Source organism: Camellia sinensis, chromosome 6 (genome assembly GCF_055761805.1).
Source record: "Camellia sinensis isolate YWXY chromosome 6, ASM5576180v1, whole genome shotgun sequence".
Taxonomy (NCBI): domain Eukaryota; kingdom Viridiplantae; phylum Streptophyta; class Magnoliopsida; order Ericales; family Theaceae; genus Camellia; species Camellia sinensis.
In genome coordinates, this window is record NC_138966.1 from 119576829 (window position 1) to 119648917 (window position 72089).

Here is a 72089-nt window from a genome sequence, read left to right on the forward strand (position 1 = left end):
ATGAGGAGGGCTAGATATTTCCCCGTACCAGGGGAGGGCGTACTCATGTCGGGAGTAGCTCGCGAGCTCCAGTCCCGGATGACGATGACGATGACGAGCAGTCCGAGGCGGAGGCAGAGGCGGAGTCTGAGTCATCGGAGGAGGAGACCGGAGGCGGTTCCAGCTCGGGCTCTGATGACGACGCTGATGATGCTCCTGGATCCTCGTCCAGGAAGAGGACCAGGACAGACTAACGGCCCTTGGAGTGCTCGATACAGATGCGGATTTTTGCTATCTTTTCTTCTTTCTTGTACTTTTCTTTTTGTTGGTACATAGATTACCTTGTACTGCCGCAGGTAGATTTTTGTTTCCAAAACTTGTACATTTGAAAAGATTATGAAATGAAACGGACTTTTTATCTGAAAAAGTGTTTACATTTACACATTTCATGCATTGCATCGCATCTCATCATGTTACACCTCAATGTAAATGAAATTGATTGGTTATCTGAAAATTGAACACTTGCACTGCAATAATCAGATAACTTAAACAGCCAACAGCAAAATAACCCAAGCAGCCCACTGCCAGATTCTGGACACACAGCCCTTGCTCTACTGGGGATTAATCTGTATACAGCCCTTAGCACAGCATTCGGTTCATCCTGCACACAGCAATTCTCAAACAAGCAGCCCAATCTGACAGGACGGACCTCAAAGGTGGAACCGGTTGGAGTCGAAACACGCTCAAATGTAGAGAATGGCACAGCATTCTTGAGCATAAATGATTTTTGAAATTGAATGGGGGTTTTTCAAACCGGGATATCGAGCCTACAACTGAACACAGTAGGGAGGACTCATATATAAAGGTACACGACCTAAACACAACGAGACACGCTCGGAAAAGACCTAAAACAAAGGACGAGACCGTCAAATCAAAGAGACACGACACACAGACGCGTAAACGAAGATGGGGGACCTCGGACCACGAGGAGCCAGTTCAAACTGGGTATTGTTTCCCACCCTGTCTGATTTGTGATTCTCACATCACTCGGCTCTCGAGCTCGGATTTTTTTCTCAAAAACCCTTTTCCTCACTTTTCTCTCAACTTACACCTCTCTATTCTTCATTCTCTCATTTTCCATCCCTCCCCGGGGTGATTGATGGATAAATAGAAAGTTGCGGGCTCATGCTCAACACCGTTAGCTCACGGCCATTTCTTCTGGCGGGTAGAGCGCTCTTCTGGCAAGTACGTCGATGACGGGGGAAAGACAGAACGCCTGGCTCAACTGTGCCCCTAGTTCATCATTTTAACCATTCTTTTCGTTTTGGTTTTCTACTAAAACAAGTTTGATCAAAATGAGAGTCGGATTAACGTACTTGTTCGATTTTTGATTTGAAAACCGTGCAAGTCAAGCTGTAAGCACTGAAAATTTTCCTTTTGGGGTCCAAGACAAAGGTCCAGTTTTGGAAAATGAAATAGTTTTCGAGAAAATAGTCAACCTCAGTAAAAATTTTCAAAAACTATTTTTCAAACAGCTGATGCTCAACAAGCATGGAACTTACTCTTCGAGATGCGCAACCTCGGATCGAAGGCAATGGAAAATTGCCCCTGGTTCGACAAAAAGGGGGGGAGGCAACGGAAAGTTGCCCCTGGTTTGAATGGCGTCTCACGACGGCTCGTGGCAACGGAAAGTTGCCCCTTGTTTGGGATGGTGCCGCAGCAATCCGCAAGCAGTCTTCATTGGCGGTGGTCGAACTCTCGGACACAAAGATAACGAAGACGGTCACAACAAATATATGGACACAGTCGCCTTGGAAGCGTTGGCGACTAGACTTCGGGATGAAATCGAAACCATTGCATGGACTAAGACGCTATGAAAGCGTTGGGGGCTGGACTTCATGATGAAGTTGCCTACGTATCCCAAACATGGGAATCAAGCCTTACGTAGTTCCGGTTAAGGTACACTCGGGTATTTTAACCTTCACTTTGTTTGGCTCTCATTTTTGCCAAGGCGCCCAATGCGGGTTTTCGACCTTGCGAGCTTCTTTTCATTTTCTTTTTTTGTTCATTTCTTTTTTGTTTTTCGCATTTTTTCTTTTTCTTTTCTTTTCTTCTTTTTTTGTATTTTTCTCTTGCTCTAACTTTTACCTGGGTCGCCCTTCCGGGTTTTCGGCCCAGTGAGCCTCTCAAAGGATAAAAGTGCAGCAAGTCCATGCCAAATGGTTTTTTGAATTGAAGCCTCTCTGTGTCTAGGAGAACGGCTGTTGCACTGATTTGCGGAGAATCCATCCCGGTTACTCCACAAGCTTCTTCCGGTGAGATCTACTCCTTCTGATTCGGCTTCGGTGCCTCTTGCTCGAGGGCTGCTTCAAAACTGGCCATACAGACCTTTCCTGGCGTCTGACCGTTGAACTTCTGAACGTTCTGAACGGGTTCAAAGTCGAAAAACAAATGGGTTGAATCTTGAGGCTGAGAGCGATCCTAGGTTGCGCGACCTCAAGAGGGATTCCACACAAGTCTTCACAGGGCCGCGCAAAACATTTGTTTTTGAAAGTTTTTAAGAAAGCGACAAATCGCTCGCGCCGAAGATAGTGTGGAACCAATCTGGATCAGGCCAGGATCCTTCTCAATACTCACGCCGACAAGCATGATTTCATTCATAAAAAGGCTTAGCACGCCTTTCTTTCTCTCAAAATGATCAAAATCTTGCAAAACCCGAGGGATTCCTCCCTCTTCGTTTTTCATCACCGCAGTGTTCAAAAAGTTTGTTTTTAGGAAAACTTAGGTTAATGCAATGAGTTTGGCGCGCAGGAGAGTAGGCATGTGGAGGTGGTGAAAGACCCTGCGCCCTCGGGGCAGGTACTTTGAAGTTTGAGGATTCATGCCAGATGCGCTAGCGAAAGGATCGGCTGGCACTGCCTTGGCTTTTTGACCCTTTCCCGGTGCAGGGTTGGGAACGACAGGAATTGTCTGGGCATGATGGGGCCCATCCCGATTTTCTACCTGGCTTGAACTGCCTTTGATTGGAGCGGGGAAAGCATCATCTACAGCTTTGGTCACTATTGCAGATGTTTGTTGCTTGTTCATCCCTCTGACTTTCAGAGCCTCGACTGCCCACAGCAGTTGTTCAATAGGGTCGGCGTCTACCTTTGCCTTGTCTTTTCCTCTGGCCTCAGCCTGATCAAGGGTCTGGGTCGGTGTTGGCATGTCGCGGCTGTAGCTAGAAGCCACCTCTGGCTGGCTAAGCTCTATCACAATCCGCCCCAGTAGCGGGGGCTCCTGTGGTACGAAATTCCCGGCATATGGCGCCACTGGCGGCGAAGCCGACATTCCATAGGCTAGATCGGCCACGGTCCTCTGGAGGTCCCCTATCATTCCCATCAATTCGAAGGTGGTGGGCTCACGAGCCTGGTATAACTGGGGAGCCCAAACCGGGTGCACAACGGGCGACCTGGGCGGGTGTGACATACTGATGCTGGCCTCACTCTGCGGAGCGGTCCCCTGCTCCAATGCAGCCGTCCTGACCACAATTTCTTCTGAATTTTGTGCCGCTATAAATCCTGCCTCAGCAAAGGGGAGACACTGGCTATTCTGTATCAACTCTGCAACTTTCTGAACCTTGAAAGGAAAAACAGACAGCATTTCAGCCCAAACTGATCAAACATGGGTGTAGCCAGACAACTGTACCCTACTGCTGATCACTGTTCCCAGAAATCGCTGTTCCCGAAAACTGAACCGATACCCGCGGATAACTGATTCTCACAACTGATACTGATACTGGTGTCCCCAGGTTTGATACTCAAACTTGCAAACTGACATGTGCTTTTCCTGTAGAAACACATTCTAGAAGCACATAGCAAGTAAAGAGAGCTCAATCACCCCTATGTTGGGGTAGGGTTTCCCTGTCCTATTTTGTCAGGAGCTAGGGTTTCACTACGCACACAGCGGTTTCAAACAACTTAGCATCGGGTAAGCAACCTGTCCTAACTTGGAATGGTCACTATGGATCCGAATATGCACTAGGTCGAATGGTCAAAAAGGGTGCCCCGGTAAACCGGGGTTTGTGTTCCCATACTGTCAGAGCCCATAGCCAGTCAGCCTTATGGACATGCCTTGACAAGACAAGCCTCCGGCAAACCGTTCAGGAATGGCAGATGGCAAACACTGTGTTCCTAGGCGCACCAATGCACATGCAATGCAAAGAAACACATAAATGAGATCAAAACAGGATATCATGAGTTCGAGTCAAGCTTTCTAAAAATCCCCAGCAGAGTCGCCAGAACCTGTAACAGCGCCCGCGGAGGGGCCTCACTGCTACAGTTCGGACTCGATTTGTGTCACGGTTCTTAATCTGAACCAAAGAGTCCAAATCTGGCAAATCGTTTTGAGAAACAGATTTTTGAAAAAGTAGTGCCAAACATGGACTGCTTTGCCAGATATAGAGTCGCCACCTAAATTTTTTTTATGAGAGAATTTAGGAAACCCTGACTCGGTACCGAAGGCCACATGTCCATCATCACCGGAGTTGTCTCGGCTCGGGAGCTTGGGTACGATCGGGGAAGGTCAGCTATGAGCACCCCCTTTCGCCCGGTCCGAAGACCGGCCTCTACTAACCGTGATATCCGTTTTTGAAAACTTTATGTGTTCTTAAACCAATTATTAGCCTAGAATTACTATGTTATGCGCGCAGCAAACAAGTATAGACTAGATTGTCTAATTTGGAAGTAAGCATTGCATATCCGTTTGTTTTGGAAAATGTTTTGGATTTGCTACTCGCAAGTAGGCTAAAACACGGATTTCAATGAGTTATTCCAACTCAAACAATCCAACCTTCACCCATAGGCGTCCAAGCAGTTTATAACACATAAGCATCTAGCCACATGTTAAGCATACTGTCATGGCAACATTCACACTCATGCGATATGCTAAAGCGGAAATACTTACATCGTACTCCGTGCCAAAACAAAGAACTCGATAGCAAACATGCATGATCCAAGTCCATGTTAAGTGCCTAATGCATCGCATACAAAGTGTTGCTAGAATAGGCTCGGCTATCCTAAACATGGCATGTGAGAATGCACAACTATCACATATTCAGTTTAGAATTTGAAATACAAATGCAGTTAACGTGATGTACCGAGCCTAATGCATGCAATACAAATGCATGGATGCACACATGCATAGCATAAGGCATGCTAAATTAAACGTGCCCTAATCTACCATCGTAAGCAGATAAATAAAAGGGAAGAAAGAAGTGAGGTTGGAAGACATACACACCACCCACACACACTTATTACAGATTTGCCCTCGCTCGGAGGGACCAAATAAATATTACAGATTAATTAACTACGCAAGCTAATTAATAATTACAAATTAATTAATTTAATTAACAAATTAAATTAAGCTAAAGAAAAACAGTAAACCGCCTCAGGAAATGCGCCGCCATGCATAGGCTGCCTCTGTTTTCCTTCCTTCACTCCTCTGGAGGCTGTCAAAACCTTAGGACTGCATCCCTAGACACTGGGGAGTGCCACCGGCTGAGTGGAATCACCACCGGCACTGGTGTGTAGCCATCGGCACAAAATGAAGCTGTCGGCAGAGAAATTGTTGCCGGCCGGCACCTTACACTGCCGGTCGGCATAATGTTCCTGCAGAATCTGCAAATGACAACAACAGAGGGCAAGGCAAAGCATGGCAGCACAATTCAAGGCATATATGCACCAACCATGTCCCTTATCATGATAATGACTCAAAGGGGCATGTGCCTCGATTCTCGGACCACCAATCGCGCATTTCCATGCATGATGGCCCGGAGAACCAAGTATGCAACTTTGATTTCAAATGCAATGCAAACCAATCAAACCAAACAAGGCCCAATTCCTATCATCAAGTCAAGGAACAAGGCATGCATGCAAGATGCAATGCAACCTAAGCATACAAACTAAGGATGCAACATGGCATGGTGACAAGCTTATGCAAGCATACAAGAAAACATAGGGGCATGCAAATGGATGCAAAGATGGACTTATGCATGAATTAGGCAGCTCCAAATAGGCCTAAAACAGTAGCCATAATGCCCAAAGGTGGAGGCTAAACACACATGCACACATACACATGTTATGGTCCAAACCTTAGGCACAAAGCAAGCAACATTCAAGCACACTTAAAAGAGGCATTCATGGACTAAAAGCATGCAACATAAGCTCTGAAAATCATGCTAATACATGGTGCCAAACCAAGCAACAAATCAAGCCAAGCATGCACCAAATGGCCTAAGTGTTCAAAGCAAATCAATGGGGCATTGAACTACACTTAGTAAGACCAAACATGGCATGAAAGGAAGGACCAAAATCAGAGGTTTAGCATGTTAAAACAAAGCTAAAGGACTACTTACATGGCATCTAAGTGACTCAAAATCAAAGACATGCATAAACACCAAAACATGGAGCATTGCTACACAAGCTTAAGAGACATTAAAGGTGCATGCAAGGCAATCAAACAAGCATGGAAATGGGACCGAAATAACATATAAAGTGACACCAAATCACCAAATCGATCAAGGCATATATGCACCAACCATGTCCCTTATCATGATAATGACTCAAAGGGGCATGTGCCTCGATTCTCGGACCACCAATCGCGCATTTCCATGCCTGATGGCCCGGAGAACCAAGTATGCAACTTTGATTTCAAATGCAATGCAAACCAATCAAACCAAACAAGGCCCAATTCCTATCATCAAGTCAAGGAACAAGGCAGGAATGCAAGATGCAATGCAACCTAAGCATACAAACTAAGGATGCAACATGGCATGGTGACAAGCTTATGCAAGCATACAAGTAAACATAGGGGCATGCAAATGGATGCAAAGATGGACTTATGCATGAATTAGGCAGCTCCAAATAGGCCTAAAACAGTAGCCATAATGCCCAAAGGTGGAGGCTAAACACACATGCACACATACACATGTTATGGTCCAAACCTTAGGCACAAAGCAAGCAACATTCAAGCACACTTAAAAGAGGCATTCATGGACTAAAAGCATGCAACATAAGCTCTGAAAATCATGCTAATACATGGTACCAAACCAAGCAACAAATCAAGCCAAGCATGCACCAAATGGCCTAAGTGTTCAAAGTAAATCAATGGGGCATTGAACTACACTTAGTAAGACCAAACATGGCATGAAAGGAAGGACCAAAATCAGAGGTTTAGCATGTTAAAACAAAGCTAAAGGACTACTTAGATGGCATCTAAGTGACTCAAAATCAAAGACATGCATAAACACCAAAACATGGAGCATTGCTACACAAGCTTAAGAGGCATTAAAGGTGCATGAAAGGCAATCAAACAAGCATGGAAATGGGACTGAAATAACATATAAAGTGACCCCAAATCACCAAATCGATGCAAAGATGTCATGCTGCACATGCACATACTCAAGGCTAACAAGCCCAAATACAAAGGAGCTATATCAAGCATGCCAAAATCAACCCAAACACTTATGGACAGACCTAAAACATGGCAAAATATGCACATAATCTTCACAAGACTAAGCCTAAAACGTGCTCCAACAAAGGCTAACAACCTAAGACATGTTAAGGCATAAACAAGGCATTACATGGCAACTATGCTAAGCATGCATGGAGTACCAAAACCAATTTAAAATCATGTTATATTATGGATATATAAGCATGAAAAATAGCCTAAAAATGTTCAACACACACTCAAGCATAATGCTCTCTCAAGAGGCCAAAACATGCCCTTTTCAAGGACAACAAGGAGAGGGGGTGGCCCTCTCCTTCTTGGGACTTCAAGGCATCATCTTCACCACTGAAATCCCTCAAGATTTCAGTGGTGAAGAGACCCCAACACCAAAATCCCAGAGCTAGCACAAAATGGCCCAAAATGAGGCCTTTCAAGGCCTAAGGGGGGTCAACCACCCTCAAACAACAAAACACTCTTAATAAACAATAAAGAGGGCCTAAAAACAGAACTTTTTTATGTTATACAATAAGCACAAAAACAGCTCTAAGATAGGTAGAAAATCAATGCAAAAATGGGGAAAAATGGGACTAGATTCTCACCCTTGAAGCCTTCTTCACAAATGGTGCTCCAATGGCCTCCTTTAGCTTGAATCCAAGGCCAAAACTTCAAAACCAGTCCTTTAGAACCTCAAGAGCCAAAGGAAGGTGAAACACTAGGTGTTTGTGTGCAATAGTAAGACACAAAACACCTAGTGCACAAATGAGAGGGAAAGAGAGATAGAAAATGTATCTAACTCAAACCCTAGAACCAGAGCTCAACAATGGCTATTTTTGCTCTCAAAATATCTCCCCTCTCTACCCTAAGTCCTCTCCTCTTTCCTTCTTTCAACCAAACTTGCAAAACTTACAAGTTAAGCCAAACTAGAGGGCCATCCCTCCATACACGTGTATGGAGGGAAAGTCACTGCAATACAGCTGCCTAAAAATATCTCAAAAAGCAACTGCACAGTAACCGGCCGGCCAAAAATGCCATCTTGGCCAAAAATAGTGCCGACCGGCACAAAATAGTGCTGACCGGAAACAAAAAGTGCCGGCCGGCAAACTATATTGCCGGTGGAGACAAAAACCAGCCGGCGGCCTCTAGCCACTGTCGGTGGTGGGTGGGGATGGTCTACAAGCCCCACCCTGCCTCTCAAGGGCAAGATGCAAGTGTTTGGTGCAAAACCAGACACTAAACGGTCGAGTTCGGGGATCCTGAGGCAAGGTGCGCGAGCCGAGAACTCCGGGAACTCCAAACGAACACAAACATGGATAATCACCAAGTGTTCAAACGGTGACGTCCAAGTCTTGAGGACGGTCAAAAATGGGGTGTCTACAAGCTCCAGTAAGTTCTCAAGTACAAGACCCCTTAGAAGAAATAAATTTAGGGGGAGGTTCTGTACAACAACCCATTTATATAAGTGCTTGGTCGAATACTCTTGACAGGAACCAGTTGTTGGTTATTTTGAGGAGATATAAAGATTGTTTCGCATGGTCTTATAATGAACTACCAGGATTGGATAGGTCATTAGTGGAACATAGGCTCCTTATAAAGCCTAACTTCAAGCCATAAAAGCAAAAACCAAGAAGAATGGGTCCAGAAGTGATTCAGAAAGTTAAAGAAGAAATTCTTAGGCTACTTAAGGCAGGCTTTATTAGGACAGCCAGGTATGTTGAATGGCTATCTAATATTGTGCCTATAGTTAAGAAGAATGGTAAAATGAGGGTATGCATTGATTTTAGAAACTTAAATCTAGCAACTCCAAAAGATGAATATCCTATGCCTATAGTAGATTTGCTGGTAGACAGTTCAGTAGGGCATCAAATTTTATCAATGATGGATGGACACTCTGGTTATAACCAAATCTGCATTGCGGAGGAGGATGTTCACAAAACAGTATTCAGATGTCCTGAAAATATTGGCACCTTCGAATGGGTTAAAATGCCATTCGGTCTGAAGAATGATGGGGCTACATATCAGAGGGTCATGAACACTATCTTTCACGACCTCATTGGAGGGTATTTAGAGTGTTATATTGATGAAATTATAGTTAAGTCCCAATCCATGGAGGAGCATCTGTTTCACTTAGAAGCAGCTTTCGAAAGAATGAGAAAGTTCAAGTTGAAACTTAATCCTCTTAAGTGCGCTTTTGGCGTATCATCTGGAAATTTCTTAGGCTATGTAGCACAGAAGAAAGGAATACAGATTGACCAGAATAAAGCCAAAGCCATCATTGAAGCCAGACGTCCATCAAGTAAGAAGGAATTACAAAAGTTCCTTGGACAAGTTAATTTTCTTCGAAGATTCATTTCTAACACTGCAGGAAAAACTAAAGTATTTTCTTCCTTATTGAGGTTAAGAGATGAAGAGGAATTTGTATGGACAGCAGAGCATCAAATTGCTTTCGAAGGAATCAAAGCCTACTTGGCCAACCCTCCAGTGCTAATGCCACTAAAGGGCGATAAGCCTTTGAAGTTGTATATAGCTACAGCAGAAGATTCATTGGGAGCTTTCTTAGCCCAAGACAATGAAGAAGGCAAGGAGCAAACTGTTTATTACCTTAGTAGGTTTTCAAATTCTTGTAAATGTAAATATTCAGCTGTAGAAAAGCTTTGCCTTGCATTGTATTTTGCTGTAATGAAATTAAGATATTATTTTTTGCCTACAACTGTCTTGGTAATTGCAACCACAGATTTGGTTAAGTATATGTTATCTAGACCTATGTTAAGGGGAAGAATTGGCAAATGGGTATTAGCCTTGCCAGAATTTCATCTGGAATATGTTCCCCAACAGGCAGTGAAAGGACAAGTTTTAGCCAATTTTTTGACAGACCATCCATCTCAAACAGAGAGCCAAGAGGTAATGGAACTCAGTATGGCTAGTGTTGAGCCGTGGCAAATGTGGTTCGATGGATCGAAAGCCAATGGCCTAAGGGGAATTGGTATAGTGATTAAGTCACCACAAGGAATAGAAACCACACATGGTTTTAGAGTGGATGAAAATATTTGTTCTAATAATCAAGCTGAATATGAAGCCTTGATAGTAGGATTGAAAATTCTTATTGGATTACAAGTACATGCAGTTGACATATTTGGAGATTCTCAATTAGTGGTTAACCAAGTGAAAGGGATTTTCAAATGTCAAAGTATAAGCATGTTGCCATACTATGTTGTTGCATTACGTTTGCTCTCTCAATTTCAAGTAGCAAATGTAACTCATGTCCCAAGATTCTTGAATAATAGAGCTAATGATGTGGCTCAGAAAGCTTCGAATTTCAAGAGAATGGATAATACTCAAAGGGGCATAAGCCAAACAACATACCAGAAATCTATACCACCCTTAAATAAAAAGGAATGTGGTCCTGGAAGTCAATCATAATGACTTGCAGGAACAAGATTGGAGGCATCCAATAATACAGTACTTGGCTGGCCCATCCTCAAATGCCAGCAGAAAAATTAAATTACAATCTATGCAATACATCATATATAACAATGATCTCTACAAAAGGGGGGAACAGCTATGACTGAGGTTCATGAAGGCATCTGTGGTGCTCATCAGCCTGGTGTAAAAATTAGATGGCTGCTTCGAAGGCATTCCTACTATTGGCCAACTATCCTTAAAGACTGCATAGAATATGCAAAGGGTTGCCAGGCATGTCAAAAGCATGGCACAATAAGACATGTGCCCATAACTGACCTGCATGCAGTAGTAAAGCCTTGGCCATTCAGAGGATGGGCCATAGATATGATGGGGAAAATACACCTACCCTCTTCGAAGCATCATTGTTTCATTTTAATGGCTACTGATTACTTCACCAAGTGGGTCGAAGCTAAGCCATACAAGGCTGTAGACCAGACTGAGGTCATGGGGTTCATCAAGGATTTAATCCATAGGTTTGGCATTTCACAAACTATACTGTTGATAATGAGACTGTGTTTGATGGAAAAATGCTGAGGTCTTTTGTGGCTGAGTTTGGAATTAGCCTTGTTAATTTCACCCCCTATTATGCACAAGCCAACGGCCAGACTGAATCATCCAATAAGTCTTTGAAGAAAGGAATACAAAAGGTTGTAGAAGACAATCCTAGGGATTGGCATAACTTATTATTGGATGTATTGTGGGCTTATAGAACTTCCCCAAGGTCAAGCATAGGAGTTACTCCTTATGCCTTGGTATATGGGCTTATAGGAGTTACTCCTTATGCCTGTGGAAATTAATGTTAAGTCTTTGAGGGTAAAATGCCAAGACCAGCTAGATCCTGAGCAATACCATTAGAGTATGTGTTTGGAATTAAAAGGAATAGATGAAGCCAGAATTCTGGCATTAAATTGCATTCTCTTACAAAAGAAGAAAGCAGCCAAAATTTATAATAAGAAAGTCAAGTACATTGGCTTCGATGAAGGTGATTTGGTGTGGAAAACCATACTCCCAATAGGGATTAAAAGCCATAAGTTTGGCAAATGGTCACCTAATTGGGAGGGGCCATACCAAATCTATAGAGTCCTTCCTTTTGGAGCATACCATTTGAGAAATTTGAATGGATATGTACATCCCAAAAAGATTACTGACAGGTATTTGAAACATTATTTTCTAACTATATGGGAAACACAAGGAGATAAATAGATTCCAAGTACAAGAACACAAAAATACTCAAATGATAAATAATAATTTATTTTTCATAAAGAGTTGAATACATTCTGCCATAAATTAGCCCAAAAATCATTACAATGCCTCAGTTGTTCTTTTACAACAGATGTTCTAGTTTTAAAAGATGAAAACAACTGAATGGCTGTAGTCATTTCTTGCTTTCGATCGGCCAGTTCTTGGTTGGTGATCAGCAACTTGGTATCAACTCAGGCTAAGGCCTGGTTGACTACAGATAACTCCTCCTCAAGTTGAGCCTTCCTCTCCAGTAGTTGATTGCGAAAATGGGAGACAGAGAAATGTTGTTCCTTTAGCCCTAAGACTTCAGCATGTACTATGGAAACAAAGCTCTGGTCTTTCACTAATTTCTCCTCTGCAGTCTTGGCAGCCTGGCAAATATTGATATAGAAGTCGATGGTAGCTGCTACCTGAGATATATGATTCGAGACATTCGTGCCGGACTGCTTAGCAACTTTGCAGCACTGAAGGAACCCATTTCTTATTATAGGCCTTTGCAAAGCCTCAAAAGGGATCCTCGAAAATGAGATTAGTAGTTCCAGGCAGGTGTCTAAGTCCATTAGAAGTTTGGAAGGCTTGCTACTGGAGGAAGAGGGGCTTTCAAGAATTTCTAGCAAGGAGTTAGCCAAGAATAATGGCTCAGCTTCATCATTGGCTATTAGAGAGGTAGAGGGTATGTCGAATAGACTGGCTAGTCTTGCTTTGAAGATATCTACCTCATCCGTAGACATGAAGGGCACCGAGAGAGCTGTGGTGGAAGGCACAGAGGGCTGCATGGGGATAGGAGAAATAGGTGGAGCATCTTCAGCAGTCTCTATGGTCCTAGCCACCAATAGGTCAAGAGAAGAAGGGCTGGAAGCAGGTAAAGGTAATAAACCATGGGTTGGAGAGCTGCCAGCACCCTCTGAAGGGGAATCAACTACCATCAGAGATGGAGCAGCAGGTGGAACTTCCTTAGGAGGAAGGGGAAGAGCAAGGCTCAAAAGAGAAATGAATTAAGGTAGATCCAAAGACAAGTAAGGAAGATATGGATTTAATCCAAAAGAAAGAGATACAGGAATGCTTGGCCTCAAGGAGGATACATTGAATGTAAGCCTAGGAAGTGGGGGCGTTATCTGAAGAATCCTTACATTTTGCATCTGTTCAACTTCAACTGAAACTGTGGGAGTCCTCATTAGAAGAATAGGCTCAGTAGCTGTTGCTGCAAAAGAAGAGAAGTACCAAGAATAGGCTCAGTAATGTCAAGTCCAACACCAAAATTCGATAAGAGGGAAACAGTAGAGGCTTGAAAGAAGTTACTTGTTTCAAAAGTGATAGCAGCAATGGGAGAGCTTCGAAGGGAGTAGTGCTCAGCAATGTGTTGCCTTCTTGCAGTCTCCCTCTAGATTGCATCAGCAGCAGCAGCCTCATCCCTTAAGAATTGTTGCTGTCGTCTCTTTTCAACTCTCTCAAAGACAATTATGGCCCTGGAATGTTCTTGTTCCACTGCCTTAGCAGCCGCCTCATGAATAGGGTCTTCGACGAAGTTAGAAGGAGAGACATTCGTTTTTCTTCTTTTCCTTATTGGTGCTGGCATTTCCTATTCTTTCTCAACCTCTCTCTCTTCAAGATGGGATTCAGACTCTTCAGGGTCAAGTTCTTTTTCTGCTGCTTTGGTAGCTGTCCCAGGAGCAGGATTTTCGACTAAATCAGCAGAAGAGGCAGTCATCTGCTTCCTCTTTTCCCTCTGCAATGGTACCTCCTGTTCTTTCTCAATCTCCCTCTCTTCGATGTGGGATTCAGATTCTTCAGGAGTAAGTACCAGCTTTCTTTTCTTTTTCTGCTATTTTTTTTCGTTGAGAGCGGCTAGAATTTCAGTCCTCTTAGGAGATTCTTCTTGTGGAGACCCTGCACCAAAATGTATGAGTGTAAAGGAAGAAAACAAGAGAGTCGAAAAAAAAAGTGACCTAAAATTACTTACCCTTTTTTGAAGCAGCTCTAGTGACTCTAGCTGGAGGAGGCGAGGCTGCAGGAACAGTTTGGACGACTGTGGAAATAGAAGGCATGTTCTCAGCTGTTGTGGATTTAGCCCTAGAGGGCACTCCTAACCCTATCCGTAAATCGTGAGGGTGCACTGATAGGCGCACTTCTATATTGGCTGACCACCAGTTTTGGAATCTTTTCAAAACTAAGCCATAGGGAAAAAATAGGACAAATGTGAACTCATATGATTCTTTCAGCAATTTGAATGTAGCTGCCTCTAGCTTTGATCTGGGTATTCTCAGGTCTCTGGCCGTAAGATGGACATTCGAGAGACTGCAAAGTGGAACAGGAATCCCTTGAGTAAACCCAAATTGCATGGCAAACTGAGAAGGGCAGTACACCTCTGCTATACACTTATAAGCTCGAGGGTTTAAAGTGCCAATAAACAGCTCCCTTGGTAGCAAAATAGAAGCCCATATATCTTTGTGAGGTGAGGTGGAACACTCTTTATCAGCCAAAAAGGTTTGCAGCCAAGCAGGTCCTTTGCTGGCATCAAAGGGACAAAAGAAGGTGGGAGATGGAGAAATAGGGAGTTGGTGAAAAAAGGTGAGGTAATAAGCAAAGGAAACAGGATAAAGAACAATCCTAGCATACTTTTCCCCATAAGTGCTGGGGTCCTGAACAAGGAATCTTAAGCATTTGGGATGCAAATCAGTGAAATAGGCGAAGAGCCAAAGTTGGAGCACCCAAAGGGGACCTCTTTGGTTCACATCGAGAGGTTTCTCACAAAATTAGGAACAGGCTCTATAAACATGGCCTAAGAGATAAGGAGCCAGGGCTATACGTTTTTTCAAAACAAGTGCCTTCGCAAGTGGAGCGAACTCAGGCATAATCCTCTGAGATGATGTACAAAAAAGGAATTTACACAACCAGTACAAAATAATGGAAAAAATTCCTCTATCCCTCACGGGACTTACCCTTTTATTTTTGGTCTTTACAAAATCACTGTAGGAGGAGTTTAAGGGTGGACGGGAGAACTTAACAGAGAGGTCTGGATAACTGGGAGTGAAAGAAGAGCCATGGGGTAAAAGCCCTAAAAGATGGAAAATATCAAGAACGGTGGGAGCCATCATGCCACACCGAAATTGGAAAAAATTGAAGGCCATGTTCTAAAAACAAAGAGCATCAGGAATCAAAAAAGGGTCTTTAGGAATGATAAACCTGGAAAAACGGAGGGCATCGAGAATGCAGAGCTCTTGCAAGTCGTCTTCTCGCGCAGGAACAACTCTGTCATACCATTCTTCCCATTCAGCTCTCAATGTTGGCCAGCAGCGATGAGGTCAGGTCACCCTCCAATTTCCCCAATTGAGCCCTCTTTCGTAGAGAAGAAAATGGTCCTCCAACCAAGGGTATAAAGCTGGAAGTTGAGCAGGAGCCTCTCGAAAGATGAGGCCCAAGACGTATTCTTGTTTGTTGCTGTGGCGAGGGACGAAGAGATGGCCGTCTATGGCGCTTGACTCACCAGTTGTTAACTTGGCGATCTCTTCATCAATGCATTTTTTCAAAGCCACGGTTGGGCTTATGCGATCACTAGCAAGCACTTTGAGAGAAGAAGAAGCCATTGGTAACAAGCAGCAAGGAAGAGGCAAGGAAGAGAGGGTTAACTGAGGAGAAGGGTTTGTGTTTTGAACGAGCGAGTGATTTTAGAACACAAAATAAAAGGGTTTTAAATGCCTGTGTCTGGAAAATATATCGCGTGATTTGTTAATGTAACGCCCTCAAAATAACAACAATAAACCCATCAAATAAGACATGCATTGATATGTAAAAGTTCCACATTCTTCCATTACATCAGAATTCTATTACATAAGTATTACATGTTAACAACAAAAGCAAATGCCCTATGGGCTTACAGCTTTCCAAGTTAACACTTGGTTACAACAAAAGAGTACTAACTCATACACATTAAGCCCTTGGCTTGAATTTACATGTAATACATCAAAAAGTAAAACGACAAAAGTGTGTCCGCCTCTAGCCTCCCAAGATATGTCCTTGGAGGTGGCATGCTACCTGTACCTGAAAATGATATTCCCATATAGGGTGAGCCACAGCCCAGTAGAAATACACTAAACCAACCATGAACAATGACTAAAAGATTAGCAATTGATAGATGGCCAACACTGATACATTCACATAAATTACATATTTATGTCATACGACTTATGAGTCCAAGTTACTTTTCATTTTCCCCTTTTTCAACAGATAGACATATAAGCTCTATCCACATTCTCAACAGATATGTATAAAAACTATATCCCATATTCACAGATAAGCATATAAGCTGTATCCACATTCTCAACAGATATGTATATCAACAATATCCCATATTCACAGATAAGCATATAAGCTATATCCACACTTCACAAAGATAAGCATATAAGCTCTATCTTTACTTCTCTAGACAAGCATACGAGCTGTATCTACGGAGTTCATCCCCTATCTTCTCCCAACACTATCCGGTTTAGAGGTACATCCCCTATCTTCCCCTAAACCGCGGAGTACATCCCCCATCTCCTCCTCTACACATAACGTATACAAACACATTGGTTCTATATACAATCACTCAATACATATAATTAATGTATTCTATCAACCGTCAAATTCCATGACACATTCCATTGATTAGTTTCCGTTTGCCTAATCATCATGCATTGTCTACAACAATCACGACTATCCTCCACCGATAGCCCAAAGCAATTATTTCTAAACAGAAAATAAATGCACAATGGATATTCAATCAACATTTCATTTCCTCATTTCTCACAATTAATTATCCCAATTAATCAAACAATGTAATTAGGTCATTATCCATAATTAACATTTCAATCCTTAGGTCCCATTTTCATCAATGATTCAACATTTATTCCATTTATCTATGCCAAACATGCATCTAGGTTTATTATGAATAAAACCCCAACTTTTGTAAAATTGCACAAAAGCCCCAAACTTTCACCAAATTACCAAACCAACCCCGTCATCACAAAATACTAAAATGTAAAGACAAAATCCATAGAGAGGAGTAGGATATCCCTACCTCAAATTCGGAGCCCCAAAGGAGAAGATGACAAAACCCAACGTGCTCCAAATCTCGAAATTTTCAGATTAAAATGTAGCCCTCGACGATCAACAACTTTTTTGTAAAGGCCAAAGATGAGCAAATCACTCCAACTAGATCAAAACCTAGAGAGAAGGTAGAGTTCTAGAGTGAGAGGCTCAACAATGGCATTTTTGGAAAAGTAGGAGAGAGAAGAGAAAGTGAAAAAGTGATTTGAAAAGTCAAAACACGGAACTTAAACCCAGTCGACCCGCTCGAGCGTCAAACACCCCGCTCAAGCGTCACTCACAGACTCCCGCTCGAGCGCCAACAATACCGCTCGAGCGGCGAATACACACTCCCAGAACTTTTACAGAACCAGGTCTCCGCTCGAGCTTCCAACTCCCCGCTCGAGCGGCACTTACACAACCCCGCTCGAGCGGCCAACTCCACGCTCGAGCGTCCAACACTGCACAGGAAATACTGGATGGGTGCAATTCCCGCTCGAGCGGACAGGCCAAAATCTGGGCAACTAGTTTTGGTTTCTAAACTCAACCAACCTGTAACAAACCTGCCCAACACATCCTATAACTCAAATACGAAGTAAAAAGGATGTAAACAAGATAATAATCAACTGCCAACATCCACGGACACAAGTCCGGATCACTGTACAACAAGGGTAAACCCGGGATCGCTATAGTTAAGTACTAAAAGTACGAATACGAAGAGTTTCCTTCAATATTGATACTTTTGGAGGGAAAAACACAGCCCAGATGATAATACCAGCTTTGAAATAAAATATTCGGCTTCGAAACTAGATTTTGGCGCCAAAAGTCAAATAACAACGGCTTCGAAACTACGAAGCCGGCTTCGGAGCACATTCCATACCTAATGGATGCAAGAATGCTCAAGTATTCATTTACTTCAAAGAGATTAAAGACCTATTTTAGGTTTTCTTAATAAAAGTAGTGTTCTTCGAAGCAAAACTAGAGATCCCTTAAGAATGGAAATTGGTATTCAAAACATCAAAACCAATAGTTGGTTTATATATATCCAGAAAAATTGTCTTTTCAAACTAGAACAGTGCAGCCTTCAAAAGGAGCTTCCATATTTTTGAAATTATGGACTGTTGTTCGAAGCAAAAGGATCAATTTAAAACTAATTGATCATATTAAATCATTGACCATATGCTGGTTATGATTGAAACAAGTTTTGAAGGGTAAGGTTGTTAGATTCAATGCATGGATCCTGAATAAAAATCATCGAAAACTATCAACTACATTCCATAAATTGAAAAAGTTCATGGTCGTTTTTGTTCATTTAAAACGATTGAGTCCAGGTTCGAAGGATAAGATTGCTTAGTGCGAAGCTCTAAAGTTGCTTTTAAAGACAAATGGAGACAAGATCAAACCATACCAAACAAAGAAAAGTCTTAGTGGTATTAAAGCAAAAGCAGTTACAGCGATATTTGGGTATAAACTCAAGCTCATAAAAATAGGGAATGGAATAAATAACAAGATCATGAAATTTAGTCCAACAATGATCAATGAATTTCTGTTCTTTCTTTAATCTATCCTCTATTCTTCTAATATTGGCTGCATGAGTTGATGTGCTCTCACTTCGTAAAAAAGCTCTTCAGCCTTTATTTCGAATGTTGTTTCTCTCAATCCTTGTTCCAATTCATTTATCTCTAAGTCATCCTAGTACGCATAATCTTTATTCTTGAAATCATCAAATTCTTCAATGAAGTTCTCTGCTTCGTACTGGGCATGAATTCGAAGGGACGAAAGTTGGTCTAAAGATTGTGTGGTGGCCATAGAGGTCCGATGCCAGTAGAGAAGCAACGAAAGTTGGTCCAAAAACATGTGAAGCTCTGCTTGGGCGAGGGGATTGAGAACATGACCCCGAGTTAGAATATCATAAGCCCATCGAAGGTTCTTGAAAGGGACTTCGTCCTCAAGAACATTGAATGGCAAATGAGAAAAAGCTGCGAGTAGAAGTTGAGCTTGCTTCCGCTTAGCTGGAGTAGGGGAAGATGGAGGCTTGTAAGGTGGAAATATCTTATCTGCGAAAAGGGCAAGCCTCAATCTCTCTGTCTAGCAAGGATTTAGCGGAGGGGAAGGTGTGGATGCTTTTATTTCAGGAGATGGAACAAGGGCAGAAGGAACAAGGGCATTAATATAATCGAGCCAGTTAGAAGAACAAACCTTTGCCTTCTGGGCTAAGAATGATGGATTGTACCCTTGTGCCTCTTCTAGGCGTCGGGCGGCGTGCACTATCTTTGTAGGTATGGAGGATGTATACCATGCCATAAGAAGATTCTCCTCCAAACTGCGTCGATGGTTAATGGGCACGTAGAGATAGACCACCGAGCTTCGCGCATAAGAGAGAAGCTCTAAAGGGTCAGTGAATTCGACAAAGTGATGATTGATCCGTTCCCTCAAATCACAGGCCTCAGGTTTTGACTAGCTTGTCCAGTCAGAAGCCCCAGAAGAGGAAGAAGTCGTAGCCTTGTCCCATGCAGAGGAAGAAGAACTTCCCATATCCATATTTGCAACTTTCTGAATCAAAGGATTGAGAGCAGTTTGTTCGTAGTCCAAGGGTGAGGTAGAAGAAGAACTTCCCATGTCCATATTTGTAAGTTTTTGAATCGAAGGATTAAGGGCAGTATGTTCGAAGTCCAAAGGTTGATAATCTGCAAAGGTATCCATGACCTGAATATAGAAAGGGGGGGTAAAGGTGGCTAATTAATGCATGGACGTTCTTTCGAGGAGGAACAACATCGTCATATGACTCTTCGTATGCTCGATCATTGGAGGAAAAAATTAATTTGGCCATGAAATGTATCAGTCTGTTCGAATGCTAAGGTGGTGGGGGTGTTCAAAAGGTTGAACGAGAGTTTAATTCAGATAGTGATTGACAATTGCATTTCTAGGAAAATGCAAAACCCATGCACGTTCTAAGATGTGGGAAAAAGACCTTGATCCACTAATATCACCAAGTATTGGGTATATTAGTGCGGGGGGTAATGTTGGCTACATATTTTGTACAAGCCAGTTACAATTCGACGCGTGGCAAAGTAAGGGTAGTACCGGGAGACCATTCAAATCTTCGATCCTGATCGTACACGTGGCAGTTAGTATTGGTTATTATGAGATCTGAGTAGCAGTGGATCAACAAAGAGATATAAGGTGATGTGGTATCAACGGTTACTCACATTTAAATTCAAATTTAGGAGGGAAGCCTAACTGCAAGTGATGGCGTAGTGGAGCTAATCTTGAGGCAACATGATCAGCGATCATGGGGGAGCAGTTCGATGGTTAGAAATACAGTTCGATGGTCATCTTTGAGCAGTATAAATATCAGAGAAGGCCCTAGAAAAAAGCCCCTAGACTCAGATCCAAAAAACCAGTCTTATTCTGCTTTACTTAGTTTTACATGTCCTGTTCTTTACATTCCAGTACTATAAGTTCTACACTGCACTTCATTTATAGGAGTAGTTTTCAAGTAGACTGTCGTTGTAAACCTCTACAAGGCTGAGTTTAAACCATTGTAAGTTTTTCATTCTAATGAAATGTGTAGACATCCCATTTTTGACCGCCCTTAAGACTTGGGCACCACTGATGGTTTACTTGGTGGAGAAAGGTGTGCAGGGGAAAGGTTCAGTTTCTTCGACAAGGACAGACAAATCTCAACTTCACACCCCATTTTGGACCAAAGCTATTTTTAATGGTTTTTAGACCTTAAAACCCTCTCTTTCAAAATATTTTTTGAAATAAAGTTTCTACAATGTTCCGAGGCTCACATTTTGTCAAATGATGCGCTTTTCGATAAACCGAGCAAGGACAAAGTGGAAATGAATGAAAGAGAGATGAAATCTTTGAAAAATCTTTCAAAACACCTTGTTCGGGGGTTTGGAGTTAAAGAAAAGAGGAGAAAAGAGAAGAAACCTAGCTGAGGAAGAAGTTGGGTATGAACCGCTAAGAGAGAGTCGAGCGGTTCTCGCTAAATCAGGCTTATCTGTCTATGCACTTAAAGTTAAGCTATGAGGCTACCACCGTTGGAAAGAAGACTTCTGGGGTTTCAATTTGGACACAAGAATGACTTGAAAAGGAGTTCATATGAAGGAGTTATGCCCATTTGAAGTTGGACCTACAGAGCAGATTTTTCCTACCGGCCGACCAAACAATGTGTCGACTGACCAGAACAAATAGTCGACCGACCAAATAAGTAGCAGGCCGACCATTAATAGAAGCTGACCGACCATTTTTGCTGGTCGACGACCTTCTGGTGTATTCTACAGATTGAATGGATGCCAGCTGGAGGGCATAGACTGGATCCTCCATACACGTGTATGGAGGATCTTTGCTCTTGGTTTGAAGCTTCTAAGAGAAGCTTTAGTCCCTTGACTCTATAAAGGAAGGCTCCTATAGCGATCCCGGGTTTACCCTTGTTATACCGTGATCCGGACATGTGTCCGTGGATGTTGGTAGTTGTCTATCATCTTGTTTGCATCCTTTTTACTTAGTATTTAAGTTATGGGATGTGTTGGGCAGGTTTGTTTCAGGTTGGTTGAGTTTAAAAAAAACCAAAACTAGTTGCCCAGATTTTTGGCCTGTCCGCTCGAGCGGAGGTGTTGGCGCTCGAGCAGGGAATACATCCATCCAGTATCTTGTTGTGCAGTGTTGTGAGCTCGAGCGTAGGGTTGGGAGCTCGAGCGGAGTCTTGGTTCTGCGAAAGTGCTGGGCGAGTGCATTCTGCGCTCGAGCGGACGGTTGGCCGCTCGAGCGGAAGTCTGTGAGTGGCCGCTCGAGCGGGGTGTTTTACGCTCGAGCGGAGACCTGGGTTAAAGTCCCGAATTTGTGACTCTTTAAATCACTTTTTCACTTTCTCTTCTCTCTCTTACTTTTCCAAAAACACCATTGTTGAGTCTTTCTCTCTAGATACTACCTTCTCTCTAGGTTTTGATCTAGTAGGAGTGATTTGCTCACCTTTGGCCTTTACAAAAAGGTTGTTGATCGTCGAGTGCTACATTTTAATCTGAAAATCACGAGTTTTGGAGCACGTTGGGTTTTGTAGTCTTCTCCTTTGGGACTCCGAATTTGAGGTAGGGATAACCTACTCCTCTCTATGGGTTTTGTCTTTAAATTTTGGTATTTTGAGATGTTGGGCTTGGTTTGGTAATTTTGTGAAAGTTTGGGGCTTTTGTGTAATTTTACAAAAGTTGGGGTTTTATTCATAATAAACCTAGTTGCATGTTTGGCATAGAGAAATGGAATGAATGTTAAATCATTGATGAAAATGGGACCTAAGGGTTGAAATGGTAATTATGGAAAATGGCCTAATTACATTGTTTAATTAATTGGGATAATTAATTGGTGAGAAATGAGGAAATGAAATGTTGATTGAATATCCATTTGTGCATTTATTTTCTGTTTTAGAAATAACTGCTTTGGGCTATCGGTGGAGGATAGTCGAGATTGTTGTAGACAATGCATGATGATTAGGTAAACAGAAACTAATCAATGGAATGTGTCATGGAACTTGACGGCTGATAGAATACATTAATTGTGTGTATTGTGTGATTGTATATAGGACCAATGTGTTTATATACGTTATGTGTAGAGGAGGAGATAGGGAATGTACTCCGCGGTTTAGGGGAAGATAGGGGATGTACCTCTAAACCGGATAGGTATTGGGAGGAGATAGGGGATGAACTCCGTAGACAGAGCTCATATGCTTGTCTAGAGAAGTGAAGATAGAGCTCATATGCTTATCTTTGTGAAGTGTGGATACAGCTTGTATGCTTATCTGTGGATATTGTTGATATACATATCTGTTGTAGAATGTGGATACAGCTTATATGCTTATCTGAGGATATTGTTGTTATACATATCTGTTGAGAATGTGGATATAGTTTTTATGCTTATCTGAATATGAGATATAGTTTTTATACATATCTGTGGAAATGATGATAGAGCTAGTATGCTTATCTGTTGTTAAAGGGAAAATGAAAAGTAATTGGGACTTGTAAGTCGTTGACATAAACATGTTATTTATGTGATTGTATCAGTGTTGACCAACTATCAATTGCTAATGTTTTAGTCATTGTCCATGGTTGGTTTAGTGTATTTCTACTGGGCTGTGGCTCACCCTATATGGGAATATCATTTTCAGGTACAGGAAGCATGCCACCTCCAAGGACATAGCTGGGAGGCTAGTGGCGGGCATAGTTTTGTCGTTTTACTTTTGATGTATTACATGTAATTTCAAGCCAAGGGCTTAATGTGTAAACGAGTTAGAACTCTTTGTTGTAACCAAGTGTTAACTTGGAAAGCTGTAAGCCCGTAGGGCATTTTGTTATGAGGTTAACATGTAATACTTATGTCTTGGAATTCTAATGAATGAAAGGGATGCGGTTAGTTTAAATGTAAATGCATGTCTTATCTGATGGGTTTATTGTTTTTATTTTAAGGGCGTTACAACTTGGTATCAGAGCGTACCGGGTTCGAATACTTTGGGTACGTGGGAAGTGATTAGTATCACAATGGGTTTGTCTCGCTTGATAGAGACTTAGATGTAGTATCATAGGCTATGTGCTTAAGTGATAACATGCTTATGTGACTATGTGGGTATGGGATTTAATTTCTGGGATGTTGATTGGATCCTTGAGTTTCTGGGAGTCTTGTTGGAAAGGCACTTGATCAATGCTGTTTCTAACCGGAACTCTAGTAACGCCTCGGGACTATCATTATCCGGAAATGAAGTTCGTAAGTGCTTATGTGTTTATGTGCTTATGTGGAGTGAATTACAGTTGTCCATGCATTAGGACGTGAGTGTTTAGTTTCGGCACATTTATGAATGTGCTAACGTTCTGTGTTGCCTTTATTAGGATGTCAGGACGAGGAAGAGGTGCTAGGCGTGGTAGACCTGCGAGGCAGGAAGTACCGTTACAGGGTGAGATTCCGGCAGTGCAGGAGGGAGTTGGGCAGGCCAATGTGGCCGAGCCAGTGGGTCAGCAGGCTATGGGTGCCTTGGCCAGAGAGATAGTAGGAGCTTTGGGCATTCTTAGAGCTGGGAATCAGGCAGCTGAGACAGGGCCTTCCTTCTTGAAGAGGGAGTTCTTCCGGTGTAATCCGGACGAGTTTATCGGGGATCCTAAAGAGCCGCTTAAGGCAGATGAATGGCTCGAACAGACAACGAAGACGTTTGAGATGCTTGGCATCGAGGACGGAGCACTGAAAGTGACCTTGGCATCCTTCCAACTGAAGGGAGATGCGGGTCAATGGTGGAAGTACGAGAAAGCTCGTGTTGGTGGTACTTGGGAGGCGTTTGTGAATGCTTTTCAGGAGAGGTTTTTATCAGCAGCAGCTAGGGAAAAGCTGAGGGATCAGTTTAGCCGGCTTAATCAGCAGGGCTTGTCGGTGGCCGAGTTTGAGGCTACTTTTACCAGTCTGTCTAGGTTTGCACCTGAACTGGTGGCGTCTGAGGAACGCCGTTGCTATGAGTTTGAGCGGAAGTTGAGGCGGGGCCTCAAGTTGAGAATTGGAGGGTCTTATATTCGAGAGTATAGACACCTAGTGGACGCTGCAGCTCATATGGAGCTTATGATGCAGGAGGAGGATGAGGGCCAGAGAGGCTCCAAGAGGAGCCAGGATAGTCAGGGTGATGGCAGGAGACAGAAGGGTTATAACCCTCAGCAGTCTCAGGGTGCAGTCTCTAGATCGACCTTTCCAGTGCCGAGTGTAGGCTCGGGGAGAGGCAGTCAGGGGGAATTCACTTGTTACAAGTGTGGCCAGTTGGGTCACAAGGTTTCAGTTTGCCCGCAGAAGGGTGGGGGTCAGAAAGCTGCTTCTTCTTCAGCTAGACCGCAGAGTCAAAGTTTGGGCAGGGGGCAGCTCTTGACTTGTTATCAGTGTGGACAACCTGGGCACATGAAGAGGTTTTGCCCACAGTTGAGTGCCACTTCGGGAGCGTCAGGTTCTAGGCAGACGCAGGGTTTTCAGCCAGCTCAGTCTGTGCAGGCCTCGAGGGCCAATCCGGGAGTTTCGTCATCCCAGTCTGTGCAGCAGTCTTTTGCTCCGAGGGGTGAGCAGGTAGACCAGGGGCCTACGGGGCGCGTGTATGCTGTTACCGCGCAGGATTTAGTACCGGCTCCATCAGTAGTGAGAGGTACTTTTCTGTTTTGCAACTCAGTTGCTAATGTGTTGATAGACACGGGTGCATCTCATTCTTTTGTATCTGCTGCATTTGCATCTGTTTTGGAATTGGAGTTAGCACAGTTAGCATCTCCTATTTGTGTGGTATCGCCTTTGGGTGGTGAGTTGATCCTGAAACAGGGTGTTAGAGGATGTGATATAGAGGTCGCCGATTATAGGCTTCCTTTTCCGTTTGTTGTCATGCCCATGAAGGGTTTTGATGTTATTTTGGGTATGGACTGGTTATCGTCATACCGGGCTGTTATTGATTGCTACCGCCAGAGGGTCACGTTATGTACCTTGAGCGGGGAGTGGTTCCATTTCTTGGGAGACCGGGTTGGTAGTGTTTTGCCACCGGGGTATGATTCGCGAGGGCGAAGTGAGTTTAGTGGTCTACTTGCTAGCTTTGAGAGTGGTGAGAGTGGTGAGACCCAGGTTGTGTTACCGAGGGTGGTTTGTGAGTATTCGGATGTCTTTCCCGAAGATCTTGTTAGTTTGCCACCTCACCGAGAGATAGAGTTCTCTATTGATTTAGTGCCTGGTACGGCGCCGATTTCTATGGCACCTTACCGTTTTACTCCAGCAGAGTTGGTTGAGTTGAAAGTTCAGCTCCAGGAATTGCTCGATAAGGGCTTTGTTCGCCCTAGTGTTTCACCGTGGGGAGCGCCGGCCCTCTTTGTTAAAAAGAAAGATGGTGCCTTAAGATTGTGTATTGACTACAGGAAGTTGAATCGGGCTACGGTTAAAAATAAGTACCCTATGCCCCGTATAGATGATTTGTTTGACCAGTTGAAGGGTTCCCGTTGTTTCTCTAAGATAGATTTGAGATCGGGTTACCATCAGTTGAGGGTCAGGGATGAGGATATTCCGAAAACGGCATTCCGTACGCGGTATGGCCATTATGAGTTTCTGGTGATGCCATTTGGGCTTACCAATGCACCGGCAGTCTTTATGGACTTGATGAACCGGATTTTCCGGGAGTTCTTAGATCGATTTGTGGTTGTCTTTGTGGACGACATCCTTATCTATTCGTCTTCTGAGGAGGAGCACGAGGCACACTTGAGAGTGGTGCTTGAGCTACTTAGAACCCATAGGCTGTATGCCAAGTTTGGGAAGTGTGAGTTTTGGCTGAGGGAAGTCAAATTCTTAGGCCACGTGGTATCTGGGGAAGGGGTGTCTGTTGATACATCCAAGGTTGAGGCAGTGCAAGATTGGGCACAGCCTAAGAGTGTGTTTGAGATCCGCAGTTTTCTGGGATTGGCTGGGTATTACCGTCGGTTTGTGAAAGATTTCTCCAGGTTAGCGTCACCGTTGACTAGGCTGACTCAGAAGGGAGTCAAGTTTGTGTGGAGTGAGACTTGTGAAAGGTCATTCCAAGAGTTGAAAGTTAGATTGACCACCGCTCCGGTGTTGATTATTCCGGAGAGAGGGTTGGGTTATGCGGTTTATTGTGATGCCTCACGAGAGGGTTTAGGTTGTGTGTTGATGCAAGAGGGGAAAGTGGTAGCTTATGGCTCACGTCAGTTGAAAATACACGAGAAGAATTACCCCACACACGACCTAGAGTTAGCAGCTGTGATCTTTGCCTTGAAAATCTGGAGGCACTACCTTTACGGTGAGAGGTTCGAGGTATTCTCGGATCACAAGAGTTTGAAGTATCTGTTTACACAGAGAGACTTGAATCTGAGGCAGAGGAGATGGATGGAGTTCATCGAGGATTATGATTTTGAGTTGCATTATCATCCGGGAAAGGCCAATGTTGTGGCCGATGCCCTTAGTAGGAAAACCATTAGTGATGTAGCTTGTATAGCCATCCGGGAATGGGTGATGTTGGGAGCACTTGGCGAGTTTGATTTGCTATTGAGCGAATCTGTTGAGGCTGCGGCCTTGTTTTCTGTTGTTCCGCAGCCTACACTTGTGATTAGAGTGTTGTGATTAGAGTGTTAGAGGCACAGAGAGGTGACCTTGAGGTAGAATCCCTCCGAGAGAAGATCTCCAGTGGGAAAGTTGAGAAGGGTTTGACGGTGTATCCCGACCTGAGTGTGAGATACCGAGACCGTTTGTTTGTACCGGAGTCTTGCCGAGAGGAAGTACTCCGAGAGTTTCATCATTCGCGCCTTGCGGTGCATCCGGGAGGTACTAAGATGTATCAGGATTTGGGTCGCCAGTTTTGGTGGCGGGGTATGAAAAGAGATGTGGCTGTTTTCGTATCGAAGTGCCTTACTTGCCAGCAAGTGAAGGCCGAGCATCAGAGGCCAGCGGGTTTGTTGCAACCCTTGCCTATTGCCGAGTGGAAGTGGGAGCATGTCACTATGGACTTCGTTGTAGGTCTTCCGAGGACTCAGCGGGGTAGTGATGCTATTTGGGTGGTTGTAGACCGGTTGACTAAGTCGGCGCACTTTATTCCTATGCGCGTGAGAGATTCGGTAGATCATCTTGCCGACCTGTATATTCGGGACGTAGTGAGATTGCACGGGGTCCCAGTGACGATCGTCTCAGATAGAGATCCTCGTTTTACTGCTAGGTTGTGGCAGAGTTTGCAGAGTGCCTTGGGCACTAAGTTGACCTTTAGTACGGCTTATCATCCTCAGACTGACGGGCAGTCCGAGCGTACTATTCAGATCCTCGAGGATATGCTTCGGGGTTGTGTCCTGGATTTCAGTGGGACGTGGGAGAGGCACTTGCCATTGGTAGAGTTTGCCTACAACAACAGTTTTCAGTCTAGCATCGGTATGGCACCGTTTGAGGCCTTGTATGGCCGACCGTGTAGATCTCCAGTGTGTTGGGCCGAGGTGGGTGATGCACCTTTGTTGGGTCCGGAGTTGGTTAGGGAGACGACGGAGAAAGTTGAGATTATCCGTAGGAGGCTTGTTACAGCCCAGAGTCGACAAAAGAGTTATGCCGACCGTAGGAGGAGGCCTTTGGCGTTTGAGGTAGGTGATCATGTCTTTATGAAAATATCACCTAGACGAGGCCTGATGAGGTTTGGGAAGAGTGGGAAATTATCCCCTCGGTTTATAGGTCCTTTTGAGATCCTTGAGAGGATAGGTGAGGTTGCTTATCGGTTAGCCTTACCGCCGCAGTTGTCCGGGGTGCATGACGTGTTTCATGCGAGTATGCTTCGGAAGTATGAGCCAGATCCATCACATGTGCTGGATTGGACCGATTTAGAGGTAGATGAGGATGCCTCGTATGAGGAGAGACCGGTTCGGGTCTTGGATAGGCGGGATCAGGTCCTGCGTGGTAAGACCATTCCTTTGGTGAAAGTCTTGTGGAAACATCACGGAGTGGAGGAAGCCACTTGGGAACGTGAGTTGGAAGTCCGTGAGAAATATCCGGACTTGTTTGTTGATGTGTGATCTTGTATTTAAATTTTCCGTTTTGTTGAACTTAAGAGCTTTTATATATGTCTTAAGTTGTGAAACATTGAAAATGTTTGGTTTATGGAAAGTATGTTTTGGAACTTGCCTCATATGGAAGTTGAATGTAACATTATATCTGTTGAATATATTGTTGAAATTGGAAGGATAGTGCATAATGTTGATGCATGTTGAAAGTACATATGTTGTTTACATATTGTGATTTGTCTCTTGTTTAAGGGATGGGATGACCGGTAATGGGTCGAATTGTTGACTGTTCAAGTGTAACACTGTTTAAAATGGAGGAAAGCTTGTTTTGCAACTTGTGCTTAATTTCGGGGGCGAAATTCTTTAAAGGGGGGAGGTTATAGCGATCCCGGGTTTACCCTTGTTATACCGTGATCCGGACATGTGTCCGTGGATGTTGGTAGTTGTCTATCATCTTGTTTGCATCCTTTTTACTTAGTATTTGAGTCATGGGATGTGTTGGGCAGGTTTGTTTCAGGTTGGTTGAGTTTAAAAAAAACCAAAACTAGTTGCCCAGATTTCTGGCCTGTCCGCTCGAGCGGAGGTGTTGGCGCTCGAGCAGGGAATACATCCATCCAGTATCTTGTTGTGCAGTGTTGTGAGCTCGAGCGTAGGGTTGGGAGCTCGAGCGGAGTCCTGGTTCTGCGAAAGTGCTGGGCGAGTGCATTCTGCGCTCGAGCGGACGGTTGGCCGCTCGAGCGGAAGTCTGTGAGTGGCCGCTCGAGCGGGGTGTTTTACGCTCGAGCGGAGACCTGGGTTAAAGTCCCGAATTTGTGACTCTTTAAATCACTTTTTCACTTTCTCTTCTCTCTCTTACTTTTCCAAAAACACCATTGTTGAGTCTTTCTCTCTAGATACTACCTTCTCTCTAGGTTTTGATCTAGTAGGAGTGATTTGCTCACCTTTGGCCTTTACAAAAAGGTTGTTGATCGTCGAGGGCTACATTTTAATCTGAAAATCACGGGTTTTGGAGCACGTTGGGTTTTGTAGTCTTCTCCTTTGGGACTCCGAATTTGAGGTAGGGATAACCTACTCCTCTCTATGGGTTTTGTCTTTAAATTTTGGTATTTTGAGATGTTGGGCTTGGTTTGGTAATTTTGTGAAAGTTTGGGGCTTTTGTGTAATTTTACAAAAGTTGGGGTTTTATTCATAATAAACCTAGTTGCATGTTTGGCATAGAGAAATGGAATGAATGTTAAATCATTGATGAAAATGGGACCTAAGGGTTGAAATGGTAATTATGGAAAATGGCCTAATTACATTGTTTAATTAATTGGGATAATTAATTGGTGAGAAATGAGGAAATGAAATGTTGATTGAATATCCATTTGTGCATTTATTTTCTGTTTTAGAAATAACTGCTTTGGGCTATCGGTGGAGGATAGTCGAGATTGTTGTAGACAATGCATGATGATTAGGTAAACGGAAACTAATCAATGGAATGTGTCATGGAACTTGACGGCTGATAGAATACATTAATTGTGTGTATTGTGTGATTGTATATAGGACCAATGTGTTTATATACGTTATGTGTAGAGGAGGAGATAGGGGATGTACTCCGCGGTTTAGGGGAAGATAGGGGATGTACCTCTAAACCGGATAGGTATTGGGAGGAGATAGGGGATGAACTCCGTAGACAGAGCTCATATGCTTGTCTAGAGAAGTGAAGATAGAGCTCATATGCTTATCTTTGTGAAGTGTGGATACAGCTTGTATGCTTATCTGTGGATATTGTTGATATACATATCTGTTGTAGAATGTGGATACAGCTTATATGCTTATCTGAGGATATTGTTGTTATACATATCTGTTGAGAATGTGGATATAGTTTTTATGCTTATCTGAATGTGAGATATAGTTTTTATACATATCTGTGGAAATGATGATAGAGCTAGTATGCTTATCTGTTGTTAAAGGGAAAATGAAAAGTAATTGGGACTTGTAAGTCGTTGACATAAACATGTTATTTATGTGATTGTATCAGTGTTGACCAACTATCAATTGCTAATGTTTTAGTCATTGTCCATGGTTGGTTTAGTGTATTTCTACTGGGCTGTGGCTCACCCTATATGGGAATATCATTTTCAGGTACAGGAAGCATGCCACCTCCAAGGACATAGCTGGGAGGCTAGTGGCGGGCATAGTTTTGTCGTTTTACTTTTGATGTATTACATGTAATTTCAAGCCAAGGGCTCAATGTGTAAACGAGTTAGAACTCTTTGTTGTAACCAAGTGTTAACTTGGAAAGCTGTAAGCCCGTAGGGCATTTTGTTATGAGGTTAACATGTAATACTTATGTCTTGGAATTCTAATGAATGAAAGGGATGCGGTTAGTTTAAATGTAAATGCATGTCTTATCTGATGGGTTTATTGTTTTTATTTTAAGGGCGTTACAGCTCCCCTCTCCTTATACCAGGTTCAGAACTTGGTTAGGGCATATACACATATATCCCTCTTTGTCTCTCTATATCTCCTCCATTTTAGCTTCAAAGTGTAAGGTTCTTGGCACCATTACCCTACACCTCATAACCTAACCTCTCCATCATCCATCCAAGAATCTTAGAGCTTATTTTCAGAGGCTAACGGACTGGTTTTTGGGACTAAAGGCTGCTGGAGTTCTTGGCTACAAGGGCAACACACTCACCTCCCTTTTTAAGGCTTATCTTGCTTCATAGCTTAGCCATACTTGAAAGCATTTTCGAGCTTTGTCATAAACTGGAAAAGGTCTTATTTTGAGCTTCTCTTAAAGTTTGTTTCAGGACATTTTTCTGTTAGAGGTCATCTACCCCCTTGTATGCTTCATCTTTCTTTTAAGACTTTATTTTGATCCATATCTTAGCCATACTTGCAAGCATATTTGAGTTTTTTCATAAACTGAAAAGAGTTTGTATTTTCATGCTTAACATGTTTGTTTAAGGTTATTTTAGTGTTAGGGGTCGTTCACCCCCTTTTAGGCCTTGTTTGGCCTCATTTTGAGCCTTATTGGTTGAGCTTTGGAACTTTCATATATTGGACTTCTCACCACTAAAATCCAAAGGTTTTTCAGTGGTGATGAAGTGGTTTTGAGGTCTTGTATAGGGGAGGGACACCCCTCTCCCTTTATTGTCTCATTTGCATGTGTTTTGGCCCATAAGGGTAGCATGTATGCCTAGCTTTGTTTGGCTTCATTTCAGAGGTTATTTGGTGTTTATTTAGCATGTTTTACCTCTGTCCCATGTTGGTTTGTTGACCCCTTGCATGCATAATACACTTGCCTTGTATTCCTCCATTTTGCCTAGAAATACATCTTGCCTTTGGACCATCATGCTTGCATGCTTTGGCTTAGCTTTGTGAAGGTTTTGGTCATGATTTAACATGCTTAAGGTCTGTCTTGAGTCTTTGGAGCCATGCTTGCCATGCTTTATATAGCCTCTTCGTATTCTAGCTTGTTGGCTTCGGGTGTGTGAGTCGTTAGCATGCCTCATTTGGTCAATTTCAGTGATTTGGAATCATTTGTCATGCCATTTCAGTTCATGTTTTATGCCTACATGCTTGCATTTGTTACCCTTTTAATGCCTTGAAGAGTTGTGGTCTTATGCTCTATGTTTGGGCTTTGGTGTATGTCTCTTTGTTTAAGTCATTTGGGATGCCATTTATGTGGGTTTTGGGGCTTATTCTAACATACCATAGCTCTGATTTTTGTTGGTCTAATGCCCATGTTTGTCTCTTTTATGGATGCTTAGAGTTGCCTCTTTCATGCCTTAGGTAATGGGCCTTGGGGCATGCATGCTTGCATATGTGATTTGTGCTCCTGTTGCATCATTTTGGCCATTGTTATGGACAAGGCTGAGGTCTGTCCACCTATAGTGTAAGACCATGGGTCATGCATTTGCATTTTGTTGTATGCTCATTACATTGCATGGTTGTTGCATCCTTGTAGTTAGTGCATTGTTGCATGCCTATCACTTTGCATAATAGCCTATCTAGGTTGCGTTGTAGTGTTGCATACTTGTCATATTGCCATGGTGTTTGCATGATATGTTACATTACTCATGTTGCATTGCATTAATTACATGTTTTCGCATTGCATTTTGCATACATGCATTGCATTATGTTTGGTTTGGGGTGTCAAACCAAACATGAGGAATGAGGTGTGTTTGTACTTAAAGTGACGAAACACGTCTCACTCCTCGGTCGCCGACGCCATTGATCTCAACATGATAGGGCGTGAGGCATCCATTTGCTTTGTTGCATGCATTTACATTGATTTACAAACTTGGTGCCTTTGGCCATCATGCATCGAAATGCGTGATTGGTGGCTCGAGAACCGAGGCCCACACTCCCTTGAGTCCACAACATGATAAGGAGAGTGGACATGCACATATTGTCTTGAAAATTCCATACCATGCCTTGTCTGTCCTCTGTTGCTGTCAAACCAGTATTCTGCAAGCATAAATGGCCGGCTGACCACTTAAAGTGCCGACCGACCATCAGTGTCCAGCCGATGGCCCAATCTTTGGCCGATAAGAACATTCTCACGGCCGGTAATACTCTATCGTGGCCGGTGGCATTCCACAACACTCAGGGAGTGATCTAGAAGGGTCTTGGAAATTTTTATGAACTTCAGAGGAGCAAGGCAGTGTAAACAGAGGCAACAGTGGCATGGTACCGGGTTTCCGAGCAAGGCGAGTCAAGTATGCATCATCCACGCATTCCGAGGCAGAGCTGTGGCGGTTTCTTTAATTTTATATTTAGGCTGTTTCTGTAATTAATTTGTTGATTAATTAGAAGTTTTGTAATTAATTAATTAGTTAGTCGGCTAGTTAATTAGTTAAATCTGTATTATTTATTCGGATCCTCCAAGCAAAGAAACAATTGTAATAAGTGTGCGTGAGTGTGTGTATGTTTTCCAACCCCAAGTCTTTCTCCCTTTTATTTACTAGCTTATAATGGTTAGATTAGGGCATGTTTAAATTAGCATACTTATGTTCGCATGTTTGCATTCATTCATCCGCTTTGCATGCACCGGGCTCGGCGCATCATACTAACTGCATTTGTATTTCAATTCTAAATTGAATACGTGTTAGCTGTAGCATCATCATATGCCATCTTAGAATAGCCGAGCCTATTGTAGTTGCATCTTGCATGTGTTGCATTAGCCATCTTAATATGAACTAGGATCATGTATTTGATTACTAACTAGTTTCTATTTTGGCTTGGAGTACTAGGTAAGCATTTACGCTTTAGCATCTTGCATGTTTGTGAATGTTAACATGACAACATGCTTGCCATGAAGCTAATTGGTTATGTGATATAACTGCCTGAATGCCTGTGGGTGAATGTTGGATTGCTTGAATTGGAACAATCCATTGGAATCTGTGTTTTAGTCTATTCGCGAGTAGCAAACTTCAAACCATTTCCAAACAAACGAATGCGCAATGCTTTGTTCTGAATTAGGCGATCTAGTCTATACTTGTTTGCTGTGCGCATAACATAGTAAATCTAGGCTAATAACCGGAATAAGAACGCATAATGTTTTCAAAATAAGATATCATGGTTAGTAGAGGTCGATCTTTGGATCGGGCGAGAGGGGGTGCTCATAGCTGACCTTCCCCAATCTACCCAAGTTCCCAAGCCGAGGCAACTTTAGTGATGACGGACACGTGGCCTTAGGCAAACGAGTCAGGGTTTTCCTAAATTCCCAAAAAATAAAATATTTAGGTGGCGACTCTGTATCTGGCAAAGCAGTCCATGTTTGGCACTTCTTTTCTAAAAATCTGTTTTTCAAAACGATTTGTCAGATTTGGACTCTTTGGTTCAGATTAAGAACCATGACGATTTGAGAGTCGGAATTGTAGTGAGCCCAAAAACGAACAGAACGGGATTCATCCTCCCAGGGCGTTCGGGAACGTCTACAAAATGCTTCAGTTGTTCTTTATATGATTGGTATTTTGTTTAATTCTCCTTAATCAAGCCACCGGTAAAAGTCATCTTCATTGAGGCTGAGAGAACTAAAACACAATTGTCTAATAATTGGTTGGCAATTAAATTTCTGTAAGGACTGATTGATCCTTGCTGACACGCTTGCAATTACAATAATAACCTTCGAAGCCAAAAAGCCAACATATATATATATATATATATATAATTTTTGTCATTCTTTTATATTTTAAATTGGAAAGTTAATGGTCAGATTGGAATTCATTGAACATTTCTTTCTTATTGTAGGATTTGTTTAGTTGATTTCACCCCCCACCCTATTATAGGGTTTTTTTATTGAGTTGATAGTGTTAAATTTATTAATCATAAATTCAGTTGTGTTGTTGATGGTGGATTTCTAAGTTATATTAATGTAAGAGAAATGTTTGGGACCCTTTTAAGGATGATCCTTACACTCCCAAAGTAATCCTGACCCTCCATGTATGTGTAGGATCCACTCATATATGCATGGGGTCCACGTTATGAATGGTCCAGATTTATGGGATCTTGTAGGAGTGGGGGTCTCAATCATTGCTCTTGATGTAATTCTCATAATAATTGTAATATTGAATTTCAATATATAAAAACAACAACGCCCAATTAGTATACATTAATGTGTGTTCGGGAAGAAAAAAATTAAATATATAATACATCTAACCTTTAGCGTAGTACACAAAGTGATTGTCCCGTGACTTAAACTTATAATGGACAAAAAAAATGTTTTAATATATTAGGTCAAAGTTTTACCATTGAATCTCAATATATAATGGACCAAAAAAAAGAGTGTATAAATTTAATAATATCTCGTTATTTATTGTGATATATATATTTTTTTTAACGATATGAGAAATATATACACCATCTATCTTAAATTTCTGATTTCACTAAATATAGTTATATTTCATTTATATTTAAACTACTTTTCTTATTTTTTTTCAAATATCCATTCAAATCTATAAATCTAAACCGGAGTGTTGAAGCATTTTGAAGAGGTCTGAGGCACCGTTTGCTCTAGATGAAATGATTTGATCACAAAGTAGTTACACTCATCATTAGCCTTGAAATTAATACAATTAAATTAAAAAGTGATCCTCCCTCAGCCTTATCATACACAAAGTACTTCTAGAAACACCAAACGATTATACATAAAATTATGGATTATTTTAATACGATGGTTAAAAATTAATTTTTTAACTTTTTATATATTTTTAAAAAAAATATGTAAAAAATATGAGAGATAATATAACTCAAAATGACTTAAAAACTAAAAGATGGCTTTTAAACATCTTTCCAAAATAAGCTTATATATAAATGAATTAAAAAAAATAAAAAAAAATAAATCTCACTAATAAATTGTAAAATAAATTATATTAATAATCCTTACATTTTATTCCTTATGTCATTTTTAAATCTTTGAGATATATTTCTTTAACTAATTAACTTGAAATTATAACAGTTAATGATGTCTCATTTGAGTAATTATTCTTTTTTTATTGTCATTGATCCTCTATCACTAAATTCTAATAATTTGTCTCAAAATATTTATAAATATTATATTATATAAGATTTTTTAAAAAGATAGTCACAAAATATAATTCAACTGATTCTTTTTCTTTTAGATGGGCAACTGATTCTTTTGTTGAGTCTCTACTTACCCATAAGAATTTATTTCTCAAGAATATATATTAAATATATATATTTTTAAATGTATTAAGAAGAAGATTTATTGCGTCATAAATCGAGTGATAAATGACGTCAGTTTTACAGCCGACCGTAGTTTGTCTGTGGTTTATGCACGTGGTCAGTCACTAGACATTCCTTCCAGGAAGGAAGACTGATCCTGAGCTCAGGTTTTCACCCGCGGAAAATGTTCTGTAGTTTTAATTTTGAAAAAAGATTGAAACTCTAAATTAAAAATTTTAATAGTTTTAATTGGGATGTAGATTTCATATGATGTAACGTTTTGATTTTGGTTTTTTTTTTTTTTAATTTTTCACATCATTAGTATTCTTTTAGAACTCTCAAATTAGAGAGATGTATCATTTCTATTTAATTTTAGGTTCCCAATCATAAGTCATATAATTAAAAAATTTATTTAAATATAAAAATTATTCAATAAGTATTTAGGAATGTATTATTACTGCTCACTAATCTTTAAAGTTGGATTTTTCTCATTTTTATTTTTTATGTTTTAAGTTTTTGTTCAGTTTATTCTTAAAATTAATTTTTGTTCGAAATTAAGTAAAAATATTATAATAATTGTCCCATAACATAAAAAAAATATATTATTATATTAAGATTTGACTTTGTGTCAAAAGTATGAATTATATATAAAATATTTTTATGTCATATGATTGTTAATTTGTCATTTTTTGTTTACTTTTTAACAGAAGTTAGCTTTAAAAGTAAACTAAGGAAAACTTCAAATATGAAGGATCAAAATGAGAAAAAAAAATTTAAAGATCAAAATAAAAAAGTGACCAAACACAATGAAGACAAACTGTAATTTATCCAATATATTATATATAAATGAGCCTGAAAGTGGTTTTGGGTCATATTCATAAATATGAAGACCCAAGAAAAGAAAAGAAAAAAGTAATCCGAAATAACCAACTCTTTATAACTATTGGTATTTTTTACAAATAAAAAAATAAAAAATCATGAGGGGGTCGATTTCAGTAATCGAATATTTCAATAATTTTAGGAGTGCTACCTAGGAAAACCATGTATTATGGAATATATATGAGATGGATATTGCAGCATGGATGTTAATTAAGTGATACACTTAAATAGAAACTAATAAAACATGGATCAAAGCCAAAGACACTTCCATTCACCAAATCAACCAAAAGGGTTCATACATATAATATAGAAGATATATATATATATATATATATAGAAATGAAAAGTACAGTTGCATCAGTAAATAAGAGGTTGAGTACATATATATGGGTATAGTTGATGTTAGTGAAATATTACAATGATATATGGATGTCATGGGGTGTATTGGATTGGAATGGAAATCAATTTGAGTAGTGATGGTTGTTTTTGGAAGTAAGAGAATCGATAACAAGTTGAGCCATCATCTCCTTCACCGACTTCCTGGGTACTGGAATCACGATTCCACTCTTCGGTTTGAAACGCCGTTTGGAATCGGTGTGTTCTCGATCCTCTCCTCCACTACAATTCTCCTCTTCTAGCTTGCACTTGATTTTCTCTCTCTTATTTGCCATCTCTCTCTCTCTCTCTCTCTCTCTCTCTCTCTCTCTCTCTCTCTGAAGTGAGAGTTGTGTTGTGCTGTGTTGAGTTTTCTTGGGATGGAGAGGAACAGATGAGGATATATTTATACAGAGTGTTGGGGTTTCTTTGCCTCTCTCTTTGAAAGTATCTATGCAGTGCCAGTGTGTGAACCCAAATTTGAATACCCACCCGTGTGTGTGTGTGTATGTCTAAATTTTAGTTAAATTAATAGTTACCATCCCACTCTGAGTGTATAATTCAGGTGTGTGAGGATGTTGTGTAATGCAGTGGGTGTGGGTGTATCTTAGGTGGCTGAATGTGAAATAAATCTCCTGGATTCTATCCATTGACAATAAACTCGGGATTGGATTCTATGTCCATTCTATAGAGAGTCTATTATTTGGTTAAAAATTTATTGGTTAGATTAAAAGTTCAACCGAATTTCATATCCTTCATATATGGGATTGTTGTACCCTATGAGAGAGGGGGGATATAAATAATGGGATAACAATTCCATAAGATCAACTTATAAAAAAATCACTTTTACTTCCAAGTACATATATCTTAATTTTTATTTTTTGTCAAATGATGAGAAAAAAATTCAAAATTTTTTTTTCTTCAAATGGCGGGATAAAGATTAAATTTCTTTTTTCACTATTACATAGACAAATTATTTAGCTTTATTATGTATTATACTTACTAAAATAAAATTTAAAAATCTCAACTAAAAATAAATAATTTTTTTTAATTTTTTTAAAAGTTCTACCTAATAAATAAAATAAAATTTATAAGTCAGATTTAAGTCTCGTTTGGAGAGTAACTATTTTAGTCAAAAAGTTAAAAAGTCATTATAAGATGTCACAATACTCTCTCTACTTTTCTGTACATCTTTTCGTAAAAAGTCAAAAAGTTACTAAAATAGTTTATTCCCAACGAGGTCTAGTATTGCTATTATTTAGTAATACAAAAGGGCAAAGTAGCCTTTTTAACATTTATCATTCTTCATAATATACTAAACAAACATAAGATTCAATAAATTAGTCATTTCTTGATATCTAGAGGATGTTTGTAATGATCTAAATAAGTATACTTTTTGAATTTTTATTAAAAGATAAAAAAAAATAGAGAAGTGATGTGACTCAAAAAAATAAAAAATAAATAAATAATTCACTTTTGTAGAAGATGTCAAATAGTATCTCCTGACTAAACAAATATGCGATATACATTTTTTCTAACCAAATAGTCAAGTCTCTTTTGAAAACTAGGTTAAAAGTTACTTATTGACTTTTTGATTTTTTTTGTCACATCACTTTTTTTATTTTTTCACATGTTCTTTCAAAAAAAAATTAAAAAATTAACTTATAATATACTTTTCAAAATAAGCCCCCAATCTCACATTATCTAATCCATCTAACCAAACATGACTTTTGGATTGGACTCCCTCCCGTCACCATCTAGGACACACCATCATAGTTGCCATAATAATTTTGAGTGACTTCAATTACTAGACAATTATCTTTTTAGAAACATAAATTTTGTATAAGAGCAATTTGAATGCAGAACACTATCCCCCATGTGGCCTTTTTTTTTGTTTAATTGATAAAAAATTAATTATATATATAAAATAACTATATAAAATTAGACAATTATAATCTAACCATGCATATCTATAAACCCAGCTATCACCACAAAAAAATGACCTGGTCCAACCCAATTATCATTAAAGAAACTACTAAACCCAACAATCACTCAAGACAACTTTCATAATACGAAATAAATAATTAAAAGGTATCATACTGCATAGAATTTGAACGTGCAATTTTACACCACAATGTGGGGTTTGAAAAATGTCATGTCATCTTATTCTTTCCATAATTTTAATCCACGACGCTTAACATAACAGTAAAATTATATAACAATTGGACCGTGGGACACCCTCTAGATTTTGTACAATTGACTCCCATTCCAAATTATTTCTTTTGTTAATGTTTAATTTAAAATTAAAATATTTTACTCATTATTTTAAAAATATTATTAATACATTTTTGTATGCAAATTTAATTCGTGAACCATTCTCCAATACTCACCTGGGAGGATTTTTTTTTTTTTTGCTTTGTCTTTTGTGATGTTTTCATTTCATATCAAAACATTCAATATTATTATTCATAATTTTAAAAATATTATTAATACATAATATCATATGAATATTTTTTGTAATTAAAATACCTACTTAACATGTGTTTAATTCTTAAATTTATGTAAGAGCATCTCCAACGGTAGTAGGTATTTTACCTATCTAAATATTACTATAAAATATATATTTTATTTTGCCTATCAACTGTTTTATGTTTTTACTCCAACCATGCTCTTTATTTTAGCTATTTATCCAAATACTATTAATTTTATAGAATGCCACGTCAACAACAAAGATGGAGGGAAATGATCCTAATGATTGAATACATTTTGCCTAGCGTTGAAGGCTAGCTACATGTAGCTAGTGAATATGAGTTGAGCCAAAATGTCTAATCATATGCCTAGTGCATTGGAATTGAAAAAAGTGAATCACACTAAGCATTTTAACTAACAAGTATTATATGGCTAGTGCATTGGAGGGAAAAAGAAAAAGAAAGGAAAAAGCGAAAAAGAAGGATTTATTTCATTCACTTTTCCTTTCACTATTATTTTATTTTTCCTTTTTTTCTTCACAAATGCGTACTCATATTCAAGATCTAAATACATACTTTAGAGTGGCTCTCACTTGCACATATATATTTATGCAATTTTTTTCACCTTTTATTCTCTCATTTATTTTTCTCTGTTTTCAGTTTAGTTTTAGTGTATATTTCACAAAGAAAATCTGAAAATTCTCAAATTTTTGCTATATGTATTGTTAAAAAACTTATCAACAATGCTACATCCTTCTGATTTATCACCCCCTAAATGACTCCTAACAATGTGACATTGAGGTTAGATCTCTTATGATAGAATGTTTGACAAATCAAAATTTAACAATTATCAGACACATCACTAAGAGTGATTTTTAGAGGTGATAAATTAAGGGTGTCAATTATTATTCAAATCCTATAATTGAGAAAAGTTTCTCAATTTTCTGATTTTGTCAAAAATGAAAAAAAATTGTAAATACTCATCGAGATTACCAAGCTAGATCCATATTAAATAAGTTCATTAAATAATTTTGAAAAAAATAAAAATAACTCTGAAAAATTTTACAAACAAAAATGCAATTTTCTCAATTTTGAACTTTTAGAATTGAGTTCCAACAACATTTTCTAAAGTTGAGAAATTTTTTGGTTTCAAATTTTAAAAAATTTCAGGAAATTTCTTAATCTCCGTAAAAACAAATTTTTTTTTTAAAAAAAAAAAGGCTAACCTTTTGCAGTTTTAAAAACTAAGAAATTCTAACTTTTCTTTTACAAAAATTTTATTTCCTATAAGGAACTTGGTTGAGACTGAGACATCTCTTCAAATTGGCTTCAATTTTTTTTTTTTTTTTTTTTTTTTTTTTTTAATTATGAAAATGGATGCAGAGTTTGGAGACAAAAAAAAAATTAAATAAATAAAATAACCTCTGAAACCTCACTTAGTGACGTCACACGTCCAACTAATGTTTTAACAAAATAACGCTATTGTGGTCAATGGTTGGCACACAAAACTTATAGGATTAATTGAAACTTTTGTGGCACTTAGCCGTTGTTTGCCAATTTTAGTTTCAGTTAAAAAGTTAGAAAATCATTATAAATTGTCATATTATTTTTTTATTTTTTATATATTTTTTCATAAAAAGCTAAAAAATTATTAAAATAATCCGTTCCCACGTGAGACCTTAGAAATTTATAAATTTGTATCATGAAACTTTTGTAAAAGTCTAATATTCTTTCAACAATGCTAGAAGACTAAAAAAAATTATAAAAAGTAATTAGAAAATAAAATATTATTTTAAGGAGTATTTGATAATTAGATTCGGTACTTAAAATTACATATATATATTAACTATTAAGTAATAACCAATTAAACTAGTTTGATAATCATAACTAATATCACTTAAAAATTTAAGTGTATCTTAAAATATAAACTAAAATTTAAGAAAACTTTAAGTCATATGAAATTTACTTTATTCTAATTGAATTTAATAATATTAAACATATACATTGATATACACTATTACAAACTCACCACAACCACCATCACTACCACCACTATCACAAGTACCACCATCATGCCACCGCCATCGCCACCATTATCACCACTACCGCCACTACTAGCACTACCACTTTCACCACCACCTTCATCACTATTATTATTATTTCCATAAGCATTACTACATATCATTTTACTACCACTATCATCGCTATCACCACCACCACCACAACCATGCCATTGCCACCATTGCTACTACCATCATGTCATTGCCACCGCCGCCACCGCCACAAGCACCACCATTGTCATCACCATTGTTATTGTTGTTATAAGTACTACCATTATTTTATTCCTATTACCAGCGTTACCATTACCACTACTGTTACCACTACCACCACTACCATCACCACCAATGCCATCGCCATGCCACCACCACCACTACCCTGCCACCACAACTACTATCATCACCATTACAGTATAAAAATTAAAATATATAATTTAAAAATAATAAATTTCAAAATTTAAATTTGATCTTATATGTATCAAATAATTTATTTTTAATTCAGTATTTAAATTTTTATCAAATAATTTTTTAACTTAAACAATTCAACATTTAATTTTTAATACTTAATTTTTAATTTTAAGTTTTATCAAATACCGTCTTAGACTATATTTGAATTTACAACATATAATTTATTTTTCATGTACTTTTTTTTTTTTGAATTCACTAACTTTTTCTTTTTTTTTTCGTATCTGTTTTGGGTGATAGAAAGCTCCAAGTCACCGGCCAAACGAAATGTGCAAAGAAGTTGCTACAAGTCGAATAAAAACCAAACCCCGTGAAGTGTGAGACATGTGATTGCTAAAATATGTTTTCAATAAGTGGTGAAATATAAAAGTCGATCACAGAACTAGATAAACAATGTATATAAACAAATGTTATAAAATTTTATTCATTCATATATATTTGGTATTCTATATATTTTATATGTAATATTTGTCATGGTAGCAAAACATGTGTATTAAGGGAGTGACCCCTTTTGCCAACAAACAATTCTCTTGCCTAATTGGAAAATTAAAAAATATTAAAAGTAACCAAAAAATGCTTTAAAGAATGAAAAGCATCGTGACTTCCAGTGATGTGGTGAGTTGAAAGAGAATAAAGTGAATTCAATTGCAGATTAGAGCGTTGTGGTGTGGACTGATGGTGCACTATCTGAATGTTCTAATTCTGTTTGTACACTCAATCATCTAATTCTGTTTAGTGACATTTTTTTATAACGATTTTTAAATTGAAGTTAAAGTTTATAATTACTGATATTTTTGTGACAAAATTTTTAAACCGTCGCTAAAACGAGAGAGAGAGAGATTCATACGGGTGGAGTTCTAATGGGCATGTGAGCGAGAGCAAGAGCGAGACAGAGAGCAAGAACGAGAGAGAGAGAGACATTAGTGAGCCTACTACGGCAAAACTGTCACGACCCAAACCCGCCCCGAGAAGGTTGGCATCGTAACCGGCCAGTAATCCTAGATTACAACAGGCCTTTCTGTACAAAACATACGTAACCGGGGCTTGCGGAAGCGAAAACAAAACACTAATAGTCCAAAGAGCTGTGCATTTATATGAACATACATTACATGCCAAAAATGTTAATTTACCCACTACATTACATCACATATAATCAAAATTCATGTATAAAACATAGGCTCACGCCACATGTACAACCAAAACCAAGCTTCCTAACGGCCTAGCCCCAAATCGGAGGCACCAAAACACCGGGTAGGCTTCAAAACGGCGGCTCGGCTCGGACTCCGCCTAGGCTTGACTCCCAGAGTGCTCACCTATAATTACATATATACAAACAATGAGCTAAAGCTCAGCAAGTAACATTAAAGTAAAGGGGTAGTGAACGAATTCCACATTTCATCTATCCATAAAATAAATCATTCATAAACATAATCATCTCATATCAGAACATACATAATGGCATACTCCATAGAACATAACATTTGTCGTCCAACGACTAGAGTAACCGGTCCCGGACACCGATTAAACACATACTGAGATCTCGTAAACTGGTCCACTTAGGACTATCTATGGATGCCATACTAGATTCGCAAACTGGACATTCGTTCACAGAAAACATTTATCATTTCAAAACCGTAGCATAACGTAGCACTTTTAAACATAGATCATACTAACATATCTTTACAGAAATGTTACTCACAGTGGGTTTCCAAAACCGGTTGCACGGTCTTTGCCTCTTGACCTGCAATTATCAACATTATAACGCATTTCTTCAATACACATTATCATTAAATCACTTAATTCATGCCATTCTATCCTTTCTTTACTCTATTTCATGATTATGAGATGCTAAATGATGCAAACGACATGTGAAAATCATGTAATTCAACTTCTCAAAATTTCCTGAAAATAAGTCCCCCGCTCGAGCGCCACTTTGTCCGCTTGAGCGGACTGCACAATTTTCCAAAACTGCTGGGAGGCCGATTTTCACGCTCGAGCGGGAATCCCTCCGCTCGAGCGGACCATGCAAAAATCCGAAATTCTGAAATCTTCCAAAGCTTGAATCTTTCCTTTTTGCAAAACCACTTCAAAATGATGAAACCCAAGTCCCAAAACACTTGAAACACAACTTGAATTAAACATTAAATCTCTCAAAACAACCCATATGAATCCTTTACAAGATCAAACTTTGAATTAAAATAGGAAACCATGAGCATGTACATACAAGCTTCATTTCTTACATCCATGGAGGTTCTCCCTCAAATATGACAAACATGCAAGGAAACCATGATTTTGACCATGAACTTCATACTATTATGCCATAATCTTGAGATCAACATGCTAGAGGCCAAGAAGCAACAATCTATTTCATGAAAATCTTACCTTAGATGGTGAATTGGAGAAGTTAACTTGTTTTTCCCCCTTTGCTTCTATCTTCTTCCCCTTGGTTTCTCTCTTCCACGAATTCACTCTCTCTCTCTCTCTCTCTCAGATATTTTCTTTCTTTTGTTTTGAGTCAATGAGTCAATAAAGGCCCTTATACTTATCTATATATCATTTATAAACAATTGTGCCAAACTTTGAGCCAAACAAGACTTAACGAATCAGACGAAATTCAGTCCTCAATTTATTTTCCCAAATGGTTCTAAAAATTCCCGGTGTCACATAGGCGTGTTCAATTTCGTTTTCTGAACCCATTACGATCATCAATTTCAGTCCCAAAGTTCTCATCTCAACAGATATTCTTCTAATTCAAACCGATGTTCTTCAATTAATTCGCGTAAACACATAATTAATTACTGATAAATATGACACATGTTTTGGGGTCATTACACTCTCCCCACCTTAAGAAGTTTGGTCCTCCAAACTTTACTTATCCTGGTGCAATCTCAGTCGGAAGCAACTCGATGGTCCTATTCAGTTATTCAGCATAATAAGGTAGTTCGTATGTCCATTCTATAACAATGAAGGCAGTATCATAGCAGTCAAACACATAATGAACATATTTTATATGTACTGAAGTCAGCTAACAAGTTGCATAGCGTTCCAGTCAGAGGTAGTAACGTCGATATAGCAATCCATAGCAAAGGGAATAACAAAGGTAAATTTGTTCCATCATAGTTATAGTCAATTTGTTTCATGTTCAATTGGTGTAACATAATTTACGTATGATTTGTTCCGTCGCAGTCACATGTTCAATATTTTCCATCGCATAAGTAACATAGCCATCGCATAGATAACAGTGCTAACATCACAGTAGATAATAAAAATCATACCTGTATTCGCTTTTCCAGTATTCTGTGTCTTTTCTGAAACTAGGGTGAAAACCCTTCCTTGCCTCAATGTATTCCCCTCATATTCTGCTACTGACATAGTGCCTTGCTTCAACTGTTCAAATTCAGATATCTTCCTATCTCGCATACATTGTGGAAAATATTTTTCATAAAACGTCTCCTTGAATCGATCCCATGTTAAGTCCCTATTCTCACCTCGTACGAGCATCCACCATCTTCGGGCTTCTTCTGTCAGAGTAAATGTTGCTAACAAAACTTTATAGACATCTGTACACGGAAACACTTCAAAAATCTTTTCAGTTTCTAATACCCATGCCTCCGCTTTTAATGGTTTAATTCCCCCCTGCAAATTCTGGTGGTTTCAGTTTCTTGTATTTCTGTGTCAAGGTGATAACATCATCATTATTAATCGGTTCCATTTGCACAGGTGGTGGTGGAGGAGGTGGAAATGGTTGTCTCTGTTGTTGTTGGTTTTGCTCTTGCTGTTGTCTTACCAACCCAATTAAAGCTTCCATCATTCTTTCTAACCGATCTATTCTGGCATTAGAAGATTCTGACTCATCTACATTCCTTGCATTAGTGTTCTCCATTGGTCTCTAGTACCCATAGCAGATAGAATATTTCATTCTCAACATAATAGTTCCTCTGTTGTCTCATCATTTACAGTTCTTGTCTCCTTATATATTCAAAAACACACGCACACATGCACATATGTTTATGCCATGCCCTATTTCTCTTCTAGGACACCCTACAGCTCATATGGACACGTGTGTGAGTAAATTAACTCGTGCGCTCTGATACCACTCTGTCACGACCCAAACTTGCCCCGAGAAGGTTGGCATCGTAACCGGCCAGTAATCCTAGATTACCACAGGCCTTTCTGTACAAAACATACGTAACCGGGGCTTGCGGAAGCGAAAACAAAACACTAATAGTCCAAAGAGCTGTGCATTTATATGAACATACATTACATGCCAAAAATGTTAATTTACCCACTACATTACATCACATATAATCAAAATTCATGTATAAAACATAGGCTCACGCCACATGTACAACCAAAACCAAGCTTCCTAACGGCCTAGCCCCAACTCGGAGGCACCAAAACACCGGGTAGGCTTCAAAACGGCGGCTCGGCTCGGACTCCGCCTAGGCTTGACTCCCAGAGTGCTCACCTATAATTACATATATACAAACAATGAGCTAAAGCTCAGCAAGTAACATTAAAGTAAAGGGGTAGTGAACGAATTCCACATTTCATCTATCCATAAAATAAATCATTCATAAACATAATCATCTCATATCAGAACATACATAATGGCATACTCCATAGAACATAACATTTGTCGTCCAACGACTAGAGTAACCGGTCCCGGACACCGATTAAACACATACTGAGATCTCGTAAACTGGTCCACTTAGGACTATCTATGGATGCCATACTAGATTCGCAAACTGGACATTCGTTCACAGAAAACATTTATCATTTCAAAACCGTAGCATAACGTAGCACTTTTAAACATAGATCATACTAACATATCTTTACAGAAATGTTACTCACAGTGGGTTTCCAAAACCGGTTGCACGGTCTTTGCCTCTTGACCTGCAATTATCAACATTATAACGCATTTCTTCAATACACATTATCATTAAATCACTTAATTCATGCCATTCTATCCTTTCTTTACTCTATTTCATGATTATGAGATGCTAAATGATGCAAACGACATGTGAAAATCATGTAATTCAACTTCTCAAAATTTCCTGAAAATAAGTCCCCCGCTCGAGCGCCACTTTGTCCGCTTGAGCGGACTGCACAATTTTCCAAAACTGCTGGGAGGCCGATTTTCACGCTCGAGCGGGAATCCCTCCGCTCGAGCGGACCATGCAAAAATCCGAAATTCTGAAATCTTCCAAAGCTTGAATCTTTCCTTTTTGCAAAACCACTTCAAAATGATGAAACCCAAGTCCCAAAACACTTGAAACACAACTTGAATTAAACATTAAATCTCTCAAAACAACCCATATGAATCCTTTACAAGATCAAACTTTGAATTAAAATAGGAAACCATGAGCATGTACATACAAGCTTCATTTCTTACATCCATGGAGGTTCTCCCTCAAATATGACAAACATGCAAGGAAACCATGATTTTGACCATGAACTTCATACTATTATGCCATAATCTTGAGATCAACATGCTAGAGGCCAAGAAGCAACAATCTATTTCATGAAAATCTTACCTTAGATGGTGAATTGGAGAAGTTAACTTGTTTTTCCCCCTTTGCTTCTATCTTCTTCCCCTTGGTTTCTCTCTTCCACGAATTCACTCTCTCTCTCTCTCTCTCTCAGATATTTTCTTTCTTTTGTTTTGAGTCAATGAGTCAATAAAGGCCCTTATACTTATCTATATATCATTTATAAACAATTGTGCCAAACTTTGAGCCAAACAAGACTTAACGAATCAGACGAAATTCAGTCCTCAATTTATTTTCCCAAATGGTTCTAAAAATTCCCGGTGTCACATAGGCGTGTTCAATTTCGTTTTCTGAACCCATTACGATCATCAATTTCAGTCCCAAAGTTCTCATCTCAACAGATATTCTTCTAATTCAAACCGATGTTCTTCAATTAATTCGCGTAAACACATAATTAATTACTGATAAATATGACACATGTTTTGGGGTCATTACACTCTCCCCACCTTAAGAAGTTTGGTCCTCCAAACTTTACTTATCCTGGTGCAATCTCAGTCGGAAGCAACTCGATGGTCCTATTCAGTTATTCAGCATAATAAGGTAGTTCGTATGTCCATTCTATAACAATGAAGGCAGTATCATAGCAGTCAAACACATAATGAACATATTTTATATGTACTGAAGTCAGCTAACAAGTTGCATAGCGTTCCAGTCAGAGGTAGTAACGTCGATATAGCAATCCATAGCAAAGGGAATAACAAAGGTAAATTTGTTCCATCATAGTTATAGTCAATTTGTTTCATGTTCAATTGGTGTAACATAATTTACGTATGATTTGTTCCGTCGCAGTCACATGTTCAATATTTTCCATCGCATAAGTAACATAGCCATCGCATAGATAACAGTGCTAACATCACAGTAGATAATAAAAATCATACCTGTATTCGCTTTTCCAGTATTCTGTGTCTTTTCTGAAACTAGGGTGAAAACCCTTCCTTGCCTCAATGTATTCCCCTCATATTCTGCTACTGACATAGTGCCTTGCTTCAACTGTTCAAATTCAGATATCTTCCTATCTCGCATACATTGTGGAAAATATTTTTCATAAAACGTCTCCTTGAATCGATCCCATGTTAAGTCCCTATTCTCACCTCGTACGAGCATCCACCATCTTCGGGCTTCTTCTGTCAGAGTAAATGTTGCTAACAAAACTTTATAGACATCTGTACACGGAAACACTTCAAAAATCTTTTCAGTTTCTAATACCCATGCCTCCGCTTTTAATGGTTTAATTCCCCCCTGCAAATTCTGGTGGTTTCAGTTTCTTGTATTTCTGTGTCAAGGTGATAACATCATCATTATTAATCGGTTCCATTTGCACAGGTGGTGGTGGAGGAGGTGGAAATGGTTGTCTCTGTTGTTGTTGGTTTTGCTCTTGCTGTTGTCTTACCAACCCAATTAAAGCTTCCATCATTCTTTCTAACCGATCTATTCTGGCATTAGAAGATTCTGACTCATCTACATTCCTTGCATTAGTGTTCTCCATTGGTCTCTAGTACCCATAGCAGATAGAATATTTCATTCTCAACATAATAGTTCCTCTGTTGTCTCATCATTTACAGTTCTTGTCTCCTTATATATTCAAAAACACACGCACACATGCACATATGTTTATGCCATGCCCTATTTCTCTTCTAGGACACCCTACAGCTCATATGGACACGTGTGTGAGTAAATTAACTCGTGCGCTCTGATACCACTCTGTCACGACCCAAACTTGCCCCGAGAAGGTTGGCATCGTAACCGGCCAGTAATCCTAGATTACCACAGGCCTTTCTGTACAAAACATACGTAACCGGGGCTTGCGGAAGCGAAAACAAAACACTAATAGTCCAAAGAGCTGTGCATTTATATGAACATACATTACATGCCAAAAATGTTAATTTACCCACTACATTACATCACATATAATCAAAATTCATGTATAAAACATAGGCTCACGCCACATGTACAACCAAAACCAAGCTTCCTAACGGCCTAGCCCCAACTCGGAGGCACCAAAACACCGGGTAGGCTTCAAAACGGCGGCTCGGCTCGGACTCCGCCTAGGCTTGACTCCCAGAGTGCTCACCTATAATTACATATATACAAACAATGAGCTAAAGCTCAGCAAGTAACATTAAAGTAAAGGGGTAGTGAACGAATTCCACATTTCATCTATCCATAAAATAAATCATTCATAAACATAATCATCTCATATCAGAACATACATAATGGCATACTCCATAGAACATAACATTTGTCGTCCAACGACTAGAGTAACCGGTCCCGGACACCGATTAAACACATACTGAGATCTCGTAAACTGGTCCACTTAGGACTATCTATGGATGCCATACTAGATTCGCAAACTGGACATTCGTTCACAGAAAACATTTATCATTTCAAAACCGTAGCATAACGTAGCACTTTTAAACATAGATCATACTAACATATCTTTACAGAAATGTTACTCACAGTGGGTTTCCAAAACCGGTTGCACGGTCTTTGCCTCTTGACCTGCAATTATCAACATTATAACGCATTTCTTCAATACACATTATCATTAAATCACTTAATTCATGCCATTCTATCCTTTCTTTACTCTATTTCATGATTATGAGATGCTAAATGATGCAAACGACATGTGAAAATCATGTAATTCAACTTCTCAAAATTTCCTGAAAATAAGTCCCCCGCTCGAGCGCCACTTTGTCCGCTTGAGCGGACTGCACAATTTTCCAAAACTGCTGGGAGGCCGATTTTCACGCTCGAGCGGGAATCCCTCCGCTCGAGCGGACCATGCAAAAATCCGAAATTCTGAAATCTTCCAAAGCTTGAATCTTTCCTTTTTGCAAAACCACTTCAAAATGATGAAACCCAAGTCCCAAAACACTTGAAACACAACTTGAATTAAACATTAAATCTCTCAAAACAACCCATATGAATCCTTTACAAGATCAAACTTTGAATTAAAATAGGAAACCATGAGCATGTACATACAAGCTTCATTTCTTACATCCATGGAGGTTCTCCCTCAAATATGACAAACATGCAAGGAAACCATGATTTTGACCATGAACTTCATACTATTATGCCATAATCTTGAGATCAACATGCTAGAGGCCAAGAAGCAACAATCTATTTCATGAAAATCTTACCTTAGATGGTGAATTGGAGAAGTTAACTTGTTTTTCCCCCTTTGCTTCTATCTTCTTCCCCTTGGTTTCTTTCTTCCACGAATTCACTCTCTCTCTCTCTCTCTCTCTCAGATATTTTCTTTCTTTTGTTTTGAGTCAATGAGTCAATAAAGGCCCTTATACTTATCTATATATCATTTATAAACAATTGTGCCAAACTTTGAGCCAAACAAGACTTAACGAATCAGACGAAATTCAGTCCTCAATTTATTTTCCCAAATGGTTCTAAAAATTCCCGGTATCACATAGGCGTGTTCAATTTCGTTTTCTAAACCCATTACGGTCATCAATTTCAGTCCCAAAGTTCTCATCTCAACAGATATTCTTCTAATTCAAACAGATGTTCTTCAATTAATTCGCGTAAACACATAATTAATTACTGATAAATATGACACATGTTTTGGGGTCATTACAAAAACTAAGAAAAGGGTGCAAATAAATGAAAGAAGAAAATGGGGACCTTTTACGGCTTACTTGCTTTCATTATGCTGTAGTGTTTTTTCTCCATTATTATTTTTTATTTTTTTGCCACGGCTAATCAAACGGTCACAAAAAAATAGACACAAAAAGTCAATTTTTTAGTAATGCTAAAAAAAATATTTATTGACGAAAATAAATTCTATCATCTATTATTTTTATTTTTTTATTATATGTGATAAAATTTTATAATTCATCACGAATTATTCTTATTTAGTGATAAAATTTATTTTCTTTGCTACTTTTCGTCACCATAGGTTACTTAGAGAGCTAATTAACTTGTGTTTTGTTTTGAGAGAGAGAGAGAGGGGGGAGGAAAACCGATAAACAAAAAAAAGAGGGGGAAGTTAGTACTCTATTTTTTTTATTACCGCCCAATATGTCAAAATTTTCCCTCTGTAATTAGTGACAAAATAATTTCCTCACTAAAAAATCTCAAAATATTAAAAATTATTAGTGACAAAAATATATTCTTCACCAAATGGTCTTAAAATATTTAAAATCAAATTTCTCAAAAAAAAAATATATATATATATAAAATTATTGGTGACGAAAATATATTCGTCACTAATAATTTTATAATTGGTGACAAATTTTTTTCTCACCAAAAGTCTCAAAATTTTGGCGCCACCCAAAAAAATTAGCGGAAAAACCTTCGGTGACAAAACTTAATTTTTCCTCACCTAAAAAGAAGTATTTGTTGACGAAAATAAATTTTGTCACCTAATATTTTTATTTTTTTATTATATGTGACAAAATTTTATAATTCGTCACGAATTATTCTTATTTAGTGACAAAATTTATTTTCTTCACTACTTTTCGTCACCATAAGTTACTTTTGTTGTAGTGTACATTACTGAAGAAACCCATGTAGCAAAATACAAACCCACATAAATATGTATGTAAAATAAGCATAATGAGGGATTAATTACCTTGGGACGATCGGAAGTGGACGGAAGGAGGCTGAGAGATCGGGCAGAGCGAACTGAGCTGAGAAGCTTCTCTCCGACCTTGGAGAAATCCATGCCGCCCCCTTGGAAGAAGAGCAACGAAGCGAAGAACAAGACCCTAGTTCCCTCGAAACCCCCGTCGTTTACCCTAAATCTAATTTGAAATTAGCTACACATATTTGTATGTATAGAGATATAGAGATATATATATATATATAGAGAGAGAGAGAGAGAGAGAGGTTACCATTGTTGCACTTTGATTTGTAATGATGAGCGACAGTGGAAGATCGAGGGTGAACGACGGTGACTATGAACGGCGAATCAACGATGGTGAGTCAGAGAGAGAGAGAGAGAGAGAGCAAGAGACTGAACTTGTTTGGGTCTATCTACATATTGATAGAAAATAAATTGGGCGGTAATGTAAAAGTGTATTCCCACCAAAAAAATAAATCTGTGTTTTTGAAATTGTTTAATTTTATTGCCGACAAAATGTTTTTTGGTCACTAAAAATAAGTATTTTGCCGACCACATTTTTGGTCGGCAAAGATCAAAAGTAAAAAAAATTCATTAATATTTGGCGACAAAAATATTAGTCGCAGAAAAGGTATCTTCGACGACAAATCTTTTTAGTCGCCAAATCTCAATCAACGGCGACTAAAATATTAGTCGCTAAATGTATTAATTTGGCGACTGATTTTTTTGGTTGCCAAAGAAAAAAATAATTTTTGGAGACAAAAAGATCATATTAGTCGCAAAAAAAGTACCTTCGCCGACAAATATTTTTAGTTGCCAAATCTCAATCAACAGCGACTAAAATATTAGTCACTAAAAGTACTAATTTGGTGACTAATTTTTTTTGGTTACTAAAAATAAGTTTTTGGTGACCAAATTTTTGGTCGCCAAAAAAAATGTGACCTTCTGCAACCAAATTTGTAGTTGGTCGGCAAAAGCATACCACTTTCTGTGACCAACTCATTTTTTGGTCGCCAAAATATAACCTTCAGCGACCAATAATATTTGGTCACCAAAAATAAAGATCAATCGCGACTAATTAATATTTGGTCGTCAAATGTCATTTTTTTGCGACCAAAATTTTTTTGGTCGGCAAAAGTGGTCGCAAAATGTGTAAATTCTTGTAGTGTGTAAGAGAAGTTATTCAATATTCTAAAGTAACAGTCAGGTAGTGTCCCAAATCAAATATAATTGGTGAAAAGATAAGATTTGCAAATTTTTGTTAATAATAGAAATAACAAAACATATGATAATTGGTGATTGGTTAGGAATGAGAACACGATGTCCTTAGAGCAACTAATAATTTTCCCACATGTAGACTCCAGATCTTACACATTATATATGTCACATTCGTATCTCAAAACACATGTATCTCAAAACACATGTAGACTCCAGATCTTACACATTATATATGTCACATTCGTATCTCAAAACTTTTGTGTTGTTCGCATAGTAGGTACAAAATAGACACAAAGGGACCCCTTAGTAAACTCAGGTTTTGCGGCAAGATTATGGAGAAAAAATTCAATAAAACTATGATACCACATTATCATGTATAGATGGTACCATCAATTAATAAGATTTTATCATTTGTTCACCATTTATAAATATCAACCCACCATAATGATATGGAAGTTACATGGAAGATATTAAAATGACAAGGGTGTGTACATTTAAAAGGTTGGATTCACTCAACATGTGTTAGGTTATAATTGGTTTGTGATATCACTGTTATATTCAAGCTTTACTCAAGATTTTGAATAAAAATTCAGTGTAACGGTGATATCGATGTCCTATATCACCAACACACAATAAACCCTACAAATGGAGGGTGAACCTGTACTTTGTAAGTGTCACATATACATTGGAGGGTAAATGATGAAATTTCATTGAATAATGATACTGATGACATGATACCATCATTGGATTGAAGTTTTTTTCCAAGATTCTGGCCATTTAGAAAGGGTTGAGAAGAGTGTTTGGTAACAAAATCTAGAGACATGGGGATCAATACTGTGTCAATTGGTCACTGTCGTTGTTCATCTCCCCGATCAACCACGAATTTTTTTTTTTTTTTTTTTTTTGAGATAATCAAGTATATAAGGTCAATTTAGGTGCATCTCGAATACAGCTAGCAGGATTATTCAGTTTCAAAGTGCTTGTGAGTTTTCAGGATTTTTCAGTTTCAAAGTAAAGAGGATAGAGAAGATATGCAATCTTGATATTTTTCTTATTATTGAAGTAGGAGCTACAACAATGCTTTTATACAAGTGATACAATATTAACCTCAGCTTAACCAGAATTATAACTACCTAACCATCTCTAGTTAACTGTTCTAACAATATAACAGCTTTTGATTAATATCTCTAACAAACTAACTAATTACACACGTGTAGATGCAGCAGTGGACAGTGCAGATACAACAGTTGATGACTGAGCTAGTTGAGCTTCTTGAACTGCTTGGTTTTGAGGCTTGACAGTAGCAGTAGCAACAGAGTCTTTATCAGTCTCCTTCAAACTCATAGGACTGGGAAGGACTAAGAGTTTGCTTTGAAGGTATTGAAAGCAAGCCACTGAGAGAGATTTAGTAAAGATATCAGCGATTTGATCTGAAGTGGGAATATAAGCAATGTGAAGAGACTTGGTAGCAACCTTTTCGCGAACAAAATGATAGTCCACCTCAATATGCTTTGTACGGGCTTGAAAAATAGGATTATGAGTCATAGCAATGGCAGAAAGGTTATCACACCACAGAGTAGGAACAAGGGCAGAAACATGAAGCTCATTGAGAAGCATGCCAAGCTAACAGAGTTCGACTGAAGTTTAAGCTAAAGTTCTGTATTCGGCTTCTGAAGAAGATCTGGATACAGTAGGCTGCTTTTTAGCAGTCCAAGAAATGAGATTGGGACCAAGGTAAATACAGTATCCAGTTGTAGATCTTCTGTCAAGAGTACTTCCAGCCCAATCTGAATCAGAGTAGGCATTAAAAAGAAGAGGACCACGAGAGAAATGCAGTCCATGAGCCAAAGTACCTTTCACATATCTGAGCAACCGTTTCAGAGCAGCAACGTGACAATTTAAGGGAGATTGCATGAATTGACAAACAGTGTTGACTGCAAAAGCCAAATCCGGTCGAGTGACAGTAAGATATCGAAGAGCACCTACCAAGCTTCGATAAAGAGAAGGTTGAGAAAAGGGTAGGACATCTTCATGAGAGTAAGTAGAGCATTTAGCAGCCGTAGGAGAGGAATAAGGTTTGCAATTTTGCATGCCAGCCTTGGCCAGAATGTCTGAGGCATAATTAGATTGAGAAAAAACATAACCTGAGGAAGACTGTATGACAGAAATGCCTAGAAAGTAATTAATAAAACCAAGTTCCTTCATGGAGAATGTATTATGCATTTGTTGAATGAGAGTATGAATGTAATGAGGATCACTACCTATTAGGAGAATATCATCTACATAGATGAGAAGAATAGTGATGGAAGTGGAGGTCTTGTGAACAAACAATGAAGAATCACAATGACTGGTAACAAAATTTTGAGAGAGAAGAAAGGTAGAAAATGTAGAAAACCAAGCTCTAGGAGCTTGTTTTAAACCATAGAGAGCTTTATGTAACTTGCAGACAAGAGAAGATTGAGTGGAATGAATAAAACCTTGTGGTTGAGTCATATACACCTCTTCCTCTAGAACACCATGTAAGAAGGCATTGGAAATATGAAGTTGTTTAATGGACCAGTTACAGTAAGGAGCAAGACAAAGAAAAACTCTGATAGTGGGCAGCTTGGCCACAAGACTAAAGGTTTCAAAATAGTCCACACCCTCTATTTGAAGAAAACCTTTGGCTACTAGTCGAGCCTTGTGTCTTGCTATGGTGCCATTTGAATTTTTATTGATTCTGTAAACCCATTTGCACCCTATAGCTTGTTTACCAGGAGGGAGAGACAACAAAGACCAAGTGCCCTGTCTTTGGAGAGCTACATACTCATCTAACATAGCATTTTGCCAAGATGGAGAAGCAGCAGCCTCTTGGTAGGTTTGAGGTTCAACAGCAGCAGCAGAGTTAGTAGCAGAGGCAGTAGTGAAGAAGTGAGATTTTTAGCCTTAGATCTGGTAAGCATAAGATAAGTATGAGTGGGAAAACAAGGAAGATCAATAACTATAGAAGAGATAGGAATTTGAGGTGTAGAAGGAGGAATGGATGAGTAAGAAGGAGTTCAAACAGAGTTAGGCAGAGGCAAAACAAATGACTTTTGCTAAACAGAAACAGGTGGGGAATGAGGCAGAGCAGGTGATTGCAGATCAGGTGACTGTTGAGAGACAGAACAAGGGATTTGTTGCTGCTGATAGACAGAACAAAGATTTTGCTAAGAAACAGATATAGGAGCAGAAGAAGTTGAAGGTAAAGTAGAGGTATTAGGAAATTTTGAAGCAGGAGAAGAATGGACTGTAGAAGACAGTGAGGCAGACTGCCGGTTGGAGAAGCATGCCAAAAGAAATCAATCAAAGTAGGAGAGATTGTAGAAGGAGGTTGAGATGATGACTGAAAAGAAAAGGATAATTTGTCAAAGACAACATGTCTAGAAATATACACTTTCCCAGTTTTAGGGTCAAGACATCTATATCCTTTGATAGAAGGTTGATAACCAATAAACACACAAGGGATAGACTTGGTTTGAAGTTTATGTGATGTACAAGGTTTAAGCCAAGGATAGCATCGACAACCAAAAGTCCTTAACAGCTGGTAATCAGGCTTTTGTTTGAATAAAACTTCATAAGGAGTGAGATTATTCAACTTAAGAGTAGGATGCCTATTAATAAGAAAAACAGCTGTAGCAAGAGCATCAAACCAATACACTAAAGGCAAAGAAGAGTGATGCATGAGAGTGATAGTGGTTTGTATGAGATGCCCATGCTTTCTCTCAGCAACACCATTTTGAGAGGGAGTGTGAGGACAAGACAATTGATGTTCAATCCCTTTTTGTGTAAGAAAATCTAGAAAAGCATTACTGAGATATTCACCCCTATTATCACTCCTTAAAATCTGAAGTTTAGTGGCAAACTGAGTTTCAACAAAAGCTTTGAATTCAAAAAACTTAACAAACACTTCACTTTTATAATGAAGAGGAAAAGGCCTAGTAAATTTGCTAAAATCATCAATGAAGAGAACATAGTATTTAAAGCTCGAAACAGTTGCTGAAAATGGGCCCCATACATCAGAATGAATAAGAGGCAAAGGTTTATTTACAGTAGCATTAGACAAAGAAAAAGGCAACCTATGGCTCTTGGAAACACAACAATGTTCACAAAGTGGAGAGCCTTTATTTCCTACAACAAAAGACTTAGGAACTAAGTGGTGATGAGTTAAGATGTGATGCAACTTCTTGGAAGAAGGATGTCCAAGTTGAAGATGCCAATTGGATGGAGTGGTAGGAGATGCAGCAACAGAAGAACAAGATAGGCAGATATGAGAAGAAGAACCAGCAGCAGAAGATGAAAACACAGTAGCAGGTGAAAAAGATGGCATATCACCAGGTTGAGATGAGATAAGAGGGTAAAGTCCTTGAGAATAGAAGCCTTTATACAGAATCTGCTGTGTAGCCTTGTCCTGAATGAGAAAGGAATGTTCATCAAAGGTAACAGTACAATGGTTATCTTTAGTCAGATGATGAACTGAAAGCAAATTGGAAGAAAAAGTAGGAACATGAAGCATTTTGGTAAGATGAAAGGGAAATGAAGGTGTAGGAAGAAGGCCTTTACCAATATGAGCAATAGGAAAAGTGGATCCATCACCAATGGCTACTTGCTCCTATCCTTGATAAGGTTGATAGAAGGAGAGATGATTAAGATCATTAGTCACATGATTAGTAGCTCCAGAGTCTAAAAACCAGTTGACATCTGTGTTAGAGGATGGAGCAGATGCTATATATGCTTTAGAGGGATTTGAATTGCATGAGGTCTGAGAACCAGTAGGATGAGCATTCTGAAAAGCTGTATCCAACCTATGCCAACAGTCTATGGTAGTGTGATTAGACTTGCCACAGATGTGATAAAGACTCTGCTGCTGCTGCCAACTCTGCTGCTGTTATAGCTATTGTAGCTATTGTAGCCTTGTCTTCCCCTCTGAAAAGTGCTGAACTTATTACCTCTTTGACCTCCTCGAAACCTGCCTCCATCTCTGCCTCTGAAATTACCTCTGCCTTTGTAATGTCCTCTATGTCCTCCTTTGTTAGAAAAATGACCTCTGTGGGTGTTGTAAGCAAAAAGTCCTGGAGTTTCAGCAGCTTGCATATGCTTAAGAGAAGCCTCTACATGAATAGATTTAGAACAAAGAAGAGAGCACAGTTGCTCTAAAGAGATAGGACCTGATCTAGCACATATAGTAGTCTTCAAAGCATTATATTCATCAGGCAAACCATTCAAAATCAGAAGAATAAGATCTTCATCCTCAATAGGTGAAGACACTAAAGCAAGTTGATCAGCTATCACTTTGAATTGATTCAAATATTCTTCCATTGTGAGTCCTTTCTTAGTAATCTTATTCAATTTAGTCTTTAACTGATGTATATGAGACCTAGAAAGAGAGGTAAATCGTGTGGCCAGAGTACTCCAGACTTCATGACTTGATTGACAATGAATTACAGATGTGAAAATGGAGAGAGATAGTGTAACAGTGATACATCTCAGCAGATGTGCATCAATAGTATTCCATAGAGTAAAAGTTGGATTCAAGAATTGAATAATCTGTGTATCAAGTATAGTGGATGAAGGACACACCTCAGATCCATCAACATAACCGAGAAGATTTGTTGCCTTCAAAATGTTTTGAAACTGATTTTTCCACACTATGTAATTTGAAGAATCAAGTTTTGTAGTGACAAATGCATTGAGATTTGAGATTAACAAAGTCAGATTTGAAGGTAATGATACAGAAACAGAAGAAGATGAAGCTACAACAATGGTAGAAGCCATTGATGAATTCTTCAGATGCTCGTGAGAGTCTAAACGCTTTGATACCATAAAGAGGATAGAGAAGATATGCAATCTTGATATTTTTCTTATTATTGAAGTAGGAGCTACAACAATGCTTTTATACAAGTGATACAATATTAACCTCAGCTTAACCAGACTTATAACTACCTAACCATCTCTAGTTAACTGTTCTAACAATATAACAGCTTTTGATTAATATCTCTAACAAACTAACTAATTACACACGTGTAGATACAACAGTGGATAGTGTAGATACAATAGTTGATGATTGAGCTAGTTGAGCTTCTTGAATTGCTTGGTCTTGAGGCTTGACAGTAGCAGCAGCAGCAGAGTTGGCAGCAGCAGCAGAGTCTTTATCACAAAGTGCTTGTGAGTTTTGCATTAGAGACAGAGAGACTAACTAAAAATAGACAAATTCACAAAGTGGTTGTATTTAATTTCATATGTAGGCTCAAGAAAATGAGATCCAGTACATCAGTGTTGATATGATGGCGCCTATGTCTTATTTTGATGATTGCAAGGCCACTATGGTTTTTTTGGGAGAAGGGGTATTGCTGTGTCTTAAGACAGCAGTTATTGTTCTTTTGTGGGAGATTTTTTCGAGTATTTTTTGATAATCTGAATCGTTCATATTGTAGGGTTCGTCGAATAGATCATCCATACAAAAAATAAAGTTAATTGGATATCTGTAACCCTATAACTAAAGCACATTTATTTCTATAAAAAATAACGGTTAACAGAACTTTCATAAATTTTTAAAAGCAATTAGGACCTAATCATGGGATTATGAATATCCGATTAACTTAATTTTTTATACAAATAATATTTTTGACAAACCGTACAATATAAACGGTTCAGATCATCGAAAAACACTCGGGGAGATCTCTCATAAGGGGGCAGCAGTAACTACAGTACACCTTCTCCGATTTTTTGCCCCTTGTGAAAGATAAAAATAATAAAAAAAACATATACATGTCTTATGGAGTGAGTATTATTACAAGTGATATACATATAGAGACTAATACATAGATCAAAGCAAAAGACACTGGTTTCATTCATCAACCAAATGGCTTCATACATACAGAGATGTAGTGAAATGAAAAGGTACAGTTCCATAAACAATGATTATGGGCATTGAATTGGATCACTTGCTGTGCTTGTGATTGTTTTGTTGCACATTAAGCAAGTAACAATACACTCAGCCATTCTCTTCTTCACTGACTTCCTTGGTGCTGGAATCACGCCGCCAATCTTGGGTTTCAATCGTGGTTCCACTTCTTTCTCTGATTCTTCTACCTCTCCTCCATTGGAGTTTCCTCTCCCCACTTGCTCTTATCTGCCATCTCTCTCTCTCTCTCTCTGATCTGAAGTGTGTTTTGTGTTGTGTGGCGTGGTGTTGAGTTTTCTTAAGATGGAGAGGAACAAATGAGGATATATTTACAAAGGGATTGTTTGTGTTCTTTGCCTCTCCCTTTGAGAGTATATATGCAGTGTGTGAACTCAAATTTGAAGACAGACCTCCCCTACTTTGAGAGTGTAATTTAGTGTGTGTGGGGTGTTGTGTAGTGCAGTGTTTCTAACACTGTATGTTTCGTGGGTGACACTTAAACAAATCTAGAAAATTCTCTCCCTAAACAACAAAATTCTCCCAAGACAATGACACCATATATAGAATTATTAACATAGGTTGTTTAAACATAATTTTTAGAGGATTTACGTGTTAATTCTAATAAATAAATTTATTATTTAATAGGTTTTATGAGAATTAATGACATTTTTCATCAAATATTATTAAAAAATGTCTATAATTGTTAATTTTCAGCGATAATTTAAAGATTTGTTAACGTCACTAATTATAAATTTTAGCGATAGTTAAAAAATCGTCTTAAAAAAAGTCACTAATTTTTAACTTTTAGCTACAATTTGAAAAATTCATCAAAGAAAATGTCACTAATTGTAAGTATTAGCGACAATTTATTAAAAAAATGACAAAAAATCACTAATTGTTAATTTTTAGCGACATGCAAAAAATGTCATAAAAAATTATTTTTCACAACGATTTTATTAGGACTTATTTTCAATATAACTTGATGGGAATTAAGGTCAACTTTTAGGATTTATTAGTAGTTTACTCTAATTTTTATAGAAAAAAGTGCTAACGGCCAAGAATTTTCACTACAAAAAAATACACATTTGGCGACTAATGTTTTAGTCGCCAAAAGCATTGATTTTAGTCACCGAAATGATTTGCCGACCAAAAATTTTGGTCGCTGCTTTTGTCGCGGATACATTGTCGATGAAGGTATTGGCGACTAAAATTTTTTTAGTCGCTAAAAATCCAACAGAATGGCAACTAATCTTCTAGTAGGCAAAAGAGGTAGCTATTAGCGACTAACAATGGTTTTGTCGCTAAAAATCCAACAGAATGGCGACTAATTTTTAGTAGGCAAAAGAAACAGCTATTAGCGACTAACAGTGCTTTAGGCGCTGATGACTCATATTGGCGACTAAGATATTAGTCGCCCAAAGGGTGCATCAATTCATTTAACTCACATCTTCAGCTACTACATCTGTTGTCGTCAAAAATTTCAATTATATATGGCGACCAAATTAATAGTCGCAAATAGTGTCATTTTTAGCTACTAAATATTTTGTTGCGGAAAAGTTATTCTAGTTTAGCTACTACACAGTTTAGTCGCCAAAAGTGCTTTCAGTTTTAGCTACTAAACAATTAGTCGCCAAAACTATTTTCTATTCGTTTTAGCTACAAAATATTTAGTTGGCAAAAGATATATTTCTTTTTTTTGGCTACCAATTTTTTTGTCACCAAAAATGTCATTTTTTATTTTTGTTTATTTTTTTTCATTTTAATAAATTTTTTCAAAACCTGTATATATCCACCGCAACCTGTAATACGTATACAAACAAATCAATATATATATTATCACCTATTCCGTAATGCATGTTTCACTTACAACCATCAAACAAAAAAGAACACCTTCCAATGTAAACTTATATACAAACCAGCTAATATATTCCAATTACAAATAATATCGTCATACATTCCAACTATGTTACCAAAACAATGTCCTCTATACACAAAACATTGTTACTATACTATTGTAGACGCGCCCTTGGGCTTCATCCTATAGTTCGAACTCAATGTCACGGTTCTTAATCTGATCTCACAATGTGCGATGTGAGATTGATAAATCACCAAAGAGTCCAAATCAGGAAAATCGTTTTGGAAAACTGATTTTTGTAAAAAAGTGCGAAACATGGACTGCTTTGCCAGATACAGAGTCGCCACCTAAATATTTATTTTGGGGGAATTTAGGAAACCCTAACTCGTGCCTAAGGCCACGTGTCCATAATCACCAAAGTTGCCTCGGCTCGGGAACTTGGGTACGATTGGAGAAGGTCATGCAATGAGCACCCTTACTCGCCCGATCAAAGATCGGCCTGTACTAAGCATGATATCTTGTTTTTGAAAACACATGCGTTCTTATTCCGGTTAATTAGCTAGAATTACTATGTGATGCGCACAACACACAAGTATAGACTAGATCGCCTAATTTGGAACAAAGCATCGCATATCCGTTTTTTTGGAATTGGTTTGAAGTTTGCTACTCGCAAGTAGTCTAAAACACGGATTTCAATGAATCGTTCCAATTCAAGTAATCCAACCTTCACCCACAGGCATTCAGGCAGTTATACCACATAAGCAATTAGCCTCATGGCAAGCATGCTGTCATGTTAACACTCACACACATGCAGTATGCTAAAGCGTAAACACTCACAGTGTACTCCGAGCCAAAATAGAGAACTAGTTAGAAATCAATGCATGACCCTAGTTCATGTTAAGATGGCTAATGCAACACATGAAAAATGTAACTAGAAATAGGCTCGGCTAATCTAAGATGGCATATGAGATGCGATAACTCGATACATGTATTCAAGTAGAAATTGAAATACAATGCAGTTAGTATGATGCGCCGAGCCTGGTGCATGCAATACAGATGAATGATGCCAACATGCATAGCATAAGGTTGCTAAATTAAATGTGCCCTAAAACTAACCATCGTAAGCGGTTAAGTAAAAGGGAGAAAGAAATGGAGGTTGGAAGACATGCATCACACACACGTACGCTTATTACAAAATTGCGCCCTCTCGACGGAGGGACCAAAAGAATAATACAAATCATCTAATTAACTAACTAGCAAACTAATTAATTAATTACACAACCAAATAGAAATAAATAACTATTCTAAGTTATTAGAACACTGAAATGGCCTCAAGACGAGGGATGAATGCATGCTCGGACGGCTTCGCTCGGAAATCCATCGCCATGCTTCATGTTGCCTTTGTTTGCACTGCTCTGTACCTCTGAAAATTGTGCCAACTTCTGTGACACTTCTGAACCACCTTGTGGGCATGTTGAGAGGCCACCGACCAAAAGATAGGGCCATCGGCCATGGGAAATTGGTCATCAACCAAATATAAGGCTCTCGGCCAAATGTTTGTTGCCGATCGACACTGAATATGGTCGATCGACCATCTCTTCCTGTGAAAAGCTCTTGTTGCTGCAGCAGAAGACAAACAGAGCATGACAATATATTTACAAGACAATATCTGCACAACTACACCCCTTATTATGTTTAAGACTCAAAGGTGTGTAGTTCTAGACCCTCGGTCCACCAATTACGCATTTCAATGCATGATGGCCAAAGGAGCCAAGTGTGCAATTCAATATCAAATGAAATGCACAAAACACATGAGGGGCCCCAACCTCTATCATGCTTGATCAAGAGGCAAGGGATGCATACATAATGCAATGCAAACATGCAAGCATGATGCGAACAACTCAAGCATGCAACAAGTAAACATGCAACAACATGAAATCCAAGCATACAAACATGCATGCATACAATGTAATAGGTATGCAACAACAATACCAACAACAAGCATGCAATGACATGTAATCTAACAAGTATGCAAGGTGGTTGAGCATGCAACAACATGTCAATTAGTAAGCATGTAATAACATGTAATGGACCAAGTACGCAACAAACACATAAGCATGATGTAAAGTAACAACTTTGAACAACATGGTAAGATGCAACATGAACATGCAAACATGCAAGGTGTGTAAAGGTGGACAAGCATGCAACAACATACAAAATGAGACAAGCATGCGACAACATGGTAAAATGGACTTATACTAAAGATGGATAGACCTCAGCCATGCCCAAAATTAGTGGCCAAAATGCTATGAAAATGAAGACAAAGGTACATACAAACATGCATGCCAATTGGCCTATCATCTAAGCATGGGAGAGCAACTTTCAAGAACACTTAAAAGGGGACAAATGTGGGCATGTGACAGACATTGTAAGCTCTGAAATCATGTTAGGAAAGGTGCCAAACCAACCAAACAAAGCAAGCAAGTCATGCAAAAAGGCTTAAAGCTTGAAACTAGCGAAGGGACTCAAACCAAGGCTATGCAAAATCTGAAGCAAATGACAAGTATAATCCAAAACAGTCCTAGATCATGCCAAAATGAGCCTAAAACATGCAAAGACCAAAGCCAAAATAAGCTAGAACAAATGGCCGAAAGCATGAGGAATGCAAAGCTACAAAAGAGGTGTTACGCTACACCTATCAAAACCAAACATGGCATGACTTAAGCAATGAAAAACAGAGTTATGGCATGGTAAAACAAGACCAAAAACCCACTTAGATGACATCCCAAAGTCCTAAACATGATGGCACACACAATGACCCATTCATGAGGCATAAAACATCAACTCTTTAAAGCATTAAAGGAGTGACAAGTGCAAGTGTTTGAGCATGAAACATGGACTGAAATAGTATAACAAATGATGCCAAATCATTGAAATGGTCCAAGTAAAGCATGCTAGTGACTTAGACACTTAAGGCTAACAAGCTAGAATGCCTTATGGCTATACGAAGCATGGCATATATAGTCAAAACAACTCAAATCAAAGCTTAAGCATGTTACAACAAGGCTAAAAGCTTCATGGGGTAGACCCAAAATCATGCTAGAAACATGGCTTAAAGCATGATGCATGTTAAGGCAAATGAAAGGATTGCAAGGCAAGTATATGGAGCATGTAAGAGGCCATTAAACCAACTTGAAACAGAGGTATATCATAGCAAAATAACACCAAATACTTGCTGAGATGGAGCTAAAAAAAGCTAAGCAAACATGCTACCAATATAAGCCATTTATACTAGCATACAAGACAACAAGGAGAGGGGATGACCCTCTCCTATTTAAGACCTCAAAACTACCTTTCCACCACTGAAAATTCTCTGGATTTCAATGGTAGAAAGGTTATGCAAAGCCAAGAACAAGGGCTAAAAGGGATGTCCTAAAACAAGGCCTAATAAGGCCTAAGAGGAGGTAGACAACCCCAAACCAAAAAGTGATCTTAAACAAAGATCTAAAGCATAAAAAATCAAAACTTTTATCAGTTAAGAGCTAAGCTTAAAACAATAAGCAAGAAGGGCTAAAAGCTTAAGCAAGAATGGGGTATTAAAAGCAAGTTTGCTCACCCTTGTAGAACCTCTTCAAGAACACCACTCCAGCAACTTTTCCAAGCTTAAACCACTCCAAGAACTCTGAAACTAACTCGCTAGTGCCTCAGCAACAAGAGGCTGGTGTATTGCTAGGTGCTCTAGTGCAAAAGTAAGACAAAATCACACTTTAAAGCACAAATATACACACAAATCAAGAGAGAGGGAGGTATAGAGATAGATAGATACAACTTTTCTAATCCTAATTTTCAGAACCTCTGAGAAGGGAGGAGGAGCTCCCATCTTATAGAATTCCAAATTCTAAAGCTTCCTAAGCAAGCTAATCAAGGGGCAAATCCCTCCATACATGGAGGGGGAATTGTGCATGCCAGCTGTGACAGCTGGCAAAAAGTATCTGCATAAAGCAGATGAACAGGGCTCGGCCAGAAAATATGGCCGATCGACCAACACAAGGGCCGATTGACTAAAAAGAGTGCCGATCGGCTAACACTTTTCGCCGATGGCAAGAAAACAAGGCCGATGGGTTCATGCTTTGGCCGATGGGTTGAGAGGATGGCCAACAAGCCACCCTCTTCCCTTGGAAGCAAAAACACAAGTGCTTGGTCCACAACTAAGCACAAAACAGTCAAGTTGAGAGATCTTGAGGCAAGGCGCGCTACTGAGACCTCCAAGAACTCAAAACGAACACGAGCATGGATGATCATTGAGTGTTCAAACAATGACGTCCAAGTCTTGAGGACGGTCAAAAATGGAGTGTCTACAGTTGCCCCTCTTTGACAGAACTCGAAAGTCATAAAAATGACGGGAGTGAATGTCAAAGCCTGGAGACGACCCATTTTCGACAAGGCCGAAGACTTAGACAAGCATACAAGAAGCGAAGATATGTGCCCGAAGGCAGGGGCAAGATGTAAGGAACTTGCACGATGCCGAACATAACTTACGATCATGCAAAGAAAGCTATAACGAAGCAAAACATGCAACAGTTTTAAGTTGGCGAACACAAATCTAACTACATTACATGAAGAAAGGATGTAAGAGAATTATACAATTCTCGCTACGTCTCACGCGGAGAATACAATACTGTCTGGTTCATCTGGTCTTGCCAGCTTCAAATGAACCATACATATAATATCGTGCCTGCAAAAGAAAGAAACTTAACAGGTACAATATCGTTAGAAACATGCATAGCAATGCAAGTGAGAAGTGTGTGACAACGCGAGTGAAGTGTGCATAACAATGCAACCTAAGGGTGCACATAATAATGTGAAAAGGTGTGCAAGACAATGCAACCCAAGGGTGCGAGACAACGCAGGTGGAAAGGTGCAAGACAATGCAACCTAAGGGTGACGCATAACAATGCGGCGAAAACAAGCATAACAATGCAAGTGGAGTATACGCAACAATGCAATGCACTAACAAGTGCAGGTAAGGTGTGCAAAATAGCGCGAGCAATGCACTAACAGGTGCAGGTGAGGTGTGCAAAATAGCGCGAATGCAATGCAATGCACTAACAGGTGCATATGATGTGCGCAAAATAGCGCGATGCGCAAAATAACGCGAATGATGCAAAATGCAAGTAAGGTGCACAAAACAGTGCGATGCAATGATAGTATAGTAGATACAAAAAAGGGTGACATACTCCAACCATGCTAGAATCATGAGAGGAGGAAAAACAAACAATCAGGCGCGCATACAATGCAACCTGAGTCAAATTCCAAACACGCTGAAATCGTGTGAGGAAATGGACACTCAAACCACGCTGAAATTGTGAGAGGAGGTCCAAAACAACCCGCCCAGGTGTGTTCAAAACACAACCTGAGATAAATTCCAGACACGCTGAAATCGTGTAAGGAAAGGGACACTCAAACCACACTGAAATCATGAGAGGAGGTCCAGAACAACCCGCCCAGGCGCGTATACAACGCAACTTGAGATAAATTCCAAACATGCTAAAATCGTGTAAGGAAAGGGACACTCAAACCACGCTGAAATCGTGAGAGGAGGTCCAAAACAACCCGCCCAGGCGCGTATACAACGCAACTTGAGATAAATTCCAAACACGCTGAAATCGTGTAAGGAAATGGACACTCAAACCACGCTGAAATTGTGAGAGGAGGTCCAAAACAACCGGCCCAGGCATGTTCAAAACACAACCTGAGATAAATTCCAAACATGCTAAAATCGTGTGAAGAATGGGACACTCAAACCACACTGAATTCGTGAGAAGAGGTAAACAATAACACGCTGCAATCGTGTAAGAAAGGAACAACTCTAACCACGCTGAATTCGTGAGAAGAGGTAAACAATTCCAAACGCACTGTAATCGTGTGAGGAAGGAACAACTCTAACCACGCTGAATTCATGAGAAGAGGTAAACAATTCCAAACACCCTGCAATCGTGTGAGGAAGGAACAAGGAGAAACATAGGGACAAATCCCCACTATTTCAGAACAAGGAGGAAAACCTATCAGCGTATCAAACATGAGAAAGGAAAGGAAAAATCTCTCAGCGCATCAAACGCGAGAGAGGAAAGGACTGTGCAAGAAAACGCAGTCATCCAAACGCGTGTCAAACGCAAGAGGAGATGGGGTAGGTCCAAACGCATGCCCAAATGCGAGAAAAGAAAGGTATCAGTTAAATTGAACCAGAACGTCTTTGAATGAACAGTACATACAATACTGTGCATAAATGAGGAAAAAACTCGAAAGGTAGAATGCAATACAATGCATGATGTTTAATGAAAGCAATAAACAAACAAAGCGGCGCTTTAGAAAGCACCTCGCAGGGTGAGTGGCAGTAAACTGCTCTACTCCGATTGGGATCTCCCCTTGTGTTCCTTGAACACTTACCTTCAACTTGCAGTACAAAGGTCCTGAAATGCTGATAAGGAGCAACGTTTGCTGGGGAAACCACAGATGCCGCTTTTGTTCCTGATCATACTCACAACTTTCCCTATTCTTCAACAGGGTGACAGACTAGGTTGGATCAGTATCCAGAATCGAGGCGCATACTCGCTACCTCAACCTATGGGGCTTCCATACAGATTTCAAGCCGGGGATACACCCCTGGGTATTCAAACCAGACTTTAGTCTTGGAAATTCTAATCCTTTGTGTTCTAGGCAATAACCATTCGAACTCTAGTTTTCACCATCGCAATTGATCTCCTAGGAACTCAACGCAAGCACAGCCAAGGTAACTCCGGTGGGGATTGGTACTTAGGGAGAGCACTTCTGACCGCCATTCTGGCATAGAAACAGCTGACACAATATTCCGTTTGTTTTGAACACACTGCTTATTCTGAACGCACAGCCCATAACACAGTACTCGGTTTATTCTGTACACGACTCAAATGGGGTACTGCTCACTTCGAACATATAGCTCATAAGACAGTACTCAACTTATTCTGCGCATGGCTTATTCAACGCACTGCTCACTCTGAACCCACGGCTCATAACATAGTACTCAGCTTATTTTGCGCACGGCTTATTCTGAATATACAGCCCATACAGCACACTGCTCACTCTGAACCCATGGCTCATAACACAATGCTTGATTTATTCTGCACATAGCTTAAACTGAACATACGGGATGTACAGAAGTTGAAACATACTCAGATGCTCCGAATTTTCCTTCTTTTCTTTTGCTTCGCAGTCCGGAACCCATAGCTTCAGATAGATCCTGTTTTTACTGTTCTCAAATGACCTGGGTTGAACCCTGCGGTTTTATGAAAGAACAAATCCTGTTTTGCACATATGTGGAGAATGGCACAGCACTCTGAGCACAAAACGATTTTATTTTGAAAGTGAGAAATGAGTTCTCGACAGGGTATTGAGTCTATGATTGAACACGGTGCACCACGACTCAACAAAGGCAAACAAAAGGTAAACAACCTAAACACATCGAGAAACACTCGAAACGACTCAAAACAAGAATCGAAACAAACAACACAACAAGCACGACACTCAGACGTATTACAAAGACGAGAGACCTCTTGGTTCGCGAGGAGCGAGTTTCTTCGGGTATTGGTTCCCACCCTTTATCATTTGTGATTCTCACATCATTCGACCCTCAGGCTCTGTTTTTCTTAAAAGCCCTTTTCCTCACTTTTTCTCTCCATGCACATCTCTCTATTCTTTAATCTCTCATTTTTTTTATCCCTCCCCTGGATGGTTGATGGATAAATAGAAAGTTGCGGGCTTTTGCCCCTAGATGGATTGTCAATAAAGTTCTGCTAGATTCTTTTTCTGCTCACAACAGTGAATTTTCTCATAGAGGGATTATGCTACAACTGAGTGTGTAGCCAATCTACAGTTGACATCGGTTGATGATGCGCTCCTGGGGAGTTTGGACGTGATCAGATGTGTCCAAACAAGGGAGCAGAGTATCTTGAACCAATCCAGTTCATGCCTCATACTTAGCTTGATACCTCACTGCTTGGAGGATGAGAGAGCTTTCAGCCCTTTGCTGTTAGCTTCAATTGTGCCCTTTCTGGCAGGTAGAGTGCCCTTATTGGCAAGTATGTTGACAATGGGGAAAAGACAAAACACCTGACTTGACTGTGCCCCTAGTTCATCATTTTGACCATTTTTTGTTTTGGCTTTCTACTAAAACAATTTTGACCAAGATGAGAGTTAGATTAACATACTTGTTCAACTTTCTGATTTGAAATCATGCAAGTTAGTTTGTGAGCAGTGAAAATTTTCCTTTTTGGGTCCAAGAAATGGTTCAGTTTTGGAAAAATGGAATTATTTTCGAGAAAATTAGTCAACCTCAGTAAAAATTCTCAAAAACTGTCTTTGCAAACGTCCACTGCTCAATGAGCACGGAACCTACTCTTGAGATGCACAACCTCGGATTCATAACAATGGAAAACTGCCCCTTATTTGAAGGACACTGCATGGCAACGGAAAGTTGCCCATTGTCTATATGGCACCGCAGCGCACTGTATGGCAACGGAAAGTTGCCCCTTGTTTGAATTGCACCACAGCACACCGTAATCAGTCCTCGAAGTGACGATCACAATCGAACTCTCGAATATAGAAATGACAAAGATGATCTGAACCATTACATGGATACAATTGATTTGGAAATGTTTATGGTTGGACTTTAGGATGAAGTTGCGTACGTATCCCAAACATGGGAATCAAGCCTTACGTAGTTCCGATTAAGGTACACTCGGGTATTTAACCTCTCCTTTTACACTCTAACTTTTGCCAAGGCCGCCCTTCTGGGTTTTCAACCTTGCGAGCTCAGTTTTTCTTTTCTTTTTATTCTTTTCATTTCTTTTCTTTGTTCAGAATTTTTTTTTCTTTGCATTTTTCTTTTTTTTTTCTTTTTGCTTTTTTTCTTGCTCTAACTTTTGCTTGGGCCGCCCTTCCGGGTTTTTGGCCCAGCGAGCCTCTCAAGGGTAAAAGTGTAGCTTTGTCCATGTCAAATGATTTTGAGATCCTGAAGTCATCTGAATCTAGGAGAATGACTGCTGTTTGTTGACGATGTAGGAGTCCATCCAATGGGGGTTGAATTGTCCTCAATGTTGTGGATAAGAACTCAGTTGTCCTTCAACAATATTTTCTTCTTTCCTCTCTTCTGGGATTTGGCATTCTTGCCTATCTTCATTGGCTTTGAGAAATGTCCCGATTATTGACTCTTCGAGCACATCAGACATCTTTGCC